This window comes from Hyla sarda, chromosome 7 (assembly GCF_029499605.1).
Source record: "Hyla sarda isolate aHylSar1 chromosome 7, aHylSar1.hap1, whole genome shotgun sequence".
Classification (NCBI taxonomy): Eukaryota; Metazoa; Chordata; class Amphibia; order Anura; family Hylidae; genus Hyla; species Hyla sarda.
In genome coordinates, this window is record NC_079195.1 from 211,708,496 (window position 1) to 211,780,584 (window position 72,089).

The window sequence follows — 72,089 nt, forward strand, 5'->3', positions numbered from 1 at the left end:
GCATGCCCGGACAGCCGTTGGCTGTCCGGGCATGCTGGGTGTTGTAGTTTTGAAACATCTGGAGGTCCGCAGGTTGTAGACCACTGTCCTATACTTTACATTGCACGGATCCCTCAACATACGATGGTTTCAACAAGCGATGGTCCATTTGGAACGGATTACCATCGTATGTTGAGGGACCACTGTATTGATTGGCGCCAGGCCGATTAGGCATAGGAGCAACGGACTGTGTGGCAGGGAGTGGGTTAATCGGGGGTTAATATTCCTTCCCCCTCACCCCTTTCCTTTTTGTGATGTGAGCAGATAGTATAGGATGGGAGGGGTGGGAGTCACATGGGCCTCTGGAAGCTGGGTTGGCACCCTCCGTGTCATAAGGGGAGGTCCCCCCCCTCAGTTCAATTTTGTCTGACCTGGCCAGCGGAGAGAGCTTCCCGCCCTCCCGCCCCCTTTTTTTTGGTGTTGTTTTATGTTTTTCTTTGTGTTTTTGCCTTTTGTAACTCCCTTTTTTCAAAAAAAATAAATAAATAAATAAATTAGATATAAAACAAAAACATATTTTTTAAAATTGGAAAGTTAAGACATAAAAAAAAAAAAATACAAAAATAAGAAAACATGGAATTTATACCTTTATTGTTTTTTCTGGGCTGTTTGGCTGTTTGTTCACTTTTCTTGTTAGTCACAGCCGGCGGTAAAACAAGTTAAATACATGGAGAAGCGGAGGTGGAAGGCTTTTAGGCCCATCGGCTGAGGCTGGCGGCTGGGTGTGGACTTCCCCTGGTTGGGCAACCTCATGGGAGGTTGGACGAGTTGTGGTTAAGTTTGTTTTCAAATAAATAAAGCTGTGGCCGACCCCCACGTCGGCCACAGCTTTGAGCGTTGAGCGGCATAGGCCATATTCGAATTCGCAATATTTCACGAATGTGTGGACGAATATTCGTCATATATTCGCTAAATTCGCATATTCGTAATATTCGCGTTTTATTTCCGCATATGCGACAATTCGCTTATGCGAAAATTAGCATATAAAAAAATTATCATAAGAGGAAATTCGCATATGCGAAATTTAACATATGTACATATTCGCATATGCGAAAATTCGCACGCCAGTCTCACACAGTAGTATTACAGCCTTCTTTACACCACACAAGCTGGAAGCAGAGAGGGATGATCACTGTGATGTGTACTGTGAAAAAAAAAAAAATAAAAACAATATTCGTAATTACGAATATATAGTGCTATATTCGCGAATATTTGCGAATATGCAATATTCGCGAATAAAATTTGTATTGCGAATATTCACGAGCAACACTAGTTATTATATATAGATATATATAAGTTAACAATATGTTGGGTGAGGGGGAAGAGCAGTTAGAGAAAGGAAAGGAGTTCTTTGCACACAGTCTATATTTTTCCTTGGCTACGAGCGAACTAAGGCTGGGTTCCCACTACGTTTTCTCCCATACGGGAGCGCATACGGCAGGGGGGAGCTAAAACCTCGCGCTCCCGTATGCCTTCGTATGCGCTCCAGTATGTCATTCATTTCAATGAGCCTGCCGGAGTGAAACGTTCGGTCCGGTCGGCTCATTTTTGCGCTGTATGCGCTTTTACGACCGGACCTCAAACCGTGGTTGACCACAGTTTTAGTTCCGGTTGTAAAAGCGCATACGACGCAAAAATGAGCCGACCGGACCGAACGTTTCACTCCGGCAGGCTCATTGAAATGAATGACATACGGGAGCGCATACGAAGGCATACGGGAGCGCGAGGTTTTAGCTCCCCCCTGCCGTATGCGCTCCCGTATGGGAGAAAACGTAGTGTGAACCCAGCCTAAGACAAATTAGAGATCTGCCGGAATTAAAACTGAAACCCTATGATTCCTCTTTAACCCCTTAAGGACTCAGCCCATTTTGGCCTTAAAGGGGTACTCCGCCCCTGGCATCTTATCCCCTATCTAAAGGATAGTGGTGCTCGCGAATATTCGTAATGCAAATTTTATTCGCGAATATCGCATATTCGCGAATTCGCGAATATAGCACATTCGCGTATTCGCGAATATAGCACTATATATTCGCAATTACGAATATTCGTGTTTTTTTTTTCCCACAGTACACATCACAATGATCATCCCTCTCTGCTTCAAGCTTGTGTGGTGTATAGAAGCTTGTGTGTGAGACTGGCGTACGAATTTTCGCATATGTGAAAACTTACGTATGCGAATTTGCGCATATGCGAATTTCCACTAATGTTAATTTTCGCATTTGCTATTTTTCGCACCGTGTGCGATTTTTCATTACTGCTAATTTTAGCATATGCGAAATTTCTTATATGCGAATATTCGTATATGCGAAAATAAAGCGCGAATATTCCGAATATGCGAATTTAGCGAATATATGACGGGTATTCGTCCATATATTCGCGAAATATCGCGAATTCGAATATGGCCTATGCCGCTCAACACTACTAAAGGATAGGGGATAAGATGTTAGATCGGTGGGGTCCCGCTGCTGGGGACTCCAGGGATCACTGCTGCAGCACCCCGCTATCATTACTGCACAGAGCGAGTTCGCTCTGTGCGTAATGACGGGCGATACAGGGGCCGGAGCAACGTGACGTCATGGCTCCGCCCCCCATGACATCACGGCCCGTCCCCTTAATGCAAGTCTATGGCAGGGGGGCGTGACGACCGCCACCCCCATTCCCATAGACTTGTATTGACGGGGGCGGGCCGTGACGTCACGAGGGGCGGAGCCGTGATGTAACGATGCTCCGGCCCCTGTATTGCCCGTCATTACGTGCAGAGCGATCTTACTCTGCGCAGTAATGATAGCGGGGTGCTGCAGCAGTGATCCCCGGGGGTCCCCAGCAGCGGGACCCCGTTAATCTGACATCTTATCCCCTATCCTTTGGATAGGGGATAAGATGTCTAGGGGCGGAGTACCCCTTTAAGGACTCAGACAATTTAATTTTTACGTTTTCGTTTTTTCCTCCTCGCCTTCTAAAAATCATAACTCTTTTATATTTTCATCGCCAGACTAGTATGAGGGCTTGTTTTTTGCATGACCAGTTGTCCTTTGTAATGACATCACTCATTATATCATAAAATGTATGGCGCAACCAAAAAACACTATTTTTGTGGGGAAATTAAAAAGAAAAACGCAATTTTGCTAAATTGTGGAAGGTTTCATTTTCACGCCGTACAATTTATGGTAAAAATGACGTGTGTTCTTTATTCTGAGGGTCAATACGATTAAAATTATACCCATTATTACATATTTTTATATTACTGTTGTGCTTAAAAAAAAATCACAAACTTTTTATCCAAATTAGTACGTTTATAATCCCTTTATTTTGGTGACCTATAACTTTTTCATTTTTCCGTTTAAGCGGCGGTATGGGGGCTCATTTTTTGTGCCATGATCTGTACTTTTTTTTGATACCACATTTGCATATAAAAAACTTTTAATACATTTGTAATAATTTTTTTTAAATAAAATGTATTAAAAAAGTAGCAATTTTGGACTTTTTTTTTTTTTTTTTACGTTCACGCCGTTCACCGTACGGGATCATTAACATTTTATTTTAATAGTTCGGACATTTACGCATGCGGCGATACCAAATATGTCTATTAAAATTTTTTACGCTTTTTGGGGGGGGTAAAATAGGAAAAAGCAGACGTTTTACTTTTTTACATTTTTTTTTACACTTGAATAGTCCCCATAGGGGACTATTCATAGCAATACCATGATTGCTAATACTGATCTGTTCTATGTATAGGACATAGAACAGATCAGTGTTATCGGTCATCTCCTGCTCTGGTCTGCTCGATCTCAGACGAGAGCGGAAGATGCCGGGAGCCGGACAGAGGCAGGTGAGGGGACCTCCGCGCGGCGTTCTGAATGATCGGATCCCCGCAGCAGCGCTGCGGGCGATCCGATCATTCATTGAGGCATCTGAGGCATCTGAGGGGTTAATGGTGGACGCCCGCGAGATCGCGGGCGTCGGCCATTGCCGGCGGGTCCCTGGCTGCGATCAGCAGCCGGGATCAGCCGCGCATGGCACGGGCATCGCTCCGATGCCCGTGGTTATGTACAGGATGTAAAAGTACGTCCTGGTGTGTTAAGTACCACCGCACCAGGATATACATTTACGTCCTGCGTCCTTAAGGGGTTAAAGGGGTTCTCCGCTGATCAGTGTTTGGAACAAACTTTTCTGAATGCTGTAGCCGGCGCCGGGAGCTCATGACATCGTAGCCCCGCCCCCTCTTGCCATCATGTCTGTCTCCCTCAATCAAGTCTATGGGAGGGGGCGATATGGCTGTCACGCCCCCTCCCATAGACTTGATTGAGGGGGCGGGGCGTGACATCATGAGGGGGCGGGGCCATGAAGTCACGAGCTCCTGGCGCTGGCTACAGTGTTCAGAACAGTTTGTTCCAAACACTGATCAGCAGAGTACCCCTTTAAAGAGCAATTATGAGATATGAGGACAGGATATGAGATCGGGATATGAAGACGTGATATGAGGTTGAGATATGAGGACAGGATATGGGGTTTAGAATTGACAACAAATATTTAAATATCCTCTTTTGTTGATTTCACTCCCCAACAAGGATTAGGAAGGAAAAACCGGGCAACGCCGGGTACTCAGCTAGTATATATATATATAAAACTCATTGGCCCTCATTTACTATTGCAAACCCGACATGTTTTGTCGGGTTGTGCACCAGATTCTGTCGCATTGCGCCAGATGTTGCTCCAGAATTTGCGCCAGAATTGAAAAAACCCGATCAACTCTCCATTTTGCTAAGAAAACCCTTTAAAAAGGGGACGTAACCGCTGGGAAAGGGGCGTGGTCTCTGAAAATAGGCGTGTTCCCAACATTTTCACAAAAACCCAACATATTTACTAAGGTTTCCACAGAAAATATAGTGGATTTGAGCTGAGGAAAACCCGACAGATCAGAGAATGTGTAAAAAAAAAGGAAAGTGCAGGGAAAGTGGAAAATGTAGGGAAAGTGGAAAATGTAGGGAAAGTGGAAAATGTAGGGAAACCTTAGTAAATAACGTGGAAAATAAATTGTAGGGAATTAAGACCCACAAAGAAACCTACACAACACTCTTAGTAAATGAGGGCCAATGTGTATGTGTGTGTATGTATGTATGTATGTATGTATGTGTGTGTATGTATGTATGTATGTAAGTATGTATGTATGTGTATGTGTATGTGTGTATGTTCCAGCATCACTTCCAAACCTCTGAAGATATTAACATGAAACTTGGCACACATGTAACTTATATGTCAACAACAAACATAGGATAGGTAATTTAACCCTTACCTACCCCCATTTGCAATAGTCAATGTTTTTATTTAAAGGTCCCATACAAGTCTATAGGAAATATATGTTCCAGAATAACTTCCAAACGACTGGAGATATTTTGATAATACCTGGTCACATGTTAATTATATGTCCACTAAAAATATATAATAGTTAAATTAACCCCTAACCTGCCCCCATATGTGAAGGATGGGGTTTTGTTTCAAGTATATAGGACTTCTGGTACCTAACTCCCCAAGCTCCGCTCTGCATCTCCTGGTGAATGTGTCAGTCCGGCTGGCAAGCCACACCCCATCTTACAAAGACACACCCACCTTTTAACCCACGGAATATGAGGAGGGGATTTGAGGTCGGGATATGAGGAGAGGATATGGGGTCAGGATTTAGGGACGGCATATGAGGATGAGATATGAGGACAGGATATGAGGATAAAAGCTTCCTCCTTTGTTGCTTTTCCTCCCCCACAAGGATAAGATAGGAAAAACTGGGCAGCGCAAAGTAACCTGACCCAATGATGCCTCTCCAAGACTGAGGAGTAGATTGGGAAGACCCATAGGTGTAATACATGACTGCAAGATCTGACTACACACAGAGTTCATTTGTAGTCTGTTACCATGGAGCAGTAACGGACACATAGAAAAAAGGTAGCCTCATAGTAAATATCAATATGAGCCTTGTATTATGTAAAGTTATGATTTTGCCCCCAGGATAGAAGTGTGGTGAAGCACGGTGTGGAAAGCCTTGTGGGGTGATGTAGGGTAATTGGGGTGTTGCGGTTCGGTATAATAAAGGGTGCTGTTAACCTTTGTCACTCGTGACGTCAGGGTGAGGGTTAAAACTCTGTAGTGATGCTGGGCCTATCGCCACCCTTCCCAAGAGTGATAGGTGAGTGTAAAATAAATAGATTGTCCACAGCAGTGCTGAACTTAAAACTTGCAGGAACTTTACTGAAGATTTTTTGTACAGGCAGTAATGGTAACAGTCCAGATAACAGAGTCTCTACAAACAGCACAGCAGTGACTGACAGATGCTTAGGACCGGAAAGTTCTCTTAAGATTAGGAGGATTGTACTTGCATAGATCCGCTGGATTTAGGGGTTAGATTAGGTCCAGAGGTCTTGCGGAGATTGCGGGGAATTGTAAGAACTATCCGTCTCTAGCGCAGGCTTAGGCCGCAAGGCTTTGGTCTAATAATTGTCTTGTAAGCTGCGGAGGTCCTACCTCGTCCAGAGTCTGCAGCCCAAGAGTGATGCTGCTTGCTTGGCAGCACAGGAACAAGAAAGCGACAAAATGGCCTCAGCTCCCTTATACGGGCAGGGGCTGGCAGTTTTGGATTTGTCCAAATCAGCTGTCACTCAACGTTACAATGGATTGTGGGTGATCACCTGACTAGAACCACCAAAGGTCCTTTAGCAAAACCATAGAGTTCTGTAACCTGGTCACATGACCCGCAGTGCCTGCGACGCTAAAACAAGTAAGTAACACCATATACATATGTGGTGTCCCGGTACCGTATCCTATCCGGTACCTGCGTGTGTGAGTCCCCAATGTCTAGTTCACCCCTGGTCATCTCTCATCCAGATAGTTATTGCACTAATAGCTTACTTAGGAAGCATGTAAATATTATATCAATGCCTATAAATAGTTAATTACCTGTCTATAGCGTAGCAGGACCAGTGGGTCACGTGATTAGATGAACTCTATGGTATTTCTGCTTGAGGACCTTTGGAGGTCTTTGTGACGTAGTCAATCCCAGCACACTGTGTAACAGTGAATGACAGATGTTCGGACCAATCAGATTCGCTCCGCCCCCAGCCCATATAAGGGAGCGGCGGCCATTGTTCTCTCTCTTGTTCCCGGGCTGTAAAACGAGCAGGATCTGCGCAGCTGTCTATCGCAGTGAGTTAGGCCTGAGCCTTGCGGCAACGGCTGATCTATTCAGGATCGCGAGTGTATCAATCCCTAAGCACTCTGCAGGATCACCGGACCTTATCTATATCCTAAATCCGGACGGATCTGCAATAATTACCCTAAATTCAGAGACTTTAATTTCATTCAAGGGCCGCAACAATTGTCAGTCATTGAGATATATAGAGACTGTTTGCCTGAGACTGTTATTGTTCATTGGATGTACCGCAATCATCTAAGTAAAGTTCTTCAAGTTAAAGTTCAACTACTTTGAAGTTCAACTACTTTATTACATGCACCTATCGTTACTGGGAAGGGCGGTGATAGGCCGGAGAATTAACTCAGCATACTAGCCCTCAGTCTGGCGTCACGAACTATAGGGTTAACATTAACCCCTCATCTACCGAAATAATACCCCCATTACCAACACCCCCCCAAGGGCTACCACACATATATTTATATAGATAATATTTATAAATATTAAGTTACTAAGGGGTGATTAGGGATTAATTAGGGAAGCGAACCCCGACAGTCCTAGGGACTCTAACTTTGGGGACTAATAACCAAGGCACAGTATGAAATACAGTGCTGGGACACCACAGAAGGGTCAGGTGATTAGTTCCATTTGCTTTCCATGACCCATTGATCAATGCCTCCCACCATTAATTTACTGAAGTTCTTTACAGTTTCTTACCAATAGAAAAAGGGAAGGGACCAACCAGGACAAGGGCCCCATAGCAGCCACATAATCTGCCACAATGGTACCTACACCCTTGCCAGGGAGCAGCAGTTGCATCAAACTGCTGCTCATAGTTCTGCACAGGAGCTGCAAACATCAAATAATACAATAATATCAGAATATTTTAACAAAGGCGCTAAGAAAAACAGAAAGTTAAACAGATTTGTAAATGACTTCTATTAAAAAATCTTAATCCTTCCAGTACTTTTTAGGGGCTGTATACTACAGAGGAAATGTTTTTATTTTTGGATTTTTCTTATGTCACGACCACAGTGCTCTCTGCTGACCTCTGCTGTCCATTTTAGGAACTGTCCAGAGCAGGAGAAAATCTCCATAGCAAACACATGCTGCTCTTGACAGTTCCTAAAATGGACAGCAGAGGTCAACAGAGAGCACTGTGTTCATGACATAAAAGAAATCCAAAAAGAAAAACATTTCCTCTGTAGTATATAGCCCCTATTAAGTACTGTACTGGAAAGATTAATATTTTTTAATAGAAGTAATTTACAAATCTGTTTAAGTTTCTGGCACCCAGACAAACGGGGGTGACTAAGGGTTAAATCACGTATCCTATGTTTGTTGTTTACATATTAGTTACATGTCTGCCAAGTTTCATGTTGATATCTTTAGCCATTTGGACGTGATGCTGAAACATACACACATACATACACAAACACACACACATTGAGTTTTATATTTTATATATATGTATATATATCCCTGACATCGAGATTGCAATATCTCCCAAAATGCTGCATGGCATTTTTTTTGTGGGGGGGGGGGGGGGGGGGGGTAGGGGATGAGGGGAGGGGGATAAAGTCAGAAATTACCTGGGAGTAAATTGGGAATTTTGAAACCCCATACTTACAAAGTGTTTTTAGTGTGTTTTTACCCTTTAGTGGTGTATTTTCAGACTGAATGTTTTTTTTTTTTTCCAAAATGAATCACAGAATTCTGTAGTAGATACACAATGTCAGAGATGGATTTCACAGAAGGGGTATAACAACTTAAAATTTAACATTTAATGTGCTATTTAAAAGACAAGATCCCACTGATAACAAAACAGAAAAAGATAGTCACAACGGACTTAGAGACCATAGATAGCGTGAACAGCAATCTGAGTCAGTCCCAGAGGCCAAGGTAGATAATGGTCAGGGAGTGACAGGGGATAAAGACTGTAAGACCAGGGTGGGTAGGGCTGTTGCCCTAGTATACCCTAACGGGGAGATGTCGTGCCACTAACCCTGCTCGCTCAGGGAACTGTCGGGGCACTCGTCCTTGAAAGGACGACCCCTGCCCCGGTCTACCCCTTTGTCAAACCCTGCACTATATGGATAATCAGCCGCCCGCCCAACGCGTTTCCCCCAAGTCATTGGGTTCGTCAGGGGCTACAAAGCAAAGACAACCAATATCACAAATATACCGTATTTATCGGCGTATAACACGCACTTTTTAGGCTAAAATTTTTAGCCTAAAGTCTATGTGCGTGTTATATGCCAATGCACCCCCAGGAAAGGCAGGGGGAGAGAGGCCGTCGCTGCCCGCTTCTCTCCCCCTGCCTTTCCTGGGGTCTAGAGCCCTGCTGCCGGCCCTTCTCTCCCCCTGGCTATCGGCGCCGCTGCCCGTTCTGTCCCCCTGACTATCGGTGCTGGCGCCGATTGCCAGGGGGAGAGAAGGGGCAGCGGCACCCATTGCCGGCGCCGCTGCCCCATTGCCTCCCCCCCATCCCCGGTGGCATAATTACCTGTTGCCGGGGTCGGGTCCGCGCTGCTTCAGGCCTCCGGCGTGCGTCCCCTGCGTCGTTGCTATGCGCTGCACGGCGCGGCGCATGACGTGCGCAGTCCCCCGCTTTTGATGGTAAATACGCCTATCAAAGAGGAAATAATTTCTGTTGAGAGTAAATCGCAACAAATCGTAAACTAGTCGGCTGTGGGCACGAAATTGGACACCCCTTGTTTGGAGAAAAAAGTCAACCGCTGCCATCCCAAAACTGGATGGTCTGTCCCTTGAGGGTGACTGCCTATTGGCTAGTATAGACATCGAGTCTCTATACACCTCTATCCCACATCATCTTGGGATAGCAGCGGCTGACTTTTTTCTCCAAAAAAGGGGTGTCCAATTTCGTGCCCACAGCCGACTAGTTTCCGATTTGTTGCGATTTACTCTCACCAGAAATTATTTCCTCTTTGATAGGCGTATTTACCATCAAACGCGGGGGACCGTGATGGGGAGCCCCTGCGCCACCACCTACGCAAATCTCTATCTTGGGTGGTGGGAGGAGTCAGTTGTTTTTTGTGAGAGTCTTTTACGCTACACGGAACTGGTCGGTCTGTGAGCACGTTATATTGATGACATATTCATTCTTTGGAATGGGTCATCAATTCAGTTTGGGGAGTTTGTGGATGCACTTAATCAAATATCTAGGATTACGCTTACCTTCGAGATACATAGAGACCAGATCCCATTTCTCGATGTCCTGATCTCGAGAAATGACAATGGCGGGTTAGACACCACCAAATACCACAAGCCCACATCCACAAACTCATTACTTAACTGGGACAGTCACCACCCCAGATCGGTCTGCAGAGGGATTCCAAAAGCGCAGTATTTGCGCATTAAGCGCAACTGCTCTACGGAATTCAATAAGCAGGCTGTTGATCTACGGAAAAGGTTCGGAGAACGGGGGTACCCCGACTGGGTGTTAAGGAAAGCGTATCAGGAGGCCATGGACAAAGAACGCAACACACTCCGTGTACCCCGACAGAAAATTCCAGTTAAAGACATTACACGAATAGTGGCCACTTTTGATAGTGGCACCCCCCAGGTCAGAGCCATTATTGAAAAGTATTGGCATGTCCTACTGATGGATAAAGATCTTCAGGAGGTCTTAGATACTCGCCCACAGATTTCGTTCCGACGGGGTCGGAATCTGCGGGACAGACTTGTCCGTAGTTATTTTACTAGACCTAATCAAGGACACACTTGGCTAGACCGCAGAATCAAGGGCTGCTTTAGATGCAGTGGATGCATTGCATGCAACCACATTGCAGTTCACGAGTTCCATCACAGGGGGCATTTTTGATATCCGTGATTTCATAAACTGTCGGAGCAAGGGGGTGGTATATAAGGCCAACTGTATATGTGGTCTTGAATACATTGGCAAAACCAAGCGTGAACTCTTAAGGAGGGTGGGGGAGCATTTGAGGGACATTGCAAATCAAGCAGACAAACCCTTGGCAAGACACGTCTGTGATAGCCATGGGGGGGACCCAAAAGTGGTGACCTTTGTGGGGATTGAGCTGGTAAGACACCCCCTAAGGGGAGGGGACTGGGATAAATTGATTTTGCAAAAAGAGGCCCAGTGGATATTCCGTCTCCAGACTCAGTCCCCGAAAGGTTTAAATGAGAAATTAAGTTATGCATGTTTTTTGTAGTTGATACTTATTCTGCTTCATTTTATACCCTGTGCCCTGTCACTTTCTTACCATTCAGTTCAGCTCCATGTTCCCTCTGCCTTTTACACCCTTTTGGCACTGTGGCGTCGCCAGGCAACGGCAGACGCTCCGCTCTGTAGTGATGACGCGCCCCGGAAGTGATGCAGACTCATTAGTGTGACGTCGGCATCCGGAAGCGGCTCGCGCGAATCGAGCTTGGTAGCGTCTGGATAGGTAAGTGCTATAAGAGGGCTCCTGTTTCGCTGATCACATTAGCGGAAATCAGACGCCATAGCTGTGCACTCTGCCACTACAGATGCCAGCATCTCGCAGATCGCCACTGTGGGTCACGTGAGTCAGTACCCAGGAGCAGGGCTCTGCTCTGGGTCATCAGCACATCGCTATTCCCTGCACTGTAACTTGCTATTGAGGGGTGCTTAGGCTTATGGGATGTTGTTGCGGTGTGCATAACTGATTAATTGTATATGGTGCACTTTATTGTAACTGGTGCACCTTTTTGGCATTGGCTTTTGTTTTTCACTCTGTGTTATTAAGCTGTTGATTATATTTGTGATATTGGTTGTCTTTGTAGCCCCTGACGAACCCAATGACTTTGGGGAAACGCATTGGGCGGGCGGGCTGATTATCCATATAGTGCAGGGTTTGACAAAGGGGTAGACCAGGGCAGGGGTCGTCCTTTCAAGGACGAGTGCCCCGACAGTTCCCTGAGCGAGCAGGCTTAGTGGCACGGCATCTCCCCGTTAGGGTATACTAGGGCCACAGCCCTACAAACCCTGGTCTTACAGTCTTTATCCCCTGTCACTCCCTGACCATTATCTACCTTGGCCTCTGTGACTGACTCAGATTGCTGTTCACACTATCTATGGTCTCTGGCTCCGTTGTGATTATCTTTTTCTGTTGATTTGTTATCAGTGGGGTCTTGTCTTTTAAATAGCACATTAAATGTTAAATTTCAAGTTGTTATACCCATTCTGTGATTTATTTTTATTTTTTTTTCAAAATGGCAACATGCTCTGGCTATGTAATAAAAAAAAAAAAAAGAAAATGTGGCAATGTGGAAAAAAAATCCTAAAAAATATATAGGGTAAGAAAACAAATTGAAGCAGCACTCTCAAGTGAGGGCAAGTCTGTGGGTGCAGGCGAACTCAGGGACCCCGGTCCTGGGTCCAACATTTTCAAAGGCAAAAAAAGAGAGCAGTTGCAGCACATCGGAGTATCCAAAAATGAAAAAATATGTTTTATTCCAGCTAAAACATAAGACAACGTTTCTGTGGTCTCACACCACCTTTCCCAAGTCCCTAAAAAAATAATATATATATATATATATATATATATATATATATATATATATATAGAAAAGCGGAGAGAGCAGCACAACCTCTCAAAGTTGTAGCAGTGGGTGCAAGCGGCAAGGAAGGTCCCGGGTCAGGGGTCCCATAGATATCCACATCAAAAGAATAGGAACCGCTGCACTCCAATGTGGAAAGTGAAAAAGGTTTATTGACCTGACATCAAGGAACATTTCAACTGCCCAATTGCAGTCTTTCTCAAGCCTATATATACATATACATATATATATATATATATATATATATATATATATATATATATATATATACAGCAACAGAAGAATGCAGCAGCACACTGCCAGCACAAGGATATAGATGCAACATGAATATGCAGTTAAAACACGGAGAGCTATACAGCTATGGTGTAATAGATGCAAATGTGAAACTATGAAATAGTGAGGCACTTAGCTCGCAAATTTGTCTCCGCCGGCGGTCAAATAGCTTGGACCGTCCCACCGCGATAAGGTAGCCTCCTGGGACGGACCCTACACTGTGAATATGCCTCTGTGTGAACAGTTCAGTAAGCATGGCAGGGTCTGGAACATCCAAGACACCTTATATACACACCTGATTGAGGTGGGTGGGGTGCAAGGCCAACATGGAGGTAGCCACTCCCCCGTATGTGCAATACAGACAAAGAATAAGTCAGCCAGCACTTTAGTTGATACCAAACTATTATATGGACCTGGCCTACAGGTGCACGCTACTAGGCTAGATATACAGCAACAGAAGAATGCAGCAGCACACTGCCAGCACTGTTGCTGTATATCTAGCCTAGTAGCGTGCACCTGTAGGCCAGGTCCATATAATAGTTTGGTATCAACTAAAGTGCTGGCTGACTTATTCTTTGTCTGTATATATATATATATATATATATATATATATATATATATATATATATACATACACATACACACACACACGTATATATACACCCCATATATATGCCCCCCCCTCACATGACTTGTAATTAGAAAAATTACTAAACTAAAAATTACCTGTATTAATAGACACTTTAAAGGAAAACTGTCAGCTTTCTCCAACCCCCCACGCACTAACCAGTGGTACTAGCTGGTAGTGCGGGGGACGCTGATTAGTTTGACGGTTACTGTGCCCGGATCCGCCCCGCGGTTCGGCCGTAATCTTCTATTTTCTGTATATGCTGATGAGGTGAGAGAGGGGAGGAATATTGATGAGCTGGGTGGCGCTGCAACAGGCGGCACTGATGTCAGAGTGCCAGTTATCACCTCATTAGCATATACAGATAATAGAAGATTACGGCCGAACCGTGGGGCAGATCCGGGCACAGTAAGCGTCAAACGAATCAGCGTCCGCCACACTACCAGCCAGTACCGCTGATTAGTGTGTGGGGGGGGGGAGAGAAAGCTGACAGTTTTCCTTTTTTTTAAAAAGCCATAAAAATTGCAAAAAAAAAGAGAAGGGTTTTTTTAAAATCTTTTTTCTGCAAAAGTTTGGAGCCTCATGGTAGTTTCACAAACAAAGTTTTTTTTTTTAAATTATTATTATTATTTTTATCAATGCTTTATTTCATGCAGGTTTTTGGAGGAAAGCCAGAGGTGCATCCAGTCATGTGATTCTTTCATCAAATAACTCAAGGATTTTCAATGCTAAACCCACATGGCATTTTTTATGAAGTTTTTATGTTATAAAGACTTCTATTAGTACAAAATAGCAATAATAGAGTCATTCCAATAACACTGTGGTCTTAGCATGCTACGATTTTACAAAATGCCCAAGAAGAGTGTTTTCACAATTCCCTACTAACATCTGGCCATGTCGAATATGGCATTTTTGGGGGGGCATTTTTGCTGAGGAAAAAAACAAGTGAAAACCGAGCCTTATATTATCCTTTTTTTTCCTCTTTCATCGAAACCAGCAGCAGTGTTTTTTCAAGAAAAAAAATCCCTGTGTTAAACCTTCCAAGGTCTGTAGATTTTAGTTGCTTCTCTGGTTATTGATCACCGTTCATTGCAACACAGAAAACGACATCTGATTTGGAACAAATGAGGTACGTAGGCGGAAATCAGCAAACCGAGACTTCTAGAAGCTACGGACTAAAGATGGGAAATCTTCAGTACATCTGGAAGTCTTTATAATAATGAAGACATCTATTTGCAGTCAACCGAAACAGATGCATAAAAGTTTGTTTGAAGATGTTGGAAATGACTGTGCGCACCGCTCTGACCTGTTCTCTCTTTAATTCCTCATCCACTATGGAAAACGATTCATTAGTCTTGGAGATTTAACCACTTAGGGACCCAGGGCGTACAGGTACGCCCTGACGCCCTGGCACTTACGGGCCCAGGGCGTACCTGCACGGCCATGGGAATTTTGGTCCCCGCCGTGCAAACCCCTGGGGGATCCTGAGATCCCCCCATGTCAATTCAGACCGGCGATTTGCGGCAATTCCGGGTCAATCGGGTCTCTGGTGACCCGGAAAAAAAGGGTGAATGGGGCTGTCTGAGACAGACCCATTCACCCTTACCCAGCAGGAGTGAGGTGGAACAGGGGCCACCTCACGATCACGTGATTGATCGTTCGGAATGACCGACCAATAACTGCCCTACTGGGCGGCGATCGGGGCCGGCAGAGGTCTCTTACCTCTCCCTGGTCCGGCGGGGGTCCCCTCAGAAGAAGCATCGGCGGTCCCATCAGCAGGATACAGCAGGAAGGGAAGAGTGTTCACCTCCTGCTGTTGCTTAGCAACAACTCTCAGCATGCACAGCCAAAGGGCAGTTGTAGTACAAAGGGAGTTGTAGTTTTGCAACAGCTGGAGGCACACTGCTACAACTCCCAGCATGCCCTTTAGTAGTCTGTGCATGCTGGGGGTTGTAGTTGTGCAACAGCTGGAGGCACATTTTTTCTATGAAAAAGTGTGCATCCAGCTGTTGCATAACTACAACTCTCAGCATGCACAGTTTACCAAAGGGCATGCTGGGAGTTGTAGCAGTGTGCCTCCAGCTGTGGCAAAACTACAATTCCCATCATGCACTGAGAGACTGTACATGCTGGGAGTTCTAGTTTTGCAACAGCTGGAGGCACACTGGTTGAGAAACACTGAGTTAAAGGGGTACTCTGGTGAAAACCTTTTTTCTTTTAAATCAATTGGTGTAAGAAAGTTAAACAGATTTGTAAATGATTTCTATTAAAAAATCTTAATCCTTCCAGTACTTATTAATTCCATAATGCTACAGAGGAAATTCCTTTCTTTTTGGAACACTGATGACATCACGAGCACAGTGCTCTCTGCTGACATCTCTGTCCATTTTGCTGCCTTGCAGTGCTGGGGCCTTGGGATCAAATCCCACTAAGGACATCAATAAATAAAGAGTTATTATTATTATAATGACGTCAGCAAAGAGCACTGTGCTCGTGATGTCATCAGAGAGAAATAAAAAAAAAAAAGAATTTCCTCTGTAGTATTCAGTAGCTAATAAGTACAGGAAGGATTAAGATTTTTTTTTACAGAAGTCATTTACAAATCTGTTTAACTTTCTGGCACCAGTTGATTTAAAAGAAAAAAGGTTTTCACCGGAGTACCCCTTTAAGTAACAAACTCAGTGTTGCGCAATCAATGTGCCTCCAGCTGTTGCATAACTACAACTCACAGCATGTATGGTCTTTCAGTACATGCTGGGAGTTGTAGTTTTGCAAAAGCTGGCGGTTTGCCCCCCCCCCCCCCCCCTTGTGAATGTACAGGGTACATTCACACAGGCGGGTTTACAGCGAGTTTTCTGCGGCAAGTTTGAGATGCGGAAAATTTTCCACCGCAGCTCAAACTCCCAACAAGAAACTCACTGTAAACCCGCCTGTGTGAATGTACCCTAAAAACACTACACTACACTATACTAAACAAAATAAAAAGCAAAATAAAAAGTAAAACACTACATATACACCCCTTACACAATAATAAAAAAAAAACTCTTGTACATCACTGTTTCCAAAGTGGAGCCTCCAGCTGTTTAAAAACAACAACTCCAAGTATTGAGGGACAGCCACTGACTGTCTAGGCATGCTGGGAGTTTTGCAACAGCTGGAGGTACCCTGTTTGGGAAACACCGCTGTAAGGTATTTTGGTGGCGGATGCAAATCCCCAAAATAGGCCTCACATGTGCATTGGTGCTCTCTCACTTCAGAGCCCTGCTGTATTTCAAGGCAACAGTTTAGGGCCACATATGGGACATTTCCGTACTCGGAAGAAATTGCATTACTCCGGTGTTTTCTCCTTTTACCCCTTATAAAAAGGTAAAAGGAAAAAAAGACCCCCCAAAATGTGTAACGCAATTTCTCCTGAGTATGGAAATACCCCATATGTGGGTGTTAAATGCTCTGCGGAAGCACAACAAGGCTCGGAAATGAGAGCGCACCATGTACATTTGAGGCCTAAATTGGTGATTTGCACAGGGGTGGCTGATTTTACATCGGTTCTGACATAAACACAAAACAATAAATACCCACATATGACCCCATTTTGGAAACTACACCCCTCATGGAACGTAACAAGGGGTATAGTGAGCCTTAACGCCCCACAGGTGTTTGACGAATTTTCGTTATAGTTGGATTTGAAAATGAAAAAAAAAAAAAAAAATGTTTTCACTAAAATGCTGGTGTTAGCCTACATTTTCACAAGGGAGAATAGGAAAAAAGCCCCCCAATTTGTAGCCCCATTTATTCTGAGTACGAACATACCCCATGTTAGGATGTAAAGTGCTCTGTGGGCGAACCACAATGCTCAGAAGAGAAGGAGCGCCATTGGGATTTTGGAGAGAGAATGTGTCCAAAATTGAAGGACATGTGTGTTTACAAAGCCCCCATAGTGCCAGAACAATGACCCTATTTTGGAAACTACACCCCTCATGGAATGTAAAATGGGGTGCAGTGAGCATGTACCCCCACAGGTGTATGACAGATTTTTGGAACAGTTTGGAAATTTTTCATTTGCACAGCCCACTGTTCCAAAGATCTGTCAAACGCCAGTGGAGTGTAAATGCTCACTGCACCCCTTATTTAATTCTGTGAGGGGTGTAGTTTCTATGGGGTCATATGTGGGGTAGTGTTGCTCACGAATATTCGCAATGCGAATTTTATTCGCGAATATCGCTTATTCGCGAATTCGCGAATATTCCCGAATATAGCACTATATATTCGTAATTACGAATATTCGTTTTTTTTTTTTTTGTTTTTTGTTTTTTTCCACAGTACACATCACAGTGATCATCCCTCTCTGCTTCCAGCTTATGTGGTGTAAAGAAGGCTCTAATACTACTGTGTGAGACTGGGGCGCGAATTTTCGCATATGCGTAAATTTGTGTATGCTAATTTTCACATATGCAAATTTTCTCTTATGCTAATTTTCGCATACGCGAATATTCGCATATGCGAAAATAAACAGAGAATATTACGAATGTGCGAATTTTCGCGAATATATGACGAATATTCGTCCATATATTCGCGAATATTCGCAAATTCGAATATGGCCTATGCCGCTCAACACTAATGTGGGGGTCCACTGTTCGGGCACCACGGGGGCTTTGTAAACGCACATGGCCCCCGACTTCCATTCCTACCAAATTCTCTCTCCAAAAGCCCAATGGCACTCCTTCGCTTGTGAGCATTGTAGTTCGCCCGCAGAGCACTTTACATTCACATATGGAGTATTTCCATACTCAGAAGAAATGGGATTACTAATTTTAAGAGGCTTTTTCTGCTATTACCCCTTGTGAAAATGAAAAATTTAGGGTAACACCAGCATTTTAGTGAAAAAAAAATCTCATTTTTCATTTTCACGTCCAAATTTAGAGGAAATTTGTCAAACACCTGTGGGGTGTTAAGGCTCACTATACCCCTTGTTACGTTCCTTGAGGGGTGTAGTTTCCAAAATAGTATGCCATGTAGGTTTTTTTTTTTCTGTTCTGGAACCATCAGGGCTTCGTAAATGCGACATGCCCCCCAAAAACCATTTCAGCAAAATTTGCTTTCCAAAAGCCAAATGTGACTCCTCTTCTGAGCATTGTAGTGCGCCCATAGTGCACTTGACGTCCACATATTGGGTATTTCCATACTCAGAAGAGATGGAGTTACAAATATGGGGGCCATTTTCTCCTATAACCCCTTGAAAAAATGTAAAATGTGGGGGAAAATCAGCATTTTAGTGAAAAAAAAATAATAATTTACACATCTGACTTTAACGAAAAGTCGTCAAACTGTGGGGTGGTAAGGCTCACTGTACCCCTTGTACCGTTCCTCGAGGGGTGTAGTTTCCAAAATAGTATGCCATGTGTTTTTTTTTTTTTGTGCTGTTCTGGCACCATAGGGGCTTCCTAAATTTGACATGCCCCACAAAAACCATTTCAGAAAAACACTCTCCAAAATCCCATTGTCGCTCCTCCCCTTCTGAGCCCTCTACTGCACCCGCCGAACACTTTACATTCACATATAAGGTATTTCCTTACTCGGGAGAAATTGGGTTACAAATTTTGGGGGTCTTTTTCTCCTTTTACCCCTTGTAAAATTTCAAAAGCTGGGTCTACAAGAACATGCGAGTGTAAAAAATTAAGATTTTGAATTTTCTCCTTCACTTTGCTTAACACACTTTCTAAATGAAATTTTGAATACTTAGGGGGGGGGGGGGGGCAGTTTTTATAATGGGGTCATTTATGGGGTATTTCTAATATGAAGGCCCTTCAAATTCACTTCAAAACTGAACTGGTCCCTGAAAAATTCCGATATTGAAAATTTTGTGAAAAATTGCTGCTGAACTTTGAAGCTCTCTGACGTCTTCCAATAGTAAAAACATGTCAACTTTATGATGCAAATATAAAGTAGACATATTGTATATGTGAATCAATAAATCATTTATTTGTTGTCTATATTCCTTATAAGCAGAGAGTTTCAAAGTAAAAAAAAAAATGCAACATTTTTAAATTTTTCATAACATTTTGGAATTTTTCACCAAGAAATGATGCAGTATCGACAAAATTTACCACTGACATAAAGTAGAATATGTCACGAAAAAACAATCTCGGAATCGGAATGAAAAGTGAAAGCATCCCAGAGTTATTAATGCTTAAAGTGACAGTGGTCAGATGTGCAAAAAATGCCCAGGTCCTTAAAGGGGTACTCCGGTGAAAACCTTTTTTCTTTTAAATCAACTGGTGCCAGAAATTTAAACAGATTTGTAAATTACTTCTATTAAAAAATCTTAATCCTTCCTGTACTTATTAGCTGCTGAATACTACAGAGGAAATTCTTTTCTTTTTGGAATTCTCTCTGATGACATCACAAGCACAGTGCTCTTTGCTGACGTCATTGTAATAATACTAATAACTCTTTATTTATTGTTGTCCTTAGTGGGATTTGAACCCACGGCCCCAGCACTGCAAGGCAGCAGTACTAACCACTGAGCCACCATGTTGCCCTTAGCATACATCTGCTATGCACGGTTGCTAAAATGGACAGATATGTCAGCAGAGAGCACTGTGCTCGTGATGTCATCAGTGTTCCAAAAAGAAAGGAATTTCCTCTGTAGTATTCAGCAGCTAATAAGTACTGGAAGGATTAAGATTTTTTAATAGAAATCATTTACAAATCTGTTTACATTTCTGACACCAGTTGATTTAAAAGAAAAAAGGTTTTCACCGGAGTACCCCTTTAATGCTTCATTGTGATCCTGTCTGTCATGATAATGAGAAGTGATATCTACAGATCAGAAAGTGTCCACTTATTATTAGGCTTAGTGGCCAGAGTGAAAAATGCAAGATTTCAGTGTTTTACCTGACCCCTTAAGGATACAGGGTTTTTCTGCTTTTGCATATTCCAGAATATATACGGCAAAGCGGAAAGAAAATACATTGTGCATTTTGGAACTTTTGGGGGCTTTTGTTTCTACGCAGTGCATCTTATATTTATTCTGTAGGTCTATACGGTCACAATGATCCCCTACTTATATAGGTTTGATTTTGTATTACTGCTGAAAAAAATCATAACTACATGCAGGAAAATTTATACGTTTAAAATTGTCATCTTCTGACCCTGATAGCTTTTTATTTTTCCGTGTACGGGGCGGTATGAAGGCTCATGCACCGGAACTGAAGTTTTTAACGGTACCATTTTTATATTGATTTTGATTGGACTTTTTGATTGCTTTATATTATTTTTTTCATGATAAAGTGACCAAAAATACGCTATTTTGTACTTTGGAATTTTTTTGTGCGTACACCATTGACCATGCGGTTTCATTAACAACATATTTTTATAGTTCGGACATTTCTGCACGCTGCGATACCATATATGTTTATTTTTATTTACGTTTTTTTTTCAATGTAAAAAGGGTGGTGATTCTTACTTTTATTAGGGAAGGTATTAAATGATCCTTATTAACTTTTTTTTTACACTTTTTTTTGCAGTGTTATAGCTCCCCCTGGTGGCTATTTCACTACACATACTGATCTCATACACAGATCACTGCCATGCATTAACATGGCAAAGATCAGTGTAATCGTCGGTCGATTGCTCAAGCCTGGATTTCAGGCTTGGAACAATCAATCGCCGATCGGACGTGATGGAGGCAGGTGAGGGGACCTCCACTCGCCTTCTAGCTGATCGGGACATCGCGATTTTACCGGGATGGTCCCGATCAGCCCGACTGAGCTGCCGGGAAGCTTTTACTTTCATTTTAGACGCGGCGATCAACTTTGAATGCCGCGTATATAGGGTTAATAGCGCGCAGCACAACAATCGGTACCGCACAATATTATCCCAGGCTCCCCTGCTGTCATCAGTCACCGGCACTGACCCGGTATGACGCGTTTTATATGGGGACCGGGCGCAGGGCGTACAGGTATGCCCTGCGTCCTTAAGAGGTTAATATAATGAGCAATATGAATGAAAAATAAGAAAATAATAATAATACAAATTAAATTAAACAATTATGTATTTTTTTTTATTAAAAAAACCTGATAATATATTTCATACAAAAAAAGAATAAAACAAAACAAACATAATTTTTTTCTTCTTTTTCTACTTTTCCCTTGTAGCTTCTATTCTCCAGACTACATCAACCTGACTTCCCTCCGTATGTGCTCTGCTAGAGGATTATCAAAAAATAGCTAAAAATTTTAAACATAGCAATAAAGCTGGGAGAAGTATACAATGCTGTCACTTGTGTCACACCAGTTTTCAATCATTTTTCATTTTACATAAACGCGCTGTTTCACCCTGTCAGGGGCCTCGTCCTTATAAGCTGTGTCGCCCATTACAGGCAGCCGGTCTCTCTTTAATGGAAACAATACTCCGATTTCCATGGAGTTTATGAGAATTTGACTCCCTGAATGCCGCTGCTGCCGCATCGAGACAGACTCTCTCTCGTTATCCACAAGGCAATGATGACCTATGAGTTATCCACCCCTCTTTACGTTCTATCCTTCACCTGTTTCTCAACGGTCTATTCACCAATATTATTGTTTGACCAACGTGTGCGCAAAACCCTTAGACGAACGCTTTAGAAAAAACCATCAGGAAACATGTAACAATGAACACAAAAATAAAAAAAAATAAAGCTGAAACTCCATTGAAAACTTAATGGAAGTGCTGGCAGAGAGAACATTCTTTTGTTTATTCAGCGAGATAAAGCGACGAGTCCTAAAAGATTGACTGTTCATTAACACTAAATATGTTTTGGTATGTTCCGCGTCTCACAAAAGGAGCTGTAATTTCTATAAGCCAAAAGTTACAATCATAATCAAAATCATATTCCGACACCTTTTTCAACTATGTACTTTTCTTCTTTTCCGTAGAACAATGCTTTATTGTATCAGGTGCCACTTATTTCCATATTTTTTAATTTTTTTTAAACCGGTAAAAAAAAAAAAGAGAGGCAAGTACTATATTCACCTATATTTACAAAAAGAAAGACTGAGACACAAAAACTCCTCCGACTCCCAGCCGGCCGGCTCTCGAGCCATTATTTTCTCAGTAAGCCTGATTAATCAACATTGTTCTTTTCTTTTCATTTTCAATGTCACTTTCTGCAAATCTGACAGATACCGGCGGCAACAAACGGCGGCTAAATAAAATTATTTTGATTTGGCAGCGGTTCACTCGAGAGTCCTTTATCTGCAGACCCGGAGTCCACTTTTCAAGACACTTATGAAACGCTCTAACAATAGTCGCAGACCTCCTGACATCATTCTAATTAATAGCAGGATGTTAATATTTTATAATAGAGCCGGGATTGGAGAAATGACAAAGGAAAGAATGTCGGGTTTACAAATTAAAAATAAAACATTTGACATCTCTCATTTACTCGTACAATTAAAAGCCTATTCTGCTTAATTAGAAATTTACTGAATTTTAATTAGGGATCGTAATACACATATGCTTTTCTAATCTGGCTCGGCGGAGTAATTGGAGGCCCGATCCATCGTAAATAAATCTGTGCCATGGGCGGGGCTTGTTATTTGGGGATATTAAAATGTGTGAAAAATGTCAACTTGAAAATGTGCAATTTGGAAGGGTTAGTAAAGGTGCTGCTTAGCTTAGCACCAATATTTTAAAGGGGTACTACCATGCTGACAACTTATCCCCTATATAAAGGGTAGGGGATAAGTTGCCTGATCGCGTGGGGTCCAGCCACTGGGGACCCCCGCGATCTCACACGCAGCACCCCGCTCTCATCAGGCCCTGGAGCGAACATCCGCTCCGGGTCTGATGACGGGGCAGGTGATTGTGACATCACAGCTCCGCCCCCGTGTGACATCACGCTTCGCCCCTCAATGCAAGTCTATAGCAGGGGGTGAGAAAGCTGTCTCGCCCCCTGCCATAGACTTACATTGAGGGGCGGAGCATGATGTCACATGGGGCAGAGCCGTGACGTCACGCTCCTCTGGCCCCGTGATCGGCAGTCATCAGACCCGGAGCGGATGTTCGCTCTGGGGCCTGATGAGAGTGGGGTGCTGCATGTGAGATCGCGGGGGTCCCCAGCGGCGGGACCCCGTGCTTTCAGGCAACTTATCCCCTATCCTTTAGATAGGGGATAAGTTGTCAGCACGGTAATACCCCTTTAATGCTAAGCAAAAAATGTGCAACTTTCTTTAATTTTGTGCCACTTTCACTCTTATGACTTTAAAAAAAAGAAAAGTGGGTGGGGCTTAGGAGGAGGAGGGGTGGGAAAGGAACACACTAAATTGGTGTAAATTTTAATTGAAATCTATATCAGTTCCTATCCGATATGTGTGACCCATGGTCAAAGATGCTCCCCAAGGGGGTTGTCCCTTTAATAAAATTGGCTAATACACTTTGTATTAATTATATGGAACAATGTTTTTGATAATTTCCCAATAATGTTTTTAAACTAGATGTCTCAACTAGATGGAGACCCTATAACAAAGATTAGGATTGGCCACTAATGCTGTCAGGTTTTGGACAAAGGGATCTGCTGTTTGTTTTCCTCCTACACCCCATCCATGTTTAGGGTTATTTCCAACCCCTTATTTGCTAACAATGCTGGTCCTCTGGGAGTCAGAGTCCGGCAGTGCTGCAGGGAGATCGTGGGGGGTCCCAGCGGCATGACCCCCGCGGTCAGACATCTTATCCCCTATCCTTTGGATAGGAGATGAGATGGGTAGGGGCGGAGTACCCCTTTAAGCTATTAAGCTTAAAAACAAAATCTGAATTTTTTTTCCAAATTCTATATTTAGTCACCTGTAGGATGTTATTATAATTTTTTCAACATTGGGCCCCGATCAGGTCATATTCACATATGTGATAGCCTGGGGGGTGTAGGGTATGGGGAGTGTAGCTGTGCGGGTATTAAAGGGTATTTGTTAACTCTTGCTATTCGTGATGCCAGGGTGGGGGCTCCTCTATAAGACTTTTTCTACCGCTGTCCTTCCCAGGAACAATAGGGAGGTAGATGATAATAGGTTTGAGGTAGATAATAATAATGGATTGTCCACAACCGGAAAGCTTATGTAAACAGCGTTAACTTTTACTGAAGATTTTCCGTACACTTCATTAACATAACAGTCTCTTATCATAACAGCTTCTTTTGGAGATTGAAAATGGTTGGGACTTTAGCATTCAGAGTCTATTAAGGTATTGCACTGCTCCACTGGATTTAGGGGAATTAGTTGCGGTCCAGTAGTCACGCTAGCATTAGCAGGAATTAGAGTAAAACTCATGATTTTTGGTTCTGCTGAGGCTGTAGGTTTTGAGGCCTAGTGTGTCTTTGAAAGTCGAGTAGCACCGTCCTGTTAGTCTGGCATCCACGAGAGCAGCAACCCAAGAACGATAATTGGACGCAGCTCCCTTATATGGGCAGGGGCTGGACTAATGCTAATTGGTCCATACTGATGTCAATCACCATTACAGAGATTTGTGGGTAACACGTGACCCAAGGACCTCCTAAGGTCCTACAACATAGCATAGTGGTTACTAGCATGGTCACATGACCGAAGGTCCTGTGACGCTGAACAAGGTAAGTACTATACATTCCTATAAAATATAGATATAATTATTAATATCTACATTTATTAACATTACAGTTAGACTTAAGGAGAGGCGACTAGGGGCGGTCCCACCTGAGGAACCCTACCTGAACGTAGTTACTCTGACTTTGGGGACCTCTACACTAGGTACTGGATGCAATACGGTACCGGGACACCACACATATATCTGGTTGACCAACCGACAGGTTTATATATAAGGATCAATGATCTGCGCTATTCGCTTTTCAATTTTAGTCATGTCTCATTTGCAACTATTGGAACAGACATGATTCACACGATATGCATAAGCCCTGAAGGTATGAACAAGGTTCAAAGGAGAAGCAGAAGAGATTTGCTAAATCAAAGGGCCATAGTCTTAAACTAAAGCAGGAATGAGATATTGACGAAGAATATAACGCAATAAGGGAGAAATAGAACAGAAACCATAAGACGGTGAACTGACAGATGATACCGGAAAAAACAGATATGAATTGAAAGATGTTTGTGATAATTAAAGTGAATTAATTGTGTCTTAATAGTGAACTGACTTAGAAAAGTTGATTAGCTTAATGACTATTGTCCTCTGTGGGCCAACTGGAGGTCAAATTCTTCTTAGTAAAACTCTTCTTTTCCGAGTGTGCCTCCAGCTGTTGCAAAACTGCAACTCCAAGCATGCCTGGACAGCCTTCGGCTGTCCGGGCATGCTGGGAGTTGTAGTTTTGCGATCAAGCAAGCCTGTTGGGGTGGGTAGAAGCCAGCTGGGACCACCTCTGGACTTTGAATCCCCATTCTCAGCCAGTTTTGTCGTCTAGGCAGCATGAAATCAATGGTAGGTTCCCTTTAAATGAGTGGTGTGTAATGCTTTACTTGCCCTGTGGTGGTGCTGTAGAAAAATGAAACACTTGGTGCTCAGACAATAAAAAGTTAATTAATTATTAATGCATTTCTCCTTGAGAAGCTCCCCGTTAATTCCCAGGCATGTTCTAAGTCTTCTTAACAGAGTCGAACATTGACTTGATGTGAAAGCTACTTCCAAAAGGTTTCATCAGAGAGCTGCTTTACATACGGAGCCCCGACAGCCCGCGGGGAGGGGGCGTGTCGACCTCCGCACGAGGCGGCGGCCGACACGCCCCCTCAATACAACTCTATGGCAGAGCCGAAGCGCTGCCTTCGGCAATCTCCGGCTCTGCCATAGAGATGTATTGAGGGGGCGTGTCGGCCGCCGCCTCGTGCGGGGGTCGACACCCGCTATCTCGGCGGAGAGCCGGGGCCCCGTACAGAGAGATCGCAGGGGGCCCCAGCGGTCGGACCCCCCGCAATCTCAAACTTATTCCCTATCCTTAGGATAGGGGATAAGTTTTTCACCACTGGACTACCCCTTTAAGAGATTTACTCACGACCACCATGTTCAGGTCTTCTTTGATATTTCTTTATTTGCATGATTTCCTATTCTTAGAAATACGGTACTTCTGTAAGGCTGGGTTCACATCACGTTTTTTCCATACTGTTTTCAATCCGTTTTTCTAAAGAAAACCGTGTGGCAAAAAAATGGATGGAACAATATGGGGAAAAAGTAAACCGTATGTGTTTTTAAAACGTATACTGTTTTTAAAAGTGCATACAGTTCCGTCCGTTTAAATTTTTAACCCCTTAACGACCAAGGACGTATAATTACGTCCTTCGCCGGCTCCCGCGATATAACGCGGGGTCACGCGGTGATCTGGCGTCATATCGGGTCGGTCCCGGCATGTATCTGATGCCGGGACCCGGGGCTATTAGCACGCGGCAGCAATCATGGTGCTGCGCACTATTAACCCTTTAGACGCGGCGTTCAAAGTTGAACGCCGCGTCTAAACCGAAAGTGAAAGCTGCCCGGCTGCTCAGCGGGGCTGATCGGGACTACCGCAGTGAAAATGCGGTGTCCCGATCAGCTGGGACACGAGCGGAGGTCCTCTTACCTGCCTCCGGCATGTCCGCTCGGCGATTGATTGCTCCAAGCCTGAGATGGAGGCTTGAGCAATCGACCGCCGATAACACTGATCACTGCAAAGCTATGGCTTTGCAGTGAACAGTGCTGGCAATCAGTGTGTCCAGTGCTATAGGTCCCTACAGGAGCTATAACACTGCAAAAAAAAAAGTGCAAAAATAAAGTTAATAAATGTGATTTAACCCTTTCCTTAATAAAAGTTCAAATCACCCCCCTTTTCCCATAAAAAAAAACACCATGTAAATAAAAATAAATATAAACATATGTGGTATCACCGCGTGCGTAAATGTCCGAACTATAAAAATATATTGTTAATTAAATCGTACGTTCAATGGCGTACGCGCAAAAAAAAATTCCAAAGTCCAAAATAACGTATTTCTGGTCGCTTTTTATATCATGAAAAAATGAATAAAAAGCAATCAAAAAGTCCGATCAATACAAAAATGGTACCGCTAAAAACTTCAGATCACGGCGCCCTCATACTGCCCCATATGCGGAAAAATAAAAAAGTTACAGGGGTCAGAAGATGACAATTTTAAACACATAAATTTTTCTGCATGTAGTTATGATTTTTTACAGAAGTACAACAATATCCAACCTATATAAGTAGGGTATCATTTTAATCATATGGACTTACAGAATAAAGAGAAGGTGTCATTTTTACCGAAAAATGTACTGCGTAAAAACGGAAGACCCCAAAATTTACAAAATGGCGTTTTTTTCTTCAATTTTGTCACACAATGATTTTTTTTTCTGTTTCGCCGTAGATTTTTGGGTAAAATGACTGATATCACTGCAAAGTAGAATTGGTGGTGCAAAAAATAAGCCATCATATGTATTTTTAGGTGCAAAATTGAAAGGGTTATGATTTTTAAAAGGTGAGGAGGAAAAAACGAAAGTGCAAAAACGGAAAAACCCGTGGTCCTTAAGGGGTTAAAAAAAACATACGTTTTTGAAAATGTTGTCCATTTTTAATGGGAAGGGTCTTGGGTGGGGACTTTAGGATGGAAATGCGCACGTGCAAAGTAAAAACCGTATACGGCTTCCCGTATGAAACCGTATGCATGTGCGTTTCCCATTGACGTCCATGTTAAAAAAAAAAACGTATGCGGTTTCAGTACGGTTTGTAAACCGGAGACAAATCTGTGGTCAACTATGGTTTTGAGTACGGGAGAAAACCGTATTGCAAGCAAACCATATGCAACTGGATGCATCCGGGTGCACACGGTTTTCAATAACGGTTCCATACGTTTTCAATAATGAAAACGTATATGGGAAACGTACTTGAAAAACGTGGTGTGAACCCGCCCTTATTGGGGTACGATGATCCACATCCCAGATAGGTAAGATGACAAATACCTCAGCTCCAGCCTGCCACGCTACGTTGTGGGGAACCACCCTCTGATACATGCGCACAGGTGAGGAGCACTAGTGTGGTTAAATATGCTTCTAACCTTAGTACTTCCATTAACTCATTCAGCGCCTAAGTAGTTTATATTACATATATTAACCCCTTAAGGACGCAGCCCTTTTTCACCTTAAGGACTGAGCCCTTTTTCGCAATTCTGACCACCGTCACTTTACGAATTAATAACGCGAAAAGCTTTTACCGAATATTCTGATTCTGAGATAGGTTTTTCGTGACATATTCTACTTTATTTTGGTGGAAGATTTTCGGCGTTAATTGCATCCTTTTTTGGTGAAAAATCCCAAAATTTCATGAAAATTTTGCATTTTTCTAACTTTGAAGCTCTCTAATTGTAAGGAAAATGGATATTCCAAAGAAATTTTATTTTTCTTCACAAACACAATATGTCCACTTTATGTTGGCATCATAAAATGGACATACTTTTGCTTTTTGAAAAAATTAGAGGGCTTCAAAGTAGAGCAGCAATTTTCAAAAATGTCATGAAAATTGCTAAATCTGAAGGGACAGATGTTACAGAACTACAACTCCCAGCATGCCTGGGAAGTCGAGCCATGCTGAGAGTTGTAGTTTGGCAACATCTGGAGGGCTACCGTTTGGGCACCACTGTAACAGTGGTCTCCAAACTGTGACCCTCCAGATGTTGCAAAACTACAACTCCCAGCATGCCCAGACAGCCTTTGGCTGTCTGGGCATGCTGGGAGTTGCAGTTTGGCCCCCCTAGTGGTTGCCACAGTAAAGATCGATTTACTTTCACTTTCAATCCCCCCCCCCCCCCCCCCCCCCCACTGTCGATTCCCTACCTGATCAGGATCCAGCAGGCTCCAGCGGAGATCCCAGGTCCCATGGCAACCCCCTGTCCTGCGCTGCCATTGGTCAGAACTCCGTTCTGACTAATGCCAGGGGATAGGAGTAGATCGCAGCTTTGCGACCTCACTCCTATCCTTTAGGCTGATCGGGGCTGTTGCTGACAGCTCCGATCAGCCCTATTTTCCAGGTGATCGGGTCACCAGAGACCCGATCAGCCCGGAATTGGAGAAAATCGCATGTCTGAATTGACATGCGATTTTCTCCGATCGCCGACATGGGGGGGGGGGGGTCTCAGGACCCCCCTGGGCGATGTGCCAGGGTGCCTGCTGAATGATTTCAGCAGGCATCCGGCTCCGGTCCCCAACCGGCTAGCGGTGGGGACCGGATTTCCCACGGGCGTATGGATACGCCCTCGGTCCTTAAGGACTCGGAATGCAGGGCGTATCCATACGCCCTGTGTCCTGAAGAGGTTAATTCTAGAGCACTATTATTAACAAACACTGTTACAAGAAAGCCTTATAACTGCAGACTTCATTGAGCCCTTTCGGCTCCATCGTTTCTAATTCTGTTATCCAGTATGCCTCGCTTCTCAGTAATGCTTTTCTATTTTCTTCTTTATTCTTTTTCTCTTCCGCCTCCTCGATAACCTGCCATCTGAGGTCTGATATACCGTGTCCTAATTGTTTAAAATGTCTTGCTAAACTTGTTTCTCCGTATTGCGATTCCGCTTTTCTTTCATGTTTCAAGTGTGAATACCTCCTGATAAGTAGTGATGAGCGGCATTGCCCATATTCGAATTTGCAGTATTTCGTGAATATATAGACGAATATTCATCCTATATTCGCAAATTTCGTGTATTTGTTATATTCGCATATTCGCAGAAGAAAACAGGGAGGGGGTGGGAAACTTTACTATTGGTTGCTAGGGATGTTGTTGATAACCTCTCAAAAGTGTATTTGCATCATTCTAATTGGCCCACAAGTGAAAAGAAGGAATATGCAAATATTCACATATGTGCATATGCGGGGGATATTCACAATTTCGAATATATAGCGAATATATAGCGAATATATTCCCAATATTCGCAAATTTGCGATATTCGTGATAAAAATTCGAAATGCAAATTTTCGCACCCAACACTACTGATAAGTGATTTGTGCTCTCCAAGTTTTATTTTTATTTGTCTTTACGTTTGCCCTACATAAGCTTTACCACATGGACCCTTCAGGAGGTAAATCACATTGGAACTTTGACAAGAGTAATAGCCCTTATTCATAATTTTAGTGCCTTTTGTAGGATGGTGAATAATAATGCTTTTAATAATGTGTGGTGTCCCAGTACCGCATTCTATACGGTACTTGTTTATTTATGGGTCCCCATAGCCAGAGTCCCTAGGACTTAGGGATCCCTCTTAGCCAGTCTACCCTAGTCGTCTCTATTCTAGTGTATAAATCTCTAATTTATCCATAGGTTAATGTAAATAGGATAGTATATGTAAATAAATGGTTAATTACTTGTTTCCATGGCGTCGCAGGGCCTTCGGGTCATGTGATGCATTCCAAGCCTCACTATGAATGCGTTCCAGGCCTCACTTTGGTATTTCTAGCCTCGTTCTGGTTTTATTATGTGTATAGGACCTGTATAGGAAGTCAGATGATCACCCAGAAGCCTGTGTGACGGTGAGTGACAGCTGACCTTGGACCTATCAAATTAGGCTCCGCCCCCTATCCATATAAGGGATGCGGCAGCCATTTTAGCTCTCTTTTTTCCTGCGTTGCCAAGCGAGCAACATCTCTCTATAGAACCTGCGCTGCTAAAAACCGTGAGTTAGGCCCAAGCCTCGCAGCAACTGCCGATCCTTAGCAAATATAGAGTGTATCAATCCCCAAACACTCTGCGGGACCACCGGACCTAATCTACCCCTAAATCCGGAGGGATCCATGCACCAATTACCTTGATTCTATTAACCTGCAAAAGACGCAAGGTCCGCAGCAACTGTCAGTCATTGAAGTCTATAGAAGTGTATTGCAGAGACTGTAACTGTATTCTGAATGTACCGCAAGTTCAAGAGTAAAGTTTACTTCAGTTCAAGTTTAACTCCAGTGTGGACCTTCAGTCATTACCTGCATACGCCTCAGTAATACCAGCCCTCACCCTGGTGTCACGAGTGACAGGGTTAACATTAACCCCTCATATACCGATACCATACCACCACTACCATACACCCCCCAAGGGCTACCACAAATGCTATGACAGTGAGAGCAAGCTAGACAGGGAAATGTTCCTTTCTTTTTTGTTGCTAATAATTCTTGTTTGGTTATTTATTTATTTATTTATTTTCAATCTTATATCGCTTCTATCACCAATGGTTTTACCTTTCTCAAAAGCAAACAATGGTGGATCCCTAAATAGATTGCCATAGATATTATCTGCTTTTAGAATTTTCCAACATTTTTTAATCACATTTTGTATAATTTTAGAGCTGAGGTATTTGTCATCTTACCTATCTGGGATGTTGATCATCGTACCCCAATAACAGAAATACTGTATTTCTAAGAATATAAAATCATGAAAATAAAGAAAAAATATAAAAGAAGCCTTGAACGTGGTGGTTGTGAGTAAATCTCTTAAGAATACGTACATATCTGGTGTCATATGCTCGCCGTGAAGTAACATCCTTGCCCAGGCATATTAGTATAAAGTTGCTTGATATGATACACAATAGCACCATTTACCTGTGAGACATATTAATTGTGTAAAATAACCACTGACTATTGAACTAGTGTGAACAGAGCCAATCAAACAACCCAACTATTTTCGCTACAATTTCATTTTCTCCCGTATTATTAACATAGACAGTTCTATCAATGTTGACCCTGCTCTGCATTAAACCTTAAAGGGGTACTTCACCACTAGACATCTTATACCTTATCCAAAGGATTGGGGATAAGATGTCTGATCACGGGGGTCCGGCCGATGAGGACCCCTACGATCTCCCTGCTGCACCTGGCTTTCATTTAGAGTGTCGCGTGCAGCTATGGAGGCCTGTGAAATCACGGCCACGCCCCCTCAATGCAAGTCTATGGGTGGTGGTGTGACCTCCCATAGACTTGCATTGAGGGGCATGGCCGAGACGTCACAAGCGGTACGTGACCGTGACGTCACGAGCCTCCGCCCCGCATCGCCAGTCATCCAGTGCGGAGCAAAGTTCGCTCTGTGCACTGGATGTCTGGGATGCTGCAGCCAAGATTGCACTGGTCCCCAGCAGCGGGGGTCCCGCGATCAGACATCTTATCCCCTATCCTTTAGATAGGGGATAAGATGTCTAGGGCATCTAGTCTAGGGCATGCGAGTGTACCCCCCAAGGGTGAAAGTATGTCCGCAGGTACCGCTCGGGCGAGGGGTACCCGCAGATAAAATAAGTCATAAAAGTACTTAATTTCATAATAGCGTGTGCTTACCTTTCTAATACGATACCTAATCCCCTTGTGCCATTATTCTCCCCTCCCTCTGATTGCCTTTTGCCATTATCTGATTATGGCAAAAGGGGATCAGAACAAGGGGGAAATAATGGCACAAGGGATTATTATGGAGGGGGGTAATCATTTTCCCCCCATTATCCCCTCCATCTTAATCCCCTTTTGCCATAATCAGTTAATCCGAGGGAGGGAAGAATAATGGCACAAGAGGAATAAGATCGTGGGGGGGAATAATGGCAAAAGGGGATCAGAACAACGGGAATAATGACACAAGGGGATTAAGATGGAATGGAGGGAATAATGGAGGGATAATGATTACCCCCCCCCCCCCTCCGTATTAATCACCTTGTGCCATTATCCCCCCTCCATCTTATTCCCCTTGTGCCATTATTCCTCCTTCCGAACCCTCTGGGTCAATATTACCAAGCTTGTTTCTCTACTGTTCGGCGGGAGTCGGAGGGCAGCACTGACAGGTGACGTTCTTCTGCACTATGCTGGCACCTCCGCGCAACGTCAGGGATGTCACACGTCAGGCCCGTCAACCACTGCCGCTCACGGAAAGTGGCCGCAGGAACAATATAGTGAGCTGCCGCAGCGACTGCAGCTTCCAATCCCCGCTCTGGGCTGACAAATACTGGCCAATGCATGTGCGATATTTGTCACCAAATTGCTGTACCCCCACATACCCCTGGTTGAGAACCCCTGGTCTAGGGGCAGAGTATCCCTTTAAACAAAAAAGCCCCTGTAAAGCATTGTTATTCTATATTGTTTTTTTTGTTTTTGTTTTTTTTTTTATATGTTATTCTTACAACTGTTCCCTTTGAAATAAAACAGAGTTGGGATTCCTCAAGCTTGAAAACTATTAGGCAAAAGCCCAAAGGATATATATTACAAATGAAAAAATTGATGAAAATGTGCTAACACAGTAAAGCAAAAATGAAAATCTAAGGTGTGTGAAGCATACGAAATTACTTTACATGTGTCCTTCGAAAAGTTTAATACGTAGTGAGGTCACATTGTTGCATATCAAATTCTCTAGGTCCCAGCTGCCAGCAGCAATTACTTGAAAAAGAACATGTTTTCCCTAATGAAAAGCTATCTGGAGTTTTGGAGTATACCTATGCTTAGCCCTTAGCAAAACACAATGAGCGTGCATTACTTCATCTGGATGTGGAATTAACAGGATCAGTGTAATAGGTATATCTCCTGGCCCGCTGTCGTCTCCATGCACGCTGCACTCCCAGTGTCCCGCTAAGGGCTGCAAACTAATTCCATTGTTCTTTGTTCTTTACTGGCCTGATCGCTGTCATTGTGTTGAGCCAAGTACTGATTTGTAACCACTAATAAGCCATCAGTTTGACAGAGCAGGGAAATCCTGAATGTGCTGAGACTTCACTTATTAGGTATTGTGCATAAGAATGGCTCTGATTGCTGAAATTGTTCTATAATACCTACTGTACAAACCAGGATGGATGAGAGAGCTTCACAATGCATCGGAAGGAACATGTTGACATTATAAATTAAAGGGGAATTCCAGCTGTAGCAAACATAGGCCGTCACTTGGGTGTGCGGGGGTCCGACCACCAAGCACGGAAATGAGCGGATCAAAGCAGCTTCCACTTTTATGTTTCTATGTTTCGCACAGCACCACTGTCTTCCAGGAGTGGTATAGATAACTACAATTCATTCAGGAGTTTGTATTTATGTACATAAGAAGCAGCAGCATACTAGGTACTTCCTCTTTTGTCTGTACACCGAAGAAGGGGAGGTTAGTCCCCTAAACCCGTTGTAAAAATCATGGACATTCAGGAGTATGTATCTGTGTCTATAAGGAGAAGCAGCATACTAGGTACTGCATCTATTGTCTGTACACTGAACAAAGGGAAGCTAGTTCCCGGAAACCCATTGTAATAAGGATAATAAAGAATAATGAAGTATTTAAATCTTGGACATTCGGAGCCTACTTTATATTGAGAGTATAAGCACAGTGTTTAGGGTACTATTTTTGTGTGGTTACTGACTGACATTTGAGATCATTCTGTTGCCAGGCTGAACCAATAGAGCGATGATAAAATAGATCAATGTAATGCATATGGATAACATTGATCTATATAAGCAACTGAATAAAAAAAAAAAAATAGTAAAAATATTTGGTGTCTCCACACGTGGAATTGTCCAAACTGTTAAATTATCAAATAGCTTTTCCTGCACAATGACAATGCAAACACAAAAAACATTCCGTATGCCAAAATTGCTCATTTTGGTCACATTGCATCCTGAAAAAAGAATAGAATAAAAAGCGATCAAAAAGTTAAAACTACACAATAGTATCAGTAGCAAAATACTACAGATCATTGCCCAAAAAATAAGCCCCTACACAGATTAATAGGTAGAAAAATTAAATGGTTATAAAGGTAAGAACATGAAACAAATATTATTCAAATTTATGGAATTGTAGAAGCCCTAGAAGGAACATATGTAAGGCAAAATTCCAAATTTGAGGAGGTTGGGGAAGGGTTTAAAAGGAGTTTTTTAGGATAATTGGGGGAAGGGCATAACAAAATCAAATTATTCATTACTTTCCTGAAAAACATCTGCTACTCCAGCACCAACACTCCGGAGCTCTCCCACAATGTTTGTTTACTTGGCTACAGCAATGCTACGCCCTTGTGACTATTGAAACCAATCACCAATCATTGGCTTGTGCAATCTTGCTCTTTACACCACTGAGGCCTCAGAGCCCAGGGGACTTATCCGATTTAAAAAAACTTCTATTATTATTATTATTATTATTATTATTATCATTATTATTTTCAAGCATCATTCTAACAATGCAATTGCATTTTACTTTTGCATTATACTCTGCACCAACATTTGCTTCCATTGATGTAGCAGCTAAGTGGGTTACAGATGTAGTTTGTGAAAAGAGAAGCTCCCCAGAAAGAGACTTTTTTAAACAACAGTATAACATTCCTGAAGGACCTTTAACTGGGGTCAGAAATGTCAATGTCTGTCAAAGGTCCCTTTAAATTGGGCTATATGGCTAAGTTACTATTGGCTCTCCGCTCAGGGCGGGGTGAGTCAAGGAGCCAGGGGGACATATGCCCCATGTGCTGGTCGCCCATTTGACTTGTTTAAGGTCAAGGCTGCAGCCCAAAAGGAAAGAGGGTGCAAGTGTAGTTTTCAACTGTGTGTGCATCCTTAAGACACAGACACAGTTGTGATGCATAGCATAGACTGTGGAGACTTCTGGTAGGGCAATGTCTCCGTACCATGCTGGCTGCACCGAAAGCTCCCCATACACATAAACGTCCAGCATGGCCAAATGTTCATATGTTCTTAATGCCTGATTCTTCTCTCGCTGGTCATGTCAACTTTTGACCCTAGTGTATGGGGACCTTGTGCTGCTCCCAGATACATTGCTTTACCATGAAGTCCTGTGACGGCAATGTGCTTGGTGGTATCTATCTATCTATCTATCTATCTATCTTGTATGAATGTATCTATCCATCAGGGGTGGGACTGCAGCTTATTAGACATTGTTGGCAAATTCTTGTTACCACACATTACATTTCACCCACATCCTAAGAACTTGGATACATTTGAAAATAAAGTTTAACAGCCTGGGCACCCAGGGGACCAAGCAAAAGATCCCCAGTATGTGCATCTCGGGTCTGGGCCCAATGACACCAGCATAAGCAACAACCATCTTTTTACTGAATGTGAAAGGATTATTAACTGCATAAATACTTAAACAATAGTCAAGTCCTAATCTGGTCCCCAGCCCATAATTGTGCAATCACATCTTAAACTGGACAATAAAAGCTGAGCAATGTCCATTACATATGTCCTACACAATGAAAAACTGATATAACTTCTTTAGCAATTCCTTTATTTACCCACTGTACTCCAATCTAGTAGATCCCCAGGATCTTAACCCTTCCAAATTGTATTCATTAATCCGTCCATAATACGATTTCTTTTTTGTTGTTGTTTTTTTTAACCATAATATTAGTGTTTAAATATTTAGTTTAATATTTAATGCATTCTCTTTGTCATCTTGATTTCTTCCTTATTTCCCATTGTTACATAATCATATAATGAAACACATTTAGAACATGCAGGGAAAGAGCAGCGGAGGGAAAATGGGAATGTGACGGCTCTAGATATATTCACATTATTTTCTGTATGGCTGGGGTCGGATTACAAGACCAATAAGACTCTAATTCTGATACAGTTAGGAAATGTAATCTTCAAAAAAAAAAAGGTAAATTCTAGTACCTCTACGACTCCTCACACCTGAGTATAAAATGTGCATTGTGATCCAGGGTGTACGTACCATAGTGACAAACCACGGAGAGGGGGGGGGGGGTACGTTCTTGTTTTTGGTCTTTTTCCTATGAGTAAAAAACTGTGCAGAAAATGCATTGTCAGCAAATTAATATGGGGGGGGGGGAGTTTCGTAAATGGGTCAAGGAATGTGTTAAAAAAACACCCGACCTCACTGTCCAGGGACCAAACCCGACACCATAAAAGGAGGCCCATTTTGATCTTTGCTATGGAGCCCCCTATCTCTTGTATGTAGTGTCAGTGCTCATGTGATCACCAGCAGGAATGACAGCCAATCACAACTACTCATTTTCACTAATGGGGACTTTAGAAAATATTCTGCCAGATAATTCCTATATTACCTAAAATATCTCGTCATTAGTGAAATCTGGTGAATTTCCTGGGGTCTACTAAATATTGCATGTTGTTCCTCTGGTTCCATGGTATTCTTCCTGAAAATCTAGATAACCGGTTACTAACATTTCCCTTGTTAATAGAATGGGTCCTTCACAATTTAGTACTATTAGTCCTGAATAGACAGTGTCAGACTGTCTAGATACAATGCCCCATTGATAAAGGGAATAGAAACACCTACCGTGTTTCCCCTGAAAAAAAGACACTGGCCGACATTTATCATTGTCTTCAGACTGTTTTTTGTGTCTACAAAAGGCGCAAGCAGGGTTTATTTGCACCTTTTATGCGCCTTTTGGTTTACACATTTCTGCTGATTTTGAGTTGCAATCCACAGATTTTGGCAACACACATGATATGAAAGGGTTTTATGAACTGCGCCTTTTTGTGAAAAGGCGCAAAAAAGGCGCAAAGCCACTGAAAAGTTTCTAAAACTTCACCAGCCCAGACTTAGCTTAGCTTTTTTGTGTATGTGAAGAGAGAAATTTCAGAAAATGTGACCTGCACAAAATTTATCAAAGGATCTGCGACCATTTAATAAATTTGTGCTCCTACACATTATCAGCACACAAAAAAAGGTGTAGAAAAATGCTTCACTTACACCTTCAATGATAAATGCCGGCCATTGTCTCATATTTAGTTTTCCTCAAGAAGACACACTATGGTTAATTTTCAGGGGATGTCTTATTTTTATTACATACGGTACAACAAGAGACCCACAGACTGTTTCTGGTTGGTGCTGGGGGAGAGAGACCCACAGTGCTGAGTAAAATGGCAGCCACAGCTTTATTCTTACCCCTGAGGACCCACAAAGTAGAACTTTCTGTTCCTCACTTCACTGAGGAGACTTTTACTTTCCCTTTCTGTCTCCCTCTATGCTGTGGCTGGCAGCATGAACAAAAGGATTGGGACCTGACAGGGGGAGCCGACCTTGTTGATGGGGCTGCCGGCATTTCTCTGGTCACCTCCAAGATAGCAGCTGTCATGATGGGGCAGATGAGAAGGGCTGCCCATCTTCTATACCGCCGGTATGCTTAGCCACGCCTACCACACCAATAATTAGAAATTCTAAAATGGCTTATTTTATGAGTATGTCTTATTTTTGGGGAAACAGGGTAGGTGCCAATTAAATCATTCATTTTCAGGAGGAATAAGAGAGGAACAACACAAAGATGTTCCACAATTATTGTCTCAACTAGTATGCATATAGAAGTAGTTACTAAAGTAGGCCATACACATTCAAAAAATGTCATCCGAACCTGATGATTTCCGGGACCATCTAAACTTTGTGGGGCATTCTTACTGTTCCCGATACCAGATTTTCTGGGGAAAAAAAGGATCAAGAATGTTGAATTTTAACATGTCTCATCTTTTTGTATATCAAAGGACATGAGCCATCTGCAGTCAGGGGTCTAGCAGCACCATAAGGTCCCCTTACACCTTAGTCAAAAGTTGGCCAAACCCACCAAGTTGGGCAGAACCAGACGACTTTGTAAATAATATGATGGCCTCCTTACTTTCCCCAATAAATCGAGAAGGATGAGGCACATTGGATTTAATTTGCCTGTTTCTTTTGTTCTTAGAAAAATTAGCCTCTGCTTGAGGTGTCTGTCAGTAGCCTAATCCTCCTTTCTCCATTAAAGGGGTAGTTTGCCCCTAGATCCAAAAGATAGGGTATAAGAATTCTGATTGCAGGGCTCCCGCAGCTGGGATGTGATGTCATGGCCGTGCCCCTTGGGATTTCGTGCCACGCCCTCTCAATGCAAGTCTATGGGAGGAGGCGTGGCTTCTGCCATGCCCCCTCTGATAGACTTGCATTGAGGGAGTGTGGTGTGACATCACAAGGGGCATGGTGTGATGTCACGACCCCCGCATCCCACTCCAAGCGTTCAAAACTAAATGGTCCAATTGCTGGGGCAGCAAAGTACCCCTTTAAGAACACATGAACATTTGGCTGTGCTGAATGTTCATGTGTATGGGCATATCGGCGGAGATCACTGTTGGACGAAGAAATGTTCAGCTGATGTTGAAGGTGTATGGCAACCCTTATTCTTCTCTTCCTAGTGAGAACACATGCATGCTTGTTAAATTGGGCATACAAAAGCATTTGTGTCTCTGGAGGACCTATTACATGCCATACTTCATTTCAGCTGTGGTGGCACTGTAGGGAAATTGAACTATTGCTGTAAGGTTACCTTTAAGCCGATCACTGGGGGATCTTAGCAGCAGGAGACCTTGTGATCACCTAAGTTATACAAGTTCCTTCTAACAAAAAGGGTCTTGTCCAAAGGGAACAATCAATTTATCTTGTCCTCAGTCCATTGACAAAGCGGTTCAAAAAACAGAGATATTATTTCCTGAACAACGAAAACCCCATACTGTGACCCATATCTGATGCATAAGCCGTTGAAAGTCTCTTTTATCTCTTTTACCGTTTAGTAGAAGATCTCCCTCATTTCATGCAAACAGCTTGAATATAAATGTTGAATGATGAGAGAAGTTAAACAGTTTTTCGACTTAATAATTGCGCTCGCAAAACAAAAGTCGCAAACCAATAGCGAGGATTAAGTGTATCTGAAATACCCATTAAAAGTAAATTACGGACATTGCCTATTTAACTTTCCCTCTAATATTCCGGGAAAAAAAGATACAATTTATATCCTCATATTTATGTCCCATCTTTCAACATATTACAGCTAATTAGTGCCCCCTGATGGGAACCAGCCCGCTGATGGAGAAAGCATTAAGATAAGATCTAAATTAATAAATGTACCTCATTTGATATCATTTGTATAGCGAGATTATTAATAACGTATCATTATTCAGAATGGACCACGTACAAGAGAGAAAAAAAGAGAAAAAAAAAAACAAATAGCGCTATCGCATTTCAATCCTTGGAGAACAAAGGGAGAAGAATCTTGGATTTGTGAAGTTGAAGATTTCATTTCATTTCCATTCCTTAAATATTGCTACATTGTACGCATTCATTGCCGAGATGAGATGCAAAGAATCCTCCGCTTGCCCCTAGCAGGAGCCGTAATAAAGAGAATTATTGGTAACAATGTGGGGAAAAAAAAGAAAACTACTCCCATCCCTCTATTAATTGTGTTCCTGTGCACTCAGCGATTGTATATATAAATAGGGAATTAGGTTCCAACCCTTTATTAGACGACTCCTGTTGTAGAATCTGTTTTTCCGTGATGAATTCTGCAAAGGAAATAATTATTTCTTTCCTCAGAGCAGATTCTGCTCGTTCCTGAATCGCAAATTAATATTGTTGTAAAGTCGATGTTATTGCCGCTTTTTTATTCTATCTTTGTATAAACATGATTTATTAATGGCAAGGAGAGTTCAAAAAGTGGTTTACAGAGGAAAGAATTATATCGGAGGAAGTAGAGAACTTTTTGTTACTTAGGGCAGGAAGACATCAATGAAGTAGAACTCTTCTGATAATAACATTAAGGACGATTTTGTAATAGAGCTATGGAGGATGCAGAGGTACAAAGGCCCCATGGCCACATATAAATACACTGGTATTTGATGTTACACATAGTACTGAAGTCCTTTTTCGAATTCTGTCGTGTTTTTTCTTTTTTCTCTCAATAATCTATCAGTAAATTCTTAATTTTTGCTTTGTGATTACGGGAGGTGACAGCATAAGCCATGAAAAAGGAGAGGTGGTAACATCCATGCTTATGGAAAGACTAGGAGGCAGTACTTTTGTTGCTCTCTGTACATGATTTACCGGGAAAGGTTGGCAGTAAAATCTGTATCTATATAATTCACAGGAAGAGACAGGGAGGCAGTAGTATCTGTGCTTACATTATTCACAGGGAGAGAATAGGAGGCAGTAGTATCTGTGCTTACATTATTCACAGGGAGAGACAGGGAGGCAGTAGTATCTGTGCTTACATTATTCACAGGGAGAGACTGGGAGGCAGTAGTATCTGTGCTTACATTATTCACAGGGAGAGACTGGGAGGCAGTAGTATCTTTGCTTACATCAGCTACAGGGAGAGACTGGGAGGCAGTAGTATCTGTGCTTCCATCATTCATAGAGAGATATTGGGAAACAGTAGTATTGGTGCTTATGCAATCACAGCACCATAAATGTGTGGCACTGGAAGCCAGCAATTAAAGGGTTATTTCCACCTAATAAAATAGATATCAAAATTTGCCATCAAGCTGAGCAAAGAAGTGAATGTTCCTAATTCTTCTCTTTCACATCAGGTGGCCATTGGCTATGAAGAGAAAACAGCACTGCGGTCCCTTCATTAGTGCTAGTGATCCTAGTGATACCCATCACTTAAAGGGGAATTCCGGTGGAAAACTTTTTTTCTTTTATTTTTGTTTTTCTTTTTTAAATCAACTGGTGCCAGAAAGTTAAACAGATTTGTAAATCACTTCTATTAAAAAAAATCGTAATCCTTCCAGTACTTATTAGCTGCTGAATACTACAGAGGAAATTATTTTCTTTTTGGAACACAGAGCTCTCTGCTGACACCTCTGTCCATTTTAGGTTAACTGTCCAGAGCAGCATATGTTTGCTACTCTGGACAGTTCTTAAAATGGACAGAGATGTCAGCAGAGAGCTCTGTGTTCCAAAAAGAAAAGAATTTCCTCTGTAGTATTCAGAAGCTAATAAGTACTGGAAGGATTAAGATTTTTAATAGAAGTAATTTACAAATCTGTACTCAAGTAGAAAACAGACATGGTGCACATCTACAATCTTGTATAATGATCTGATTGCTTCTCAGCATAATTTCAAAAGCTAACAGGTTGTTAGTATATACGTTTGATCGAAAAGTACAAAGCCCACTCGCCACGTCAAGGCCACCTATTTAGAGTGGGTCCCTAACGTCCCTAGCATAAAATGGCGTAGCACTGGGCGGCGACCACCACCGCCGCGACACCAGTGCCCACAGGGGGAACGACCCACTGGCAGAGCGGCCCCAACGCCACTCAAACCAGTCCATGGGTCGCACCACCCTAGAAGACACGGCGCCGCGGCAGCAACGGACGCCGCACAGCACCACACCAGTGTGAACAGGATGTTATAGCTCACTTACCATGCTCTCCCAGTCAGACTGGGAGGCTGCCAGGAAAGAAAAGGCCCATGTGTAGCTAACTACTACTTATATAGGATTGGGCTGAGGGGGTGGGGAAGAGTGCAAACAACATGTTCAAACAAAAAAAATTATAATAATTTACAAATCTGTTTAACTTTCTGGCACTAGTTGATTAAAAAATAAAAATAAAAAGTTTTCCACCCGAGTACCCCTTTAATGCGGTGTTATTACTAGTGTTGAGCGGCATAGGCCATATTCGAATTCGCGAATATTCGCGAATATATGGACGAATATTCGTCATATTCGCGAATATTCGCATATTCGTAATATTCTCGTTTTATTTTCGCATATGCGAATGTTCGCATGTGGGAAAATTAACATATGCGGAAATTTGCATATACGAAAATTAGCATAAGCGGAAATTCATATATGCAAAAATTTGCATATGCTAATTTTCGCATATACGAAAATTCGCACGCCAGTCTCACACAATAGTATTAGAGCCTTCTTACACCACATAAACTGGAAGCAGAGAGGGATGGTCACTGTGATGTGTACTGTGAACAAAAAAAACAAAAAAAAACGAATATTCGTAATTACGAATATAGAGCGCTATATTCGCGAATATTCGCGAATATTCGCGAATATGCGATATTCGCGAATAAAATTCGAATTGCGAATATTCGCGAGCAACACTAGTTATTACCCCTTTAGCTTTTCATGCCGTCTCTTACAACACAGGGAAGGAACCTCCAGGGGGACTGCAATGGCCCCCGAAACTGGAAAGGTATAGAACTATATGTTTTTTCGCTTACTCTTTCTTGACATATATTAGAATAAAATGAATCAAACCATAACATACCACTTCATAGCAGAAAATCTGTTATTGCTTTGCTATTTGCTATTAAACTTTTCTTTGTGCGCTGCCTGCTCTCTACCCCGCTATATTCGGCTCCCTGATTTGTTTCCATGACACCATTTTATATTAGAATCCACAGTGTATTTGAAAGCAATAAGCAAAATGAATCCAAACTATTCGCTGCAAATGGAAAAACTTTAAATATAGATCAGGATTTGCTGTTCCTGATTTGGCTGTGATTTGCCTTGTATACACTGTGATTAAACCTAAAATCTGGCCACCTGCAGAGCCGAGCCAAGAGTGGAAATAGCTCCATTTCCCGGACGCTTACATGTAACACCGCAATCTAACATCAAGCCTGTCTCACTGTGAACCTGAATAAAATTCATCTTTTTATGAAAACAAATCAAGGAAACAAAACTCTTTGAACATTCGTGGGAGAAAAAAAAAACATCAATATTTTAGAGTTTATCATCGTCCGGGGAGTCTTTTTTTTTTTTTTTGCAGTAGAAATAAAGTGTATTATAACTTTTATAACTTCCTAGGTGCGAACTGTTTGTCAATGGTGGTGGTGGTGGTGGTGGTGAGTGTGGGAAATGATCACTGTACAGTCGGGAAGGAGTTAAGTGAAATTAAACAGCTTTCTTTTTTTCTATGCTTATTGTTGCAAATGTGTCTCTGGGAAAACATGAATTTACATGCTTTCAACAAATTAGACTGCCATACCGGAGCTATACCATTCCATTTACTGTATTCGCATTTGGAGGATGTTGTATTTATCTCTTAACGTAAAACACTAAACCAGAGAACATTGGGATTAACATGCAAAGTTGGATAGGAAATTGAGGTCTAATGTCAACACTAAAGATCATTGGGAAAAAAAAAAACTTTTATTAAAGGGGTACTCCAGTAGAAAACTTTTTTTTTTTTTAAATCAACTGGTGGCTGAAAGTTCAACATACGATGGTAATCCGTTCAAAATGGACCATCGTTTGTTGAGACCATCGTATGTTGAGGGATCCGTGCAATGTAAAGTATCGGACAGTGGTCTACAACCTGAGGACCTCCAGATGTTGCAAAACTACAACACCCAGCATGCCCGGACAGCCAACGGCTGTCCGGGCATGCTGGGTGTTGTCGTTTTGCAACATCTGGAGGTCCGCAGGTTGAAGACCACTGGTAGAGGAAGTTGTACTCACCTGTCCCCGCCGCTCCGGACCGTCACCGCTGCCCGGGATGTCGCTGTCCATCGCTGTCGCTGCGTCCCCAAGGTGTCCCCGACGCTCCGGTAAGGCCTCTGCTTCCCCGGCATCCGTGCTCTCTCCGTTGCCGCCATCACGTCGCTACGCACGCCGTTCCTATTGGATGACGGGACAACGTGCGCAGTGACGTGAGGACGACGATGGAGAGCGCCGACGATGCAGGGGATCCTGAAGAGGACGCGTCGGAACCCCGAGGACAGGTAAGTGATTGTCAGCGGACCACACGGAGCACCGTAAACTGCTATCGGGTGGCAGCTGAAGAAGTCCGCGCTGCCGGATAGCCGTTTATGCGATGGCCCCGACATACAAAAGCATCGTATGTTGATGCTGCCTTCAATATGCGATGGCCTCGGAGAGGCCATCGCATGTTGAAATTATCGTATGTTGGGGCCATCGTAGGTCAAGGGGTCACTGTATTTGGAAATTACTTCTAATAAAAAAAAATCTTAATCCTTCCAGTACTCATTAGCTGCTGAATACTACAGAGAAAATTATTTTCTTTTTGGAACACAGAGCTCTCTGCTGACATCACGAGCACAGTGCTCTCTGCTGACATCCCGTCACCCAATAGGAGCGGCGTGCGTAGCGACGTGATGACAGCGACGGAGAGCGTGGATCCCGGGGAAGAAGACGTCCGGAGCGTCGGGGACACCCCGGGGACGTGGCGACAGCGATGGAGCGACATCCAGGGCAGCGGTGACGAGTCCGGAGCGGCGGGGACACGTGAGTATTACCTCCTATCCAGTGGTCTTCAACCTGCGGACCTCCAGATGTTGCAAAACTACAACTCCCAGCATGCCCGGACAGCCAACGGCTGTCCGGGCATGCTGGGAGTTGTAGTTTTGCAACATCTGGAGGTCCGCAGGTTGAAGATCACTGTTGGGTGCAGAATCTTTTTTTTTCTAGATTTGGCACCTTTAAAATTGGGTGCGTCTTATATGCCGGTGCGTCCCATAGGGGGAAAAATACGGTATTTTATGAAGATTTAAAGTCTTCAAGTTGTGTTTACATGTGGCATTAATTCATTTTTGTAACTTATTTTGTAGATTGCTTTTGCTTTGATTTGATATAATTAGTATATAAATGTTGTGTGGGTGCTGATCGGTTAGGGGGGGGGGGGCATTCATTGCGGCACTTAAGTAACGTGATTGCTAATTGTCATGGCACTTAAAGGGGTACTCTGCCCGGAAACATCTTATCCCCCTATCGAAAGGATATGAATGGAGGGGGCGTGGTGTGATGTCACAAACAGTATGTAGGCTGTACATTCACTCCACTTGAGGATTAGAAGACATTTATCAGATGCCAGAAATAGTGCTAGTGATGTCACTGCCTTATATGTCATGGCCTATAAGAGATATTCATGGAGGTGACGCGTCATCTATACGTAAAAGTCATTGAGGAATCATATTCTACTCTTAGAGAAAGTAAGATTACTTAAAGAAGCGCTCCAGGGATTTTTTTTATTTATTAATTATTTATTTATGTTATGCTTCCATGGTGCAGCATAGGCTGTTATTATAGAATATTGTAGAGGTTCTTGTATATGCCTTGTGATTACCTGTTTTAGCTGATGTGGCAGGCTTGGGGTTTCAGGCATGTGTTTTTTTTTTGTTTTTTTTTTCTTATTGCAAACTTTAAACTTTATTTTTCCAATCCCCCCCCCCCCCCCCCCCCCCATTCCTACAATCATTAATCAGCTTTGATGGCCAGGAGCCAAGGGGTGGGGATCAGATATATTTTATCATTAAATTACCTACCTTCTACTAAAAAACGTTTAAATACCCTTTCCTCCCTTTTAAGGGGTACTGTACTGCCCTGTGTCGGAAGCTCCGCCCCCCCCCCCCAGTGTCCGGAAGTTTATTGTTCCGGACGCTGTGTGCGGGCTTCCGTGTTCAGGGCTGCCCCTCGTGACGACACGCGCGCCCCCTTCCCATAGACTTTCGCTGAGGGGGCGGGCGTGACGTCATGAAGGGGGCGGGTGTGACTTCACGAGGGGCAGCCCTGAACACGGAAGCCCGCACACAGCGTCCGGAACAATAAACTTCCGGACGCTGGGGAGCGGAGCTTCCGACAGAGGGCAGCGGAGTACCCCTTTAATCGTTCACCCTTTAATTATCTGATAATTTCAACCTCCGGATTCCCTACCACTTCACAACCTCAAAACTCACATTATCCCATAAAAAAAAAAAAATAATACTTCTACTTCATAACTGAAATTATTTTCTCATACTGCCTACATTTCCAATCAATGGTTTGCAGAGGGAGATGATTAGGTATAATCACTGTAACTTACCTAAAGAGACCAACACAATCACCTGGACTTCAGCAACCAGAAGCCTAAACTGCTGACACTCAAAAATGGGTTGGTGTCTGGACCTAGACATCTTATCCCCCAATCCAAAAGATAGGGGATAAGATGTCTGATCGCGGGGGTCATATTACCAGTAGTGTTGCTCACGAATATTCGCAATGCGAATTTTATTCGCGAATATCGCATATTCGCGACTTCGCGAATATACGCGACTTCGCGAATATTCGCGAATATAGCGCTATATATTCGTAATTACGAATATTCGTTTTTTTTTTGTTTTTTTTCACAGTTTTTTTTCCCTCTCTGCTTCCAGCTTGTGTAGTGTAAAGAAGGCTCAAATACTACTGTGTGAGACTAGTGTGCAAATTTTCGCATATGCGATCTTTTGCGTACGTTAACTGTATATGTTGATTTTCGCATATGCAAATTTTCATATACGCGAATATTCACGTATGCGAAAATAAAACGAGAATATTACGCATATACGAATATTCGCGAATATATGGCCAATATTCGTACATATATTCGCCATATATTCGCAAATTCGAATATGGCCTATGCCGCTCAACACTAATTACCAGGACCCCTGCGATCTCTGTGCAACATTAGTGTTGCTCGCGAATATATTTACAATGCGAATTTTATTCGCGAATATCGCATATTCGCGAATTCGCGAATATAGCACTGTATATTCGTAATTACGAATATTCGTATTTTTTATTTTTTTTATACTTTTTTTTTTTTTTTTTTTTTTTACAGTTCACATCACAGTGATCACCCCTCTCTGCTTCCAGCTTGTGTGGTGTAAAGAAGGCTCTAATACTACTGTGTGATACCGGTGTGCAAATGTTCGCATATGCGAACATTACCATATGTAAATTTTCGCATATACGAATTTCAGACTGCATGCCAATTTTCGTATATGTGAATTTACGCATATGCGAAAAAACGCGAATATTACGAATATGCGAATATGCGAATATTCATGAATATATGATGAATATTGAATATATGACGAATATTCGCCCATATATTCGCGAATATTCGCGAATTCGAATATGGCCTATGCCGCTCAACACTATGCAACACCCAGCGTTCATTTAGAATGCTTGGTACAGGTCCATAAACTCGCATTGAGGGGGTGTCATGTGATATCACAATCTCGCCTCCCCGCTCCAAGCGTTCGGAACATTTTGTTCCGAACGCTGGGGCAGCAGAGTACCCCTTTGAGTGCAGTTTTTGTGCATTTTCTTATACAAAGTGTCATTTTTTAGACAAATATTGCCATAAGGCAAAAGTAATTTGACCTATGATCAGGTGTTTTGTGAAGATTTGAAGTTTTTATGTTATGTTCGAACATTGAATTTGTACTGTATTTTTTGTTTTAACAGTATTTTGGATGTTTCTGGTGTAATTTTTTTTTAGAATCGCTGTAAAAATGACACATTTTACAGTGATCGGCACAATTGCAGTAAAAATACCACTCTTTTTGCCTTGATTTTGGGAAAATAATGGCAAAAACTCAAAAAAACTGAACAAGAAATGTAATGTGTGAACACAACCTCAGATATGTTCTGATCCCATATTGATAGCAGCAGTTTACAGACTGACCTGGGAGGGAAGGGGTCTGGGAGCTAGCAGGAGGAATCTTATAGGTGACTATGCCATCCTGTAGTTTATAGGAAGTCAGCTGACCCAGGACTTGATTTCCTTTTGACACATTAACCCCTTAAGGACCGGGTTTTTTTCCGTTTTTGCAATTTGCGTTTTTTGCTCCTTGCCTTTAAAAAATCATAACTCTTTCAATTTTACTCCTAAAAATCCATATGATGGCTTATTTTTTGCGCCACCAATACTACTTTGTAATGATGTCAGTCATTTTGGCCAAAAATCTACAGTGAAACGGAAAAAAAAATCATTGTGCGACAAAATTGAAAAAAAAAAAACGCAGTTTTGTAACTTTTGGGGGCTTCCGTTTCTACGTAGTACATTTTTCTGTAAAAATGACACCTTATCTTTATTCTGTAGGTCCATACGATTAAAATGATCCCCTACTTATATAGGTTTGATTTTGTCGGACTTCTGGAAAAAATCATAACTACATGCAGGAAAATTAATACGTTTAAAATTGTCATCTTCTGACCCCTATAACTTTTTTATTTTGCCGTGTATGGGGCGTTATGAGGGCTCATTTTTTGCGCCGTGATCTGAAGTTTTTAACGGTACCATTTTTGCATTGATAGGACTTATTGATCGCTTTTTATTCATTTTTAAATGATATAAAAAGTGACCAAAAATGCACTATTTTGGACTTTGGAATTTTTTTGCGCGCACGCCATTGACAGAGCGGTTTAATTAATTATATATTTTTATAATTCGGACATTTCCGCACGCGGTGATACCATATATGTTTATTTTTATTTTTATTTACACTGTGTTTTTTTTTTATTGGAAAAGGGGGTGATTCAAACTTTTCATAGGGGAGGAGTTAAATGATCTTTATTCACTTTTTTTTTCCACTTTTTTTTTGCAGTGTTATAGGTCCCATAGGGACCTATAATACTGCACACACTGATCATTGTTATCCCATAGGGACCTATAACACTGCACACACTGATCTTCATCATTGATCACTGGTTTCTCATAGGAAACCAGTGATCGACGATTCTGCCGCATGACTGCTCATGCCTGGATCTCAGGCACTGAGCAGTCATTCGGCGATCGGACAGCGAGGAGGCAGGTAGGGGCCCTCCCGCTGTCCTGTAAGCGGTTCGGGATGCCGCGATTAGCCGCGGCTATCCCGAACAGCCCGACTGAGCTAGCCGGCAACTTTCACTTTCGCTTTTAGCCGATTTTTTTTCAAATACTACAATAATAGTAAAGCATGTAAACATGGATATCATTGTAATTGTATTGACCAACAAAACTGTTACCGTAAAGTACACTGTTTAAAAACAAAACCTCCCAAAAAATCCTAAATTGTGATTTTCTATTAAATTTTCCCACACGAATAATAAATGTATGTATTTATTTATTTATTTATTGTTGCCTGGTACACTTTATGGTAAATTAAAAAATGTCATTACAAAGTACTAAATAGAAAAATTTGGATGGAAATTGATGCCACTTAACCTCTTCAGGACGCCGGGCGTATGCATACGCCCTGCTTCCCGAGTCTTTAAGGATGTGGGGCGAATGCATACGCCCATGGGAATTCCGGTCCCCGTCGCTAGCCGGTTGGGGACCAGACCGGGATGCCTGCTGAAATCATGGGGGGGTCTCAGGACTGCAGGTATCCCGGTCCGGTCCCCAACCGGCTAGCGACGGCGACCGCAGAAAATAGCATGTTAATTCAGACATGCGATTTTCTGCTATTCCGGTCTGATCGGGTCTCTGGTGACCCGATCACCCGGAAAATAGGGATGATCGGAGCTGTCAGTGACAGCCCCGATCATCCTGAGGGCTAGGAGTGAGGTTGCAGTGCTGCGATCTCCTCCTATCCCCTGCCATTGGTCAGAACTGATTCCATGGCAACCCCCCATTCTGCCCACCCCTGGATGTCGAGGGGAACATGGAAAGAAGATGGAGGCCGGTACCTGTAGAAGAAGATGCCTGGGAACCGCTGATCTTCGCTGGAGACTGCAAAGATCCTGGCTCAGGTAGGGAAACGACGGGGGGGGGGGGGGGGGGGGGGGCGGTGGGGGGTAATGAAAGTGGAAGTAAAACGGTCTTTACTGTGGCAACCACTAGGAAGGCCAAACTACAACTCCCAGCATGCCCAGACAGCCAAAGGGCATGCTGGGAGTTGTAGTTTTGCAACATCTCGACGGTCACAGTTTGGAGACCACTGTTACAGTGGTTCCCAAATGGTAGCCCTCCAGATCTTGCCAAACTACAACTCTCAGCATGCCTAGACTGCCCAGGCATTCTGGGAGTTGTAGTTCTGTAACATCTGTCCCTTCAGATTTATCAATTTTCATGAAATTTCTGAAAATTGCTGCTCTACTTTGAAGCCCTCAAATTTTTTCAAAAAGCAAAAATATGTCCATTTTATGATATCAACATAAAGTGGACATATTGTGTTTGTGAATAAAAATAACATTTATTTGGAATATCCATTTTCCTTACAAGTAGAGAGCTTCAAAGTTAGAAAAATGCAACATTTTCAAAATTTTCATGAAATTTGGGGATTTTTCACCAAAACAGGATGCAAGTAACGCCGGAAATTTACCACCAAAATAAAGTAGAAGATGTCACGAAAAATCTATCTCAGAATCAGAATATTCGGTAAAAGCGTTTTCGAATTATTAATTCGTGAAGCGACGGTGGTCAGAATTGCGAAAAAGGGCTCAGTCCTTAAAGGGGTAGTCCAGTGGTGAAAAACTTATCCCCTATCCTAAGGATAGGGGATAAGTTTGAGATCGCGGGGGTCCGACCGCTGGGGCCCCAGCGATCTCTCTGTACGGGGCCCCGGCTCTCCGCCGAGATAGCGGGTGTTGACCCCTGCACGAGGCGGCGGCCGACACGCCCCCTCAATACATCTCTATGGCAGAGCCGGAGATTGCCGAAGGCAGCGCTTCGGCTCTGCCATAGAGTTGTATTGAGGGGGCGTGTCGGCTGCCGCTTTGTGCGGAGGTCGACAAGCCCCCTTCCCGCGGGCTGTCGGGGCTCCGTACAGGAGATCGCGGGGGGCCCCAGGGGTCGGACCCCCGCGATCTGCAACTTATCCCCTATCCTTAAGATAGGGGATAAGTTGTAAACCACTGAGTCACCACTGGACTACTCCTTTAAGGTGAAAAAGGGCTGCGTTCTTAAGGGGTTAAAAAGGGCGACGAAGAAAAGAAAAACAAATATGCCAAAATAAAATTGGTGGTGTCCAATAGGTGTGAAATGTTGATATAATAAATAAATAAATAGAAGAACAATAAATTCATACCGAGAGGATATTTCGTACGAAATAAAGAGAACAAAAAAAAACTCTGAATTGCAAAATGAGCCTATCCTAAACTGAAGTAGCATATTTAACTAAAATACCAAGTTGCACTTATTCTGAAAAACACATTTCCGAGCATCATCCTCTGGTTAAAAAATAAATAAATGATACCACCAAGATTTGTCATTTCTGCAGCAAATCTGCAGAAAACAGATTTCGGAGAGGTGGATTTTAGTGTCAGGTGAGGTAAAATGGAAAAAATACGATTTATACACTAGCAGTGTGTAATATTGTGAAATGGAATCGTAGACAAAGCAGGCGGCCTCCATGCTGTGTTTTACATTTGTCATTGTGATAAGGGTATTTCGGCTTTGTGAGAGAGCGGCGGAAAGATACATGAACATTTGCTGAATATGCCAGAATATTTTTTATTCCCCTTACTCTCTTAGGAAATTGTTCTGCTGGTTATTCTTGTGATTGTGTCAATGCAGCATGCGGCCGGATAGCATGAAACAAGTGCGGCTGTGTCCAGCAAATAAAGTCACCGCCTTTTTATGAGAGAACCCCGTCTGCTGGGCTCATTACTACAAGCCGGGACTTAGCGGAGACTTTTTTTTAACAATTTTTCAGTTTCTGAACCCCCTATGGCAAATAATCCGCCAGTTTGGCTCTTATAAAAAGTAACACAAAGGGTGTAACTCACTAGAAAATTGACAGGTATAATACACAGGTAGCTGTTAAAATTTGTTTTTTATGTATTCAGGCAGAATCCAGGGCAGTCCTTGAGTAATATCTATATCAGTTTTTCCCTACCAAGGTGCCTCCAGCCGTTGCAACACGAAAACTCCCAGCATTCCCGGACAACCAGGAAGGTGCAGAGAATAGTAAATGCAGGGGATGGGATATGAAAACGCTATATGAGGATAGGATAAAAGGACGGGATATGAGGAGGTGATATGATGTTGGGACATAAGGTCAGGATATGAGGATGGGATATGAGGTTGGGATATGAGTACAAGATATGAGGACAAGAAATGAGGTTGAGATATAAGGTTGGGATATTCGCATTTCAAATTTTTATTGGGAATATCGCAAATTCGCGAATATTGCAAATATATTCGCTATATATTCGAAATTGTGAATATTCCTTTTTCCGCATATGCTCATATTCCTTCTTTTCACTTGTGGGCCAATGAGAATGATGCAAATACACTTGTCAGAGGTTATCAACAACACCCCTAGCAACCAATAGTAAAGTTGCCCACCCCCTCACTGTTTTCTTCCTCGAATATGTGAATAATCACATAAACGAATATAACGAATACATGAAATTCGTGAATATAGGATGAATATTCATCTATATATTTGAGAAATATTGTGAATTCGAATATGGCCAATGCCGCTCATCAATAATGAAGACAAGATATGAGGATGAGATAGGAGGACGAGATATGAGGACGGGATATAAAAAAATAAGAGATATAAGGTCAAGATATGAGAACAGGATATGAATACAGGATATAAGGATGGGATAGGGGACAGAATATAATATCGGGATATTAGGACTGGATATAAAGATGGAATATGACGACAGACAGGATATGAGGATGAGATTTGAGAATGGGTTATGCGGTCGGGATATGAGGACAAGAGCGTCATTGTTTCTTTTCCTCTCCCACAAGGTTTAGGTAGGAAGACCGGGCAACGCCGGATACCCTGCTAGTATTCACTAATCCACATTCCTCTGATGTCTTCCGGGCTCTATGGTGGCACTGGAAGACAGGTCCATTGGTGCGTTTCTATTGTGCACAGTCATTTAGTCAATCGGAAGACCTGGCTGAACAACCTGTTGCAGGTCCAGCTTATCAAAAGGCTGACCAGACGGACCATAAGACTGACCATAGCAGCACAAGTGCTTGACAAGTGATTCCTAATATTATTACAAGAGTTTATTTTTTTTCAATTTTGTAAATTTTGCAGAAAGTCCTGCTTCTGAAGGCATAATACCAGGACCGCATACTCATAAATATTGATTTAGTCTAGGGAAAATGGATGCATCTGGGACATGTTCAATCTCATTCGTAGTCCCAGCAGACTTCATTCTCGAAAGCAGTGCAAGAAAATATTTTGTTAAAATAGCTGAAGAAAAGTTGGTTTATTATGTAAATATCCAATAGAAGGATGAGGATTATGTGTGTCATTATAGCGAGGTTCTACACACATTGTCACATTCCGCTGTCTGCAAATTGCATTTTATTATAATGTTTTAGATGAATATTTGAATATTGTACAATATTTCCCTTTTTATCTCATTTTTTTCCCTTGTTTGCGAAGCAAAAAACATGCGTAAGCTGTTAATGAGAATATCTGTAGACTATTATCTGAAGATATTTGCACTAAATATATTCATGTTTTCAACTTTATATGCATAGGGAATAGGAAGAAAGAAATGACTTTAAGAAACTTCTTAGGCTTTTAATGTAAGTTTTTCCATACCTTCAAACATGGAGGAAGAACATATAAATGCACCAAGAGATCTGGAGGAAGCGTGAATTCCAGCTGTCAAGGAAAATTCAGATGACACAAATGGCGCTGTCATTAAAACTAATTGTTGCTATTGCACTCCTTATGGTAAATAAAATATATTTCTAATCTACTTTGTTTAAAAAAAAAAAAAATGAAGTTTTATTTGTGTTTAAAAAAGCTGCCACTAGGTGTCTCCCTACTTGTCCAGAGCACATTTTCCCCCATCTCTTGGACAGACTTTGGACTCCTGATGGCCTGACAGAAGTCCAAAATCAGGAAATGCAGTCTTGGGAGGGGGGGTGCAGCCTTAGCCAATCATAGCTCATCTCATGCTGAACTGCTCTGGGCTGTGTGTCGCAGAGTGATGGAGGAAGTTCTCCCCTGTATGGCTTCAGATGATGTCACGCCTGCCAGGGAACGCCCCTTCCCAGTCTGTGAATCTGACTGAGCAGAATATACAGGGCAATATCAAGGTAGAAAACTAAAAAAATTATAAAAAGAAAGGCAGGGGTGGTTTATCATGATCGGGGCAGTGAACTGGGAGGATTATAAAATTTAACAAGATCATGACAGGTACTCTTGAACATTCGTGCTAATATTGTAGTAAAACAATTGTGTGCAGCTTATGTTATCTGTGGCAATGATGAAAACATGTTACAGAAAAAGTTGCAATGTAGCTAAATTTCTTTGAATTCATTCATAGCGGTCATCCTATAAATGGCCATCCCCATGAGTGGGTCAAAAAATGTCTGAGATCCGCATTTTGTAGCGGGGTGTAACCGAGACCAATGACAACATAGGGGACTCTTGTAAGGAGGAGACTCTTCCACTCTTGTGGAAGTACACAAATTCATTAAAAATTGCCTTCTATTTCTTGTGGCTGCATTGTCCACAGGCTTCTTATCAGAATAATAGGTCAGATAGGTAACGGAAGGCTACAGAGTTAGCCATGGAAACACCAGGAAATCACCAAAAGCAGACACCGCCACCTTCAGAATGCCCAACAGGTCCCAGTAACCAATCTATCTTTCTCCTGCTGCCTCTCTCCCCTGCACAGTAATCAGTCAAGACTGACAACACAAGCTGTCCTGTGGGAGCCACATATGCAATGGAGATAAGACACAGGGGGATAGGCACAGACAATGATGATCACACTATAATATTTAAAGGTACTGTACCACCCTGCTATAAGGAAAGTGCAGCCAGCCATACATGTTCCCTACAATAGCCATTACTGGGAATGTAGTATTACATGCTGGATATAGATGAGCAGATAGATTTAGTATGAATTAAATTCCTTCTGAATTCCACCAAAAACTGTGAAGTTTGACGAAAACAAAACTTTTTAAATTATTTTAGTATAAGGTCTCTCAAAACAGTAACCACTACTTCTAGCCCCATACAGCCACACATCTCCTGTCTTGTCCATCATGTTCAATACAGTACTACTACTACTAGCCCTACAGAGCCGCACATCTCCTGCCTGTCCATCATGTTCAATACAGTACTACTACTACTAGCCCTACAGAGCCGCACATCTCATGCCTTGTCCATCATGTTCCATACTGTACTGCTGCTACTTCTACTACTACTACTACTTCTTTCACAACTACTACTAATACCCCTGCTGCTACTACTACTACTAGTCCTCCACAGCTTAACATCTCCTGCCTTGTCTATCTTGTTTCATACTGTACTACTACTACTCCTAGTACTACTACAACTACTACTATCACCACTACAACTACTACAAGCCCTACACAGCCACCAGGGCTGGCTCTGCCTATAGGCAAAATAGGCAACTGCCTAGAGTGCACTCTTGATGGGGGTGCCACTCTGCCTGCAGAAATAAAGTTAGCCAACATCTTAACCACCCACCCATCCAGCAAGCCCCTCCAACCTTTCCTTCCCCGATACCATAATAATCTGCATCTGGCACTGCCACCTCCAAGGCAGACAGGCATGATCACTAAGGTCAGGTCCATCCAGGATCCTATTACTGCGCACAGCTCCATACATCTGCCTGCCTAACAGTGTTTCACCCAAGTAGTAAAGTGAAGAGGCATGTCAAAGGGTGGAGCCAATGGGCGGGATCAAGGGGTGGCAAAAAAAACCTGCACCAGGCCTGACAGGCACACATCTACTGTCTTGTTTATCATGGTCCATACTGTACTGCAGCTACTACTACTATTACTAAAGATGAACAAATTTTTGAAAAATTTGATTCGGCTGATTCGACAAATTTTCCAAAAATCCCAATGTCCGAATTTATTCATGGCGATTTGCTATTAAAAATAACTATTTCTGGCCAACAATAAGCCTCAATAGGGGTGTAGAACACTTTGCCATGCTGTCACACGCATAGGGTGTGTGCTGGGTTAGTGGAATAATACTGTTATTCAGTATGACTAGCATATCAGAGGCATCGCAGAGTGGCACAATGACAGAGCCTGGAGGTGGCATCAATATGAGGAGGCCATATAGTGGCTGAATGACACAGCATGGAGGTGGCAGCAGCATGAAGAGACCATATAGTGGCTGAATGACACAGCGTGGAGGTGGTGGCAGCATGAGGAGAACATATAGTGGCTGAATGACACAGCTTGGAGTTGGCGGCGGCAGCATGAGGAGACCATATAGTGGCTTACTGACACAGCCTGGAGTTGGCAGCAGCATGAGAAGAAAATATAGTGGCTGAATGACACAGCCTGGAGTTGGCGGCAGCAAGAGGAGACCATATAGTGGCTGAATGACACAGCGTGGAGTTGGCGGCAGCAAGAGGAGACCACATAGTGGTTGAACGACACAGTGTGGAGTTGGCAGCAGCAGCATGGGGAAACCATATAGTGGCTGAATGACACAGCCTGGAGGTAGCAGAAGCATGAGGAGACCATGGCTGAATGACACTGCGTGGAGCTGTCAGCAGCATGAGAAGAACATATGGTGGCAGTATGAGACCGCCTGGAGATGGCATCAGAATGAGAACATATGGTGGCAGAATGAGAAAGCCTGGAGGTGGCAGCAGCAGCATCAGGAGTCCTGAAAGTGACCCGGTGACAGAGTGGTGCAGTGGGAGGCAATACCAGTACCTGGTGACGAAGGTGGGTGAAAAAGGAGAACTTGTCATCACATGTGTGGCATCAGGCGGGTGGCAGGATCAGAATAGTAGCTGAGGCAGGTAGGCAGAAGAAAACGGTCTGTTTTGTAAAAGTGTTAGCGTGTACAAGTAAGTATTGAGGATATGCATTACGTAAAACTTAACTTTTAATAATATGCTTAGAATAAAATATATGGACCCAAATATATATATTTTTTAAATCAAAGAAAAGGAAAGGTATGTAAAAAACACCATGTGCCACCTACATCACCAAGAATTGATGTGATGCAAAGACCTCTAAAAGGTGGAAGGGAACAACCTATGGTCCATTGTAACCGGTGGGGGTAAAAACATCCCCTGTAAGGCCCTACTCTCGCATTATTAATTCCCTTCTTGGCAAGTGTTATTCGCCCTAAAAAGGGCGGCCCCACACAGGAACCTCTCCCTGTGTGAGGCCACCCTTTTTAAGATGAGTAACACTTTCCTCGAAAAGGTGGAAGGGAACAACGTATTGTCCACTGTAGCAGGTGGGGGCAAAAACTTCCACTGTAAGGCCCTACTCTCGCCCTATTAATTCCCTTCTTGGCAATTGTTACTCACCCTAAAAAGGGCAGCCCCACGCAGGAAACTCTCTATTTCCACCTAAAAACCCTGGGAAATGGCAGTGTTTGTACTGCAGAAATAGGGAGAGGTTCCTATGTGGGGCCGCACTTTTTAGGGTGAGTAACACTTGATAAGAAGTGAATTAATAATGCGGGAGTAGGGCCTAACAGGGGAAGTTTTTACCCCCACCGATTACATTGAACCATACGTGGTTCCCTTCCACCTTTTAGAGGTCTTTGCATTACATCAGTACTTGATGGTGTAGGTGGCACGTGCTGTTTTTTGCACACCTTTCCTTTTGTTGGAGTTCAAAAAAATTTTGGGTACATATATTTTATCTTAAGAATATTATTAAAAGTTAAGTTTTACGTAATGCATATCCTCAATACTTACTTGTGGTCTGATGCAGAGGAATGTTTGTAACTGGGAGCAGTGCCTTAAATATGTTTAGCACTATCCATATTTGGGAAGTGTTGGTGTGGCACCATGGTCAATCTACTCTGATGCATCAGGCATTGGTGGGTGGAAATCCTGGATGATCCATGCCTGAATCATCTTCACAAAGGTCAGTCTCTCCACATTTTTCGTGGACAGATGAGTTTTCCTTCGGGTTACTATGGCCCACGCTGCACTAAACACCCGCTCTGATGGCACACTACTGGCCGGGCAGGACAGCTTTTCCAGGGCAAACTCTGCTAGTTGTGGCCAAAAATTTGTTGCTGCTCAGAAGTCCAGGTGATCTTCAAGGTGTGTTGGCATGGTCATGTCAAGGTATGCTACCACCTGCTGCTGATGAGTGAAGGTGAGCGTAGAGGCCCCCCCCCCCCCCCGAGTCAGACCTGTAAGAGGATTGACGATGGTGCAGATAGGCATCGGCCAACTGACTATGTAGGATGCCTCTGTAGTAGGTTAGCTTGTCCTCCCTCTCAGCGGGTGTAAAAATAGGCCCCCATTTTGTGCCGGTAGCGAGGGACCAATAAGGGGGAGAGCCAGAAGTCATCCTGCTGCCGAATGGTGACAATTTGGTGGTCAATACGCAAGCAAGTGAGCATGCATCGTGCCATTTGTGCAAGTGACTCGGAGGGACTCCCTGCCTCCATCTCCACTACATACTGCCACTGTACGTCTGGGTCCTCTGTCTCGCCTTCCTCATAACCCTCTAGCTGCTCCTGCTCCTCCTCTCCTGTCTGATGACTAGAAAAAAAAAACATTTCATGAAACCACTGTGCCCCTCCCCCTCCTCCAGTCCAGCCCCCACAGGGCTCATGCGGCCATGAGATGTAGGCGCCATATCTCCAGTGCCCTGACCATCCATTGTTCCAACACGTGTGGTAGTAGATGAAGCAATGGAATTATGTTGTTCATTCCGTAATCCTGGCGAGCCTGAACAAACAGCAGATGTCACGTATGAGCTGCCACTGGTTGACATTGAAGTTACACAGGGGAGTCCCCCTATTCGCTTGGATCATCAAGAAATCAGTGATGGCTTCTCTCTGTTTGTATAGTCGGTCCAACATATGGAGGGTTGAATTCCGACGTGTGGAAACGTCGCAAATCAGACTATGTTGGGGGATGCCGTTCTGACGCTGCAGCTCAAGGAGGGTGTGCTTTGCGGTGTACGAGTTGCTGAAGTGCATGCAAAGTTTCCTTTCCATTGTTAGGTTGTCTTGCAGATGGGGGGGGGGAACACTTCAGGAACTGCTTGACAACCAGATGTGCCATGGCTCAGGGTGCATGGCTCAGGCTTCCTTGTCGCAGCGCAGACAAGAGGTTCTTCCCATTGTTGGTTACCATTTCCAGTTTTCTTGGAGTAAGCCATGATTCGATTTCATGATTAATTACTTTTAGCAGTTCCTCCCCTGTGTGACTCTGTTCGCCAAGGCAAACCATGTGAAGAACAGTGTGACACCGCCGTGCCCTGCACACATGTTATGAAGGGGCACTGAGACTTGTCCGTGCAGTGGAGGCTGAGGACACGGTGGAGGATGAGGAGGCGGAGTTGCACACTGTCACAGGACCAATAGCCTGAGAGCGTGGAGGCAGAAGCCGCTTGACCTGTCCAAGTTGCTGTTGTGGCTGTGCAGGAACCACATTCACCCAGTGGGCCGTAAAGGACATGTATTGTCCCTGACCGTAGTTACAGCTCCACACGTCGGCGCTGCCGTGCACTGTGGCACACACCGAAAGACTCAAGGACTGGCCCACCTTCTGTTCCACAAAATTGTGCAGGGCTGGTACTGCCTTCTTCCCAAAGAAATGTTGGCTTGTGACTCTCCACCTCGGCTCGGCAGAAGCCATCAGTTCTCTGAAAGGGGCAGAGTCCACCACTTGAAAAGGGAGGGACTGCAGCACCAGCAACTTGGACAGGAGCATATTCAGCTTCTGCGCCTTTGGATGAGTGGGCGCATACTGTTGTCTCTTGCCATTCCTCTGTGCACGTCCTGGCACTTCTCTGCCTGACATACTTAGTGCGTTTATGAGGGGAGTACAATACGCTTCACTATGCTTAAAACAGTATTTGTGTACAACACCAGCCGGTGTGTACTTTTGCCTGGCCTTTCACAGTATCTAGGCCCTTAAGACTTTATCAGGAACAAAATAGTGCACCACTTAGATGTATGTATGTGGTATGAACTTATGAGGGGGCTCCAGTACGTTTAAAACACTATTTGTGTACAATACCAACAGTACACACCAGTGCAGCAGAACACGGTACTACACCAAAAATTGCACTTTCTCTCTCAATCTCACTCCCTTCCCTATCAGTGCTTCTAGGCAGGATTTGGGCTTGAAGTGAATCGCTGCTGTTCGGTGCTGTTCCGCTGCATGCTCCATGCATGCACACACAGGTGGGTGCTGCATGAGAGCTTGCGGGGTCCTCAGTGGTGGGACCCCCACGATCAGACATCTTATCCCCTATCCTTTGGATAGGGGATAAGATGGCTTAGCGCTGGAGTACCCCTTTAATGGCCAATTCTAGAGAATTGGACCATAAATTAATTTCTTGAGATTCGCTCATCCCTAATGCTGGCTCTTTAAACAGATGATGAAGTAACGGAGCGGTTGGTTTCACCACAACTAGAAGCACAATTTATTAGATTGTCCTTGATCCTCAGAAGGAGACTTGCCCACATCCCACCTTAATAAGTGACTTCCTAAAACCAATCAAAGAACTTTAAAGATCACACAAATATTTTTACACATATTTAAGCAAAATGCATGAACAGTTGGGCCAGTTTCACCCGATGTTCCTTTACCAGTTCTTTAAGGTGATATTTTTTTCCCTTCCACATTACTGACATTTCATTTTCAGACCAAAGCGTCCCTAAATGATGTGCATCGCTGCCTGCGCTGGTGATGGATGGGAGCTGCTCACCAGAAAGACATTATTGCATTTTTCTCTGTCAATGACTAAGTATTCACAAATCACCTCTATGAGTCAAGTCTATTTTGTCAATCCATTAAAGTTCAGCTCAAACCATCAGCCCCTCCTGGTTCATCCATAAGCATTTACGCTTTATAAGGGGAGTGAACTGTGTATTCTCCCCTGCAGGAATAAATCTTTTCATATAAATAGTTTCCAATCTCTGTCAATGAACATTTCTATCTGCAATGTTTTTTTTCTTCTGTTTTATTGCAGGTTCTACAAGATGATGGGCTTAGATACCCAGTGGTGCTGGGATATTACATTGCAATGGTTGGCAAAACATGGCACCATCACTTTAAGGGCACGTTCCCACTTGGCGTATACACAGCGTATTTCACGCTGTGCAAAATCTGCAGAAGCAGCGGGAAATACGCTGCGTTTCCCTCGCTCACCATTTTCACAGAGCTTTCCGACGGCAGCCCTATGTGTGCAGTGAGTTTTGGAGGTGGAGTGCTCATCACAGTAACGCCAGACATGGCCCCGCCTCCAAAACTCACTGCACACATAGGGCTGCCGCAGGAAAGCCCTGTGAAAATGGTGAGCGAGGGATACGCAGCGTATTTCCCGCTGCTTCTGCAGATTTTGCACAGCGTAAAATACGCTGTGTATACGCCAAGTGGGAACGTGCCCTTAACGGTGGTTTAAAAGGCTGAGTTTTCAAGGGGTACTCCGGTGGAAAACATTTTTTATTTAAATCAACGGATGCCAAAAAGTTAAACAGATTTGTAAATTAGTGAAAAAGAGAAAATGTGTGCAGCTCACAAATCAAAAATCCGAGGATATAGTTGGTTATATGCCGAAACCCCAACGGCCGGGAATAAATAATATATAAAGAGAAATATATAACCAATCCTTCTAGATTTGTAAATTACTTTTATTTAAGAATCTTAATCCTTCCAGTACTTACCAGCTGCTGTATACTCTCACAGGAAGTTGTGTTGTTATTTTCTGTATGACCACAGTGCTTTCTGATGACACCTCTGTCCATGTCAGGAACTGTCCGGAGTAGGAGCAAATCCCCATAGCAAACCTCTCCTGCTCCAGACAGTTCCTGGCACGGAACGAGGTGTCAGCAGAGAGCACTGTGGTCAGACTGGAAAGCAATTCAAAAAGAAAGCATCTGGAGCATACAGCAGCTGATAAGTACTGGATTTTTTAAGTAATTTACAAATCTTTTAAACTTCCTGGCACCAGTTGATTTAAAAAAAAAAATGGTTTTCCACCAAAGTACCCCTTTAAGAATAAAACGAGAGGGTGTAAAGACAGCCATGTGATTTATGTATTGAGAAGGAGGTCATGGTTTGGACATCAGAGCACTAGCTTGCCCCCCTACAGGAGATGGACCCAGTGAAGGCACTAGTGGATTGGAGGCAAGAGGGTGTAGCACAAACCCATGTGAAGCAGATTAGGAGGGTCACCAGTGCATTGTGGGCCAGCCTCTGTAGGAGAAAAACAGTGCTGCGTTTACAAATGGGGTCTGTATGTCAGGGAATCGACAAAAACTACAATCCCAAGGCTAGAAATAGATTGGTTATGTATACAGATGGCTTGCAGTGTTATTGGAAAAGTGTATTGTTAGCCTGGAGGGGAAAGCAATTTTTAACCTGCTTGCCCCCTGACTAGTGAGCCTGTTCCTTTAAGACAGGTTCTACCAAGTCTACCTCCTCCTCCTCTTGCTGGGTCCTGTGTGGGAGGGGGTTGTGAGTAGGGGGTAGTGGCAAATCCCTGAGGACCTCTTTTCCCGGATTTTTCTAGCCCTCCCCCTCCTATATAAAGTGCTCCCAATATCCCCCTCCCTCATTCCTCTCATCTCTATCGGACCTGGAAGCTTTATTCCTCCCTCCATCCCAGTTATTTTGTTCTTTGTGTGTTGTTTTTATTGCTATTTATTTTGTTTCAGCAAAGTCACAGTGGGCGTTCAGAGAAGGCGAACAGGCCAGTCCGGTATTGTACCTGCGCACCAGAGACGGTGTGGCAGCACCAACCAGATTGCCTTTAAAGATTTAAAGTGCCTTAATTTATATTTGTTATACTTTTATAAATAAAGCGCTGTGACCAACCTCCACCATTCAAAAGTTTATGTTGGTGTCATGCCTCTTTATTGCAAGGGGAGGGTCTGCAGTTTATGTTGGTGTCATGCCTCTTTATTGCAAGGGGAGGGTCTGCAAGTTATTAGCTTTGTGGCAGTGAGATGGGTGAACTTTTTAGGGAGCGAGCAGTGTGGGGTAAAAAACTGTTGAAGGCTGTATTTAGGAACAGTAGGAACTGGTTGCCTGTGGCGTGGACAAGGTTGTCTCTGCTCCATATGAACAGTTCTGGAACTCTACGTTAGGCTAGGTAGACAATAGAAGGGGTGGTAAAGTGGGATCCCTAAGAGTTCGGTTCAAATAAGTAAAACTATGTGTTACGCCGAGCGCTCCGGGTCCCCGCTCCTCCCCGGAGCGCTCGCTACACTCCTCTCACTGCAGCGCTCCGGTCGGTTCCACGGACCCGGGGCGCTGCGATACCGCCTCTGGCTGGGATGCGATTCGCGATGCGGGTAGCGCCCGCTCGCGATGCGCACCCCGGCTCCCGTACCTGACTCGCTCTCCGTCAGTTCTGTCCCGGCGCGCGCGGCCCCGCTCCCTAGGGCGCGCGCGCGCCGGGTCTTTGCGATTTAAAGGGCCACTGCGCCGCTGATTGGCGCAGTGGTTCCAATTAGTGTTTACACCTGTGCACTTCCCTATATCACCTCACTTCCCCTTCACTCCCTCGCCGGATCTTGTTGCCTTAGTGCCAGTGAAAGCGTTTCCTTGTGTGTTCCTAGCCTGTGTTCCAGACCTCCTGCCGTTGCCCCTGACTACGATCCTTGCTGCCTGCCCCGACCTTCTGCTACGTCCGACCTTGCTTCTGTCTACTCCCTTGTACCGCGCCTATCTTCAGCAGCCAGAGAGGTTGAGCCGTTGCTAGGGGATACGACCTGGTCACTACCGCCGCAGCAAGACCATCCCGCTTTGCGGCGGGCTCTGGTGAAAACCAGTAGTGACTTAGAACCGATCCTCTAGCACGGTCCACGCCAATCCCTCTCTGGCACAGAGGATCCACTACCTGCCAGCCGGCATCGTGACAGTAGATCCGGCCATGGATCCCGCTGAAGTTCCTCTGCCAGTTGTCGCTGACCTCACCACGGTGGTCGCCCAGCAGTCACAACAGATTGCGCAACAAGGCCAACAGCTGTCTCAACTGACTGTTATGCTACAACAGTTACTACCACAGCTCCAGCAACCATCTCCTCCGCCAGCTCCTGTACCTCCTCCGCAGCGAGTGGCCGCTTCTGGACTACGACTATCCTTGCCGGATAAATTTGATGGGGACTCTAAGCTTTGCCGTGGCTTCCTTTCCCAATGTTCATTACACTTGGAGATGATGTCGGACCAGTTCCCCACTGAAAGGTCTAAGGTGGCTTTCGTAGTCAGCCTGCTGTCTGGAAAAGCCCTGGCTTGGGCCACACCGCTCTGGGACCGCAATGACCCCGTCACTGCCTCTGTACACTCCTTCTTCTCGGAAATTCGAAGTGTCTTTGAGGAACCTGCCCGAGCCTCTTCTGCTGAGACTGCCCTGTTGAACCTGGTCCAGGGTAATTCTTCCGTTGGCGAGTATGCCGTACAATTCCGTACTCTTGCTTCTGAATTATCCTGGAACAATGAGGCCCTCTGCGCGACCTTTAAAAAAGGCCTATCCAGCAACATTAAAGATGTTCTGGCCGCACGAGAAATGCCTGCTAATCTTCATGAACTTATTCACCTAGCCACTCGCATTGACATGCGTTTTTCCGAGAGGCGTCAGGAGCTCCGCCAAGATATGGACTCTGTTCGCACGAGGCGTTTCTTCTCCTCGGCTCCTCTCTCCTCTGGTTCCCTGCAATCTGTTCCTGTGCCTCCCGCCGTGGAGGCTATGCAGGTCGACCGGTCTCGCCTGACATCTCAAGAGAGGACACGACGCCGCATGGAGAACCTCTGCCTGTACTGTGCTAGTACCGAACACTTCCTGAGGGATTGTCCTATCCGCCCTCCCCGCCTGGAAAGACGTACCCTGACTCCGCACAAAGGTGAGACAATCCTTGATGTCCACTCTGCTTCTCCACGTCTTACTGTGCCTGTGCGGATGTCTGCCTCTGCCTTCTCCTTCTCTTCTGTGGCCTTCTTGGACTCTGGATCTGCAGGAAATTTTATTTTGGCCTCTCTCGTCAACAGGTTCAACATCCCAGTGACCAGTCTCACCAGACCCCTTTACATCAATTGTATAAACAATGAAAGATTGGACTGTTCCATACGTTTCCGCACGGAGCCCCTTCTAATGAGCATCGGATCTCATCACGAGAGGATTGAACTTTTGGTCCTCCCCAATTGCACCTCGGAAATTCTCCTTGGACTTCCCTGGCTTCAACTTCATTCCCCAACCCTGGATTGGTCCACTGGGGAGATCAAGAGTTGGGGGCCCTCTTGTTCCAAGGACTGTCTAAAACCGGTTCCCAGTAACCCTTGCCGTAACTCTGTGCTTCCTCCAGTAACCGGTCTCCCTAAGGCCTATATGGACTTCGCGGATGTTTTCTGCAAAAAACAAGCGGAGACTCTACCTCCTCACAGGCCTTATGATTGTCCTATCGACCTCCTCCCGGGCACTACTCCACCCCGGGGCAGAATTTATCCTCTCTCTGCCCCAGAGACTCTTGCCATGTCTGAATACGTCCAGGAGAATCTAAAAAAGGGCTTTATCCGTAAATCCTCCTCTCCTGCCGGAGCCGGATTTTTCTTTGTGTCCAAAAAAGATGGCTCTCTACGTCCTTGCATTGACTACCGCGGACTTAATAAAATCACGGTTAAGAACCGCTACCCCTTACCCCTCATCTCTGAACTCTTTGATCGCCTCCAAGGTGCCCACATCTTTACTAAATTGGACTTAAGAGGCGCCTATAACCTCATCCGCATCAGAGAGGGGGATGAGTGGAAAACAGCATTTAACACCAGAGATGGACACTTTGAGTATCTGGTCATGCCCTTTGGCCTGTGCAACGCCCCTGCTGTCTTCCAAGACTTTGTTAATGAAATTTTTCGTGATCTGTTATACTCCTGTGTTGTTGTATATCTTGATGATATCCTAATTTTTTCGGCCAATCTAGAAGAACACCGCCAGCATGTCCGTATGGTTCTTCAGAGACTTCGTGACAATCAACTCTATGCTAAAATTGAGAAATGTCTGTTTGAATGCCAATCTCTTCCTTTTCTAGGATACTTGGTCTCTGGCCAGGGACTACAAATGGATCCAGATAAACTCTCTGCCGTCTTAGATTGGCCACGCCCCTCCGGACTCCGTGCCATCCAACGTTTTTTGGGGTTCGCCAATTATTACAGGCAATTTATTCCACATTTTTCTACCATTGTGGCTCCTATTGTGGCTTTAACCAAAAAAAATGCCGATCCCAAGTCTTGGCCTCCTCAAGCGGAAGACGCCTTTAAACGACTCAAGTCTGCCTTCTCTTCGGCTCCCGTGCTCTCCAGACCTGACCCATCTAAACCCTTCCTATTGGAGGTTGATGCCTCCTCAGTGGGAGCTGGAGCTGTCCTTCTACAAAAAAACTCTTCCGGGCATGCTGTTACTTGTGGGTTTTTTTCTAGGACCTTCTCTCCGGCGGAGAGGAACTACTCCATCGGGGATCGAGAGCTTCTAGCCATTAAATTAGCACTTGAGGAATGGAGGCATCTGCTGGAGGGATCAAGATTTCCAATTATTATTTACACCGATCACAAGAACCTCTCATACCTCGAGTCTGCCCAACGGCTGAATCCTCGTCAGGCCAGGTGGTCTCTGTTCTTTGCCCGATTTAATTTTGAAATTCACTTTCGGCCTGCTGATAAGAACATTAGGGCCGATGCTCTCTCTCGTTCCTCAGATGCTTCTGAAATTGAACTCTCTCCTCAACACATCATTCCTCCTGACTGCCTGATTTCCACTTCTCCAGCCTCCATCAGGCAAACTCCTCCAGGAAAGACCTTTGTTTCTCCACGCCAACGCCTCGGAATCCTCAAATGGGGTCACTCCTCCCATCTCGCAGGTCATGCGGGCATCAAGAAATCTGTGCAACTCATCTCTCGCTTCTATTGGTGGCCGACTCTAGAGACTGATGTGGTGGACTTTGTGCGAGCCTGCACTATCTGTGCCCGGGATAAGACTCCTCGCCAGAAGCCCGCTGGTTTTCTTCTTCCTCTGCCTGTTCCCGAACAACCTTGGTCTCTGATTGGTATGGATTTTATTACTGACTTACCCCCATCCCATGGCAACACTGTTATTTGGGTGGTCGTTGATCGATTCTCCAAAATGGCACATTTCATCCCTCTTCCTGGTCTTCCTTCAGCGCCTCAGTTGGCTAAACAATTTTTTGTACACATTTTTCGTCTTCACGGGTTGCCTACGCAGATCGTCTCGGATAGAGGCGTCCAATTTGTGTCTAAATTCTGGAGGGCTCTCTGTAAACAACTCAAGATTAAATTAAATTTTTCTTCTGCATACCATCCTCAATCCAATGGACAAGTAGAAAGAATTAACCAGATCTTGGGTGACTATTTACGACATTTTGTTTCCTCCCGCCAGGATGACTGGGCAGATCTTCTACCTTGGGCCGAATTCTCGTATAATTTCAGAATCTCTGAATCTTCCTCCAAATCCCCGTTTTTCGTGGTGTACGGCCGTCACCCTCTTCCCCCCCTCCCTACCCCCTTGCCCTCTGGTCTGCCCGCTGTGGATGAAATTTCTCGTGATCTTTCCATCATATGGAGAGAAACCCAAAATTCTCTCTTACAGGCTTCTTCACGCATGAAGAGATTCGCGGATAAGAAAAGAAGAGCTCCTCCCATTTTTTCCCCTGGAGACAAGGTATGGCTCTCCGCCAAATATGTCCGCTTCCGTGTCCCTAGCTATAAGTTGGGACCACGCTATCTTGGTCCTTTCAAGATTTTGCGCCAGATTAATCCTGTCTCTTACAAACTTCTTCTTCCTCCTTCTCTTCGTATTCCTAATGCCTTTCATGTTTCTCTTCTTAAACCACTTATCATTAACCGTTTCTCTCCCAAATCTGTTCCCCCCACTCCTGTCTCCGGCTCCTCGGACATCTTCTCCGTCAAAGAAATTTTAGCATCTAAAAAGGTCAGAGGGAAAACCTTCTTTTTAGTGGATTGGGAGGGTTGTGGTCCAGAAGAGAGGTCCTGGGAACCTGAGGACAATATCCTGGACAAAAGTCTGGTCCTCAGGTTCTCAGGCTCCAAGAAGAGGGGGAGACCCAAGGGGGGGGGTACTGTTACGCCGAGCGCTCCGGGTCCCCGCTCCTCCCCGGAGCGCTCGCTACACTCCTCTCACTGCAGCGCTCCGGTCGGTTCCACGGACCCGGGGCGCTGCGATACCGCCTCTGGCCGGGATGCGATTCGCGATGCGGGTAGCGCCCGCTCGCGATGCGCACCCCGGCTCCCGTACCTGACTCGCTCTCCGTCAGTTCTGTCCCGGCGCGCGCGGCCCCGCTCCCTAGGGCGCGCGCGCGCCGGGTCTTTGCGATTTAAAGGGCCACTGTGGTTCCAATTAGTGTTTACACCTGTGCACTTCCCTATATCACCTCACTTCCCCTTCACTCCCTCGCCGGATCTTGTTGCCTTAGTGCCAGTGAAAGCGTTTCCTTGTGTGTTCCTAGCCTGTGTTCCAGACCTCCTGCCGTTGCCCCTGACTACGATCCTTGCTGCCTGCCCCGACCTTCTGCTACGTCCGACCTTGCTTCTGTCTACTCCCTTGTACCGCGCCTATCTTCAGCAGCCAGAGAGGTTGAGCCGTTGCTAGGGGATACGACCTGGTCACTACCGCCGCAGCAAGACCATCCCGCTTTGCGGCGGGCTCTGGTGAAAACCAGTAGTGACTTAGAACCGATCCTCTAGCACGGTCCACGCCAATCCCTCTCTGGCACAGAGGATCCACTACCTGCCAGCCGGCATCGTGACACTATGTTTTAGCTGTGGTGAGAGTAGGCAGGCCTTAGTGAGGCTTAGTGGCACTGGTCAAGAGAAACATGTCCACTACACAATGTCTCCAGCTTGTATTTCTCTATGTACCATATATACTCGAGTATAAGCCGACCCGAGTATAAGCCGAGGCCCCTTATTTCACCACAAAAACCCAGGAAAACCTATTAACTCGAGTATAAGCCTAGGGTGGGAAATACATAATTTCCTCCCCCCCTGTCATCATTCTGCCCTCCTCTGTCATCATCCCGACTCCCACTGTCATCATCCAGACCTCCCCCCATCCCTCCTGTCATCATCCAGACCCTCCTAATCCCCCCATCATACAGATCCCCCTTGCCTCCCCTATCATTATCCAGACCCCCCTCATACCTCCCTATCATTATCCAGACCCCCCTCATACCCCCCTGTCATCATCAAGGGGGACGTTTTCGGCAAAAAAAACGGCTTATACTCGAGTATATACGGTATGTCGGCTCCGCAGGTCTGTCAAGCATCTGGTTGTCAAGGGTCCCCCGTGTTGACCCCACGACAGCCCTTTCAGACCTATAACCATACAGGTGGCTCAAAACATGGAAGAAAAAGGGACGTTTAGCTGCAAGTTTTCGCATTTCAGAAAAACTCTGGAGGACTATTATCACACAGGACATGACTCCCTTTTCTTATTCGGTGATATATCCTTTAATGCATATTTTAACTATGAATATGATTTAGCAGTGACCATTCTTTCAAGCTATATAAAACTCCCCATGTTATTAGAGTACATTAACACCACTTGGACACATTTCTTCCTGGATTACAAGCTAAAAACTGTTTTATGAATAAATTGTCAATGTGACTGACCGAATAGTTTTACATATTGTATATCTGAGATAAACTGTACATTATATTCATCTTAATTATAACAATGGCAATGGTCGAATTACAAATGTAGCTCCACTGTATTCTTATAATGTGACTTCACAAATATATATTACACAATACAATAGGCCCAAGATGAAAACTGACACCAACCCACAAGGGCTGTAGCTCCCATGAGACAAGTAAGGCGATCACCTCAGATGCGCTGTTGCAAGGGGGCGCCGCGGCCAGGGTTGTATTGGCCCTGGCCATTGCACCTGTGGTGGCCCAGTGCTGGATGTGTTACCCTGTACCCTCGCTGCCCTGTCAGGCAGCCTCCCTTCAGTGTCCCCCATGTAAATATGTTTATTATGTATTTTACTGTGTAATGTGTGGAGAAAGCGTTGTCACTTTAGGACTGTTTCCCATGTGAGTTGTCATGTGATTGTTACCCAGGAGGTATCATTGACCAGGTGACCTAGCGGTGACCAATGGGATCCCCCCCAGAGCCTCCCCCATAAATGCCATGGGTGAAGCCTCTGCTCTCTCTCTCTTGCTTCCTGCTGAGGTCCAGTCAAGTCGAGCCTAAGTGTGTGTCCAGAGTCATAGGAGGCCTCAAGTCCAGTCTGCAGCCACAAGCTACAAACCTGCAAGTAAGCCACAGTCTTGTCAGTCATCATCAGTCAAGTCAGTCACCGTCATCATGTGTCAAGTCAACGTGGCCTGCATTACATAGTTACATAGTTAGTATGGTTGAAAAAAGACATACGTCCATCAAGTCCAACCAGGGAATTGAAGGGAAGGGTGTAAGGGGATAAGGCAAAGGGATGTAGTTTTATAATTCTGCATAAGCATTAATGTTATTTTGTTTCAGGAATGTATCTAACCCTGTTTTAAAGCTGTTAATTGTTCCTGCTGTGACCAGTTCCTGAGGTAGACCGTTCCATATATTCACAGTCCTCACGGTAAAGAAGGCGTGTCGCCCCTTTAGACTAAACCTTTTCTTCTCCAGATGGAGGCAGTGCCCCCTCGTTCTTTGGGGGGGTTTAACCTGGAACAGTTTTTCTCCATACTTTTGTATGGGCCATTTATATACTTATATACGTTTATCATATCCCCCCTTAAACGTCTCTTCTCAAGACTAAACAATTGTAACTCCTTTAATCGCTCCTCATAGCTAAGATGTTCCATGCCCCATATTAGTTTAGTCGCGCATCTCTGCACCCAACTCCGCAGCGTCCCTTTTATGAACAGGCGACCAAAACTGAACAGCATATTCCAGGTGAGGCCGTACCAATGCTTTATAAAGGGGGAGTATTATGTCCCTGTCCCTTGAGTCCATGCCTCTTTTGATACATCACAATATCCTGCTGGCTTTGGAAGCAGCAGCTTG